Source organism: Gasterosteus aculeatus, chromosome 16 (genome assembly GCF_964276395.1).
Source record: "Gasterosteus aculeatus chromosome 16, fGasAcu3.hap1.1, whole genome shotgun sequence".
Classification (NCBI taxonomy): Eukaryota; Metazoa; Chordata; class Actinopteri; order Perciformes; family Gasterosteidae; genus Gasterosteus; species Gasterosteus aculeatus.
Window position 1 is genome coordinate 2,529,773 of NC_135704.1, and position 71,614 is coordinate 2,601,386.

The 71,614-nt window shown below is 43.7% G+C and overlaps 2 protein-coding genes and 1 long non-coding RNA gene across 46 annotated transcripts in view; all 3 read left to right on the forward strand.

The window, feature by feature from the left end:
• Positions 1-348: 348 nt before the first annotated feature.
• LOC144388824 (uncharacterized) lies at positions 349-1,179 on the forward strand. The gene is made up of 2 exons (XR_013453095.1): positions 349-555; positions 648-1,179. It is a non-coding gene; the product is annotated as an uncharacterized LOC144388824 (long non-coding RNA).
• A 3,015-nt stretch (positions 1,180-4,194) lies between these two features.
• On the forward strand, positions 4,195-34,219 carry mlphb (melanophilin b). Of its 7 annotated transcripts, XM_040202450.2 has the most exons (16): positions 4,195-4,780; positions 7,005-7,174; positions 11,326-11,547; positions 12,867-13,006; positions 18,103-18,144; positions 20,578-20,630; positions 21,694-21,786; positions 22,253-22,394; positions 22,787-23,016; positions 26,170-26,253; positions 27,560-27,850; positions 30,071-30,220; positions 30,315-30,383; positions 30,996-31,044; positions 31,505-31,599; positions 33,104-34,219. In XM_040202450.2, the coding sequence occupies exons 2-16, from the start codon at positions 7,047-7,049 to the stop codon at positions 33,128-33,130; spliced, it is 1,815 nt and encodes a 604-aa protein (XP_040058384.2). In that variant the 5' UTR covers positions 4,195-4,780; positions 7,005-7,046; the 3' UTR covers positions 33,131-34,219. The 7 variants fall into 7 exon arrangements, with proteins under 7 accessions (XP_040058384.2, XP_040058385.2, XP_077946800.1 ...); XM_040202451.2 differs by lacking the exon at positions 31,505-31,599; XM_078090674.1 differs by lacking the exon at positions 33,104-34,219 and having other exon boundaries at positions 31,505-31,801.
• An 8,683-nt stretch (positions 34,220-42,902) lies between these two features.
• lrrfip1a (leucine rich repeat (in FLII) interacting protein 1a) overlaps positions 42,903-71,614 on the forward strand; it is a 37,114-nt gene continuing 8,402 nt past the window's right edge. For 5 of the 38 annotated variants that reach the window (XM_040200956.2, XM_078090696.1, XM_040200934.2 and 2 more), the window contains exons 1-19: positions 42,931-43,501; positions 58,718-58,804; positions 62,918-62,935; positions 63,096-63,167; positions 63,991-64,032; positions 64,256-64,306; positions 64,449-64,484; positions 65,533-65,580; positions 65,659-65,700; positions 65,789-65,845; positions 66,061-66,120; positions 66,890-66,955; positions 67,122-67,154; positions 67,372-67,434; positions 67,852-67,929; positions 68,289-68,387; positions 68,733-68,759; positions 70,613-70,738; positions 71,262-71,333. In XM_040200956.2, the coding sequence (XP_040056890.1) occupies positions 43,412-43,501; positions 58,718-58,804; positions 62,918-62,935; positions 63,096-63,167; positions 63,991-64,032; positions 64,256-64,306; positions 64,449-64,484; positions 65,533-65,580; positions 65,659-65,700; positions 65,789-65,845; positions 66,061-66,120; positions 66,890-66,955; positions 67,122-67,154; positions 67,372-67,434; positions 67,852-67,929; positions 68,289-68,387; positions 68,733-68,759; positions 70,613-70,738; positions 71,262-71,333 (1,167 nt within the window). In that variant the 5' untranslated portion in view covers positions 42,931-43,411. Of the gene's footprint in view, positions 43,502-58,717; positions 58,805-60,457; positions 60,948-62,917; positions 62,936-63,095; positions 63,168-63,990; positions 64,033-64,255; positions 64,307-64,448; positions 64,485-65,532; positions 65,581-65,658; positions 65,701-65,788; positions 65,846-66,060; positions 66,121-66,889; positions 66,956-67,121; positions 67,155-67,371; positions 67,435-67,851; positions 67,930-68,288; positions 68,388-68,732; positions 68,760-70,612; positions 70,739-71,261; positions 71,334-71,614 lie in introns of those variants that run through there. The other 33 variants (XM_078090694.1, XM_078090698.1, XM_040200937.2 and 30 more) reach the window with 21 other exon arrangements.

The window sequence follows — 71,614 nt, forward strand, 5'->3', positions numbered from 1 at the left end:
TAGAACCATGAATTGAAACGAGTGCGTTGACACGACGGTGCGTAAAGATGCAGACGCCAGCCTTTACAAACAAGACCGCACTGAGGTAAAAGTGCACACTGCCTGTCGCGGAAGCTGAAAATGACTAAGCCTGTGCCTGGAAACTGTAAGATTTTAGAAATAGACTGACGACCCGGTTCATAAATTAATAAAATGCATTTAGTGTACACTAGAATACAGCCATGATTCTGGAATCAATAAAGTAATGAGAATATTGTAAAACCATTGTAATTGTGAAACTGTAACCAATAGAATAACGCCAATGTACAGCTATGATTGTATTTAATGTAATGTAATCAACAGGAATGCATGCATGTGTGATGGGTAGAGCTCTCCCCTCCCCCCCCTGCCTGTTTGGCCACACCACCTTAATTGGTGATGCCTAACAGGTGTGACCAGGTGCTCTTTAAATGGGAGCTTTTGCCCCACTAGAGCTAGAGGGGGGCTTGCTGTAGGTCTCCCACGGCATAGGCACAGCACTCGCCACGTGCGGATGGGTTTGAGCGGAATCTAGAGGTATGTCAGGGGTTTTCTGTTTCATGTTTTAATATGCTTTTTAGCAGTGAAATGTTTATTGGCGTTATTTACCTTTTCTTTCTTTTATACAGGAAATGATCAGGTGGTGCAACGCTGAGCCTGGTCACTGCTGTTTTTGCCTTTGATTTAAAATAGATTATGGTTACCCGGTTTATATAGTATCTTTGATTATGAATTGCGAATTTGTTTTCTTTCTGGGTTAGTGTCTTTGTTTTGTCCTACATAAACAACCATTACTGCGCCCTATACTGGGGGTCCCTTTAATGCCAGTGCAGGTGGGCATATAGTAGGCCTACAGGGGGTGGCTCACGAGGTGGAAGGCCCTTTCGGTTTATTTTGTTTGTTTGCTGTGTTTTAATTCCTTTTGATTTGCTGTGTTTTCTTCCCTTTGACCTGGTGGTGGCCCCCTTGTCCCCTTTCACTCCCCCGCCCCGGTGGGCCTCAAGTAGTCACCTTATACTGGTAGGGTACCCCAGTATAGTAATCTTTTTTTAAAGCATAGATTATATCTTGCCATAAAACCGACCAATGTTTCTGGATTGATTATTCCTTTTCTTTTAAATATTAAACCTACTTGTAAATAAAAAAAACATTGTTACAAAACTGGAACTTCACCTCTCTGCTCCCCTTTCTTTTTCATTACTACTGATATACTTTGGGTGAGAGCCCCAAAGTGACGTTGTGACCAGGCGAACGGCCGCCCCGGTTACACATGTAATACTTGATAGCACCACAACTGATATTGACTGACTGAGAATTCGAAATCCGAGTTACATTCAACTCCCACGGGCGTGGACACGAACCTTCACAGCTTTGCTGCTCTGTATAAATACCTGTAGGCGACCATTGTCCTAGAGTTCGCTGGTGGAGGCACAATGGGTGGTCAACGGGCTGCCATGTGGCAAATACAACGTAAGGTCGTAAATACAACGTAAACTGAAGTATCACAGCGAGCGCTTTCTGCGGGTTGGCCGTGGAGCTGATAATGCTAAACCTATGTAGAATTTAGTGTAAAATAGCCGTGTCTCCTGTAATGCTGTACTCTTTACAATAACATTTTATAGTTTGGTCCAAACAGTTTTCGCATAAACAAGGAAAGTATAGCTGGCCAGCAGTGCCAGAGAAAATTTAGCTAGCATAAAGCTTTAGAATGCGGGATTCCCATTAAATTGTTGGCTCCCCATCATAGGACTTTCATAGAACCTTTGAATAGGAAGTTTATTTGTATTCTTTCCACAGACCTACTTCACTTATATGTGGAATTCAAGTCAAAAATGTCAGTGACCATAACCTTATCACCCAACATTGTTGGAAGCAGCCTCCTTCTATTACTAATTAATTACTTAATGCTACTATTTACTACTTAATCCCAAATCTTGGAATGAGTCAGTTAAAGAATATTTTCAGTCGTTTTTTTTGTTGCTTTTTGGATTCAGGAATTGGCTGTTATGGCTTCATCACAGCAGCGTTGACAAGACGCCTTCCTTCTGTTTTCCTGAGATTACTGCGGAGGAGGGCCAAAACTCCAAAGATAAAATAAGAGATAATCAGCAGGTCCGTGTGAACGTAATAGATCACACAACGAGGAAATAATCAAGCTAGATGAGGAGACTCTAAAACAACATACTGAGGGGTGTTTACCTAATTGTTTGGTTGCACTAGGTCAAACTAGGTCTGACCTAAACCTTCTGTCACACGAGATCCCCATCTCTACAATCTTCACTTCACTGATCATTATGTCAAAAGAATCTTTTTCCGCTGAATGGATTGCAGCCACTGGCATTGCACTGTGTGTCACCCGTAAAACCGGCTGGTCAAAGGTTTCCTTTACATGCGACCCTTACAGAGCCCTGTAAGGGCAAACTACTTTTGCAAATGGAATACATTTTGCATTCCCTCACAATATCTTGTGGCATTGATACATTTGTTAATAATGGGCATAATAAGGACTTCCGGTTAGCATGCGAAGGAGATACACGTGGTTAAGGGAGCCTCCCATGCGTTGTCACATTTATATCAGTTAATTTAGAAAGCACATTGATACTTCTGCCCATGCGGCTTCATCTTTCCATCTGAGAGCCAATGAGCCACTAACTGCGGACAAAGAAAGAGGAACAGGCCACCACACTTTTGTTGTAGCTGTTTACAACAAAAGTCAAGCTGGCTAACTCTGCTTACGCTACGGGTGACTTGTAGTTTCTCAGAGCGGATTTGGAAAAGTAACACTATACTGATGAGTGACCTTAAAAATGAGATTGATGAGGCCTAAGCCCCACTGGAGGATCACGGGCAGCGCGTAACCGACGTTGAGGAAGCCTTGCCGGACTACAGTGACACAGTAAAATGTGTGCCTTGTTAAAAACAGAGGACTAGTTCAGGTTGAGGTACCTTGCTGTTAACATTACCCGCCATCTGGCCTCTTTTTGTACAACTTTAAGCCCTTGGTTGAAAAGCCCATCAATATGTGATAGTGACAGGCTCTCCGTTCTACATACCTGTTGGTTAACGTATACACTACGAACTGGGATGACGTTGACTTTGCTAACAGACTGCTGGCCTTCCTAACAAACCTAACTACACACAAACCGGTTCCTTGAAGGGATCTAAAAGTTGTACTGCACCCTAGCCCGGACAGCCCAACCTCTAGGATTTCCTCCAACTAAAATGTCCAAATTCTTCTGTGTTTATGAAAGACAATGGATATGTAGATCCTTGGAGGCTTTTAAACATAAGCTTGAAGGTTTCCACATGTCCACTCCTCCTTGACACAAATTGATTACTTCTTTTTCTTTTCTATTCTCATACCCTATGATAAATCTTTGGAATACTTACTTACTTATTATTATCTCTGGCCATGCTCCTCTACAATTAGACATCTCCTTCACCTTGAAACTATGGTGGCTATATATATATATATATATATATATATATATATATATATATATATACAGTATATGTATACAGTATACCAGTGCGGCAAAATTTTGAGTAGCCAGGCCATCCCTTGCCCACCCACAGCTAGACGCTTGCTGAACTACCATGTAAAGCACTGCCTTCTTTACCGCCTGATAGCACTGCTTATTGGTCAAAGCACACATTACTCTGAGCTGAGAGATGAACAAATTAAATTATGTCCACAAGTTTTCAAACACTGCCCTGAATACCAGCTCAGCCTGTTGTGGTTAAATAAAAGTAACCACTATATAGACAAAAATGTGATTAACTAAAAATGTGTGGAAAAGCTTGGTGTGACTAACCTCTCCCACATACTTTGTTCCTGTATGTTTGGCCGCTCCACAAGGCCATAATATGGCTAAACTAGACTGCTGGATTGGTCACATGGCTCATATTACAAGGAGGAAATGGGAGTTAATCCATTTGTTTATGGAGAGGAGAATGAGATAATTGAATGAAGAAAAACAGGTATCTTAAACCTTCTGTAAATTAAGTAGTTTCCTTCTATGATGAGCATCCTTACTTGCTTTCATTTAAGATCACAGTAATTATAATGATCTTGACATATAGGAAGAATTCACGTCATCCTCCGAGTTGTAATATCCTGTGTAAATGTTTGAAGCTGATTCCCTGTCAGAGGGAGAAGGTTGACCCACCCACTGTGCAAATAGCAATCTCAAGTACAATGTACCACTTGGTGATCTTAAACCAACATCGCAGCCATTATCACCAAACACATAAACGCATTCCTAAGCTGCTGTTGTATGATTGCACATAATCCCAATGGTTTTCTTGAAATACAGGTTGATTAATAAAGCGATACATGATGTTTGCCTCTCCCTCATACTGTGGGACCCTTGACATGTGACTTGGGACCTGAGCCCGACTGGCCTTTACATAATCTCCTGATCACTGCTCCGTGAAATCCTCAAAATGATAGAATTTAAACTGATTCATTTAAAATAGTTTCCTAACATTGACACAAATCAAGAATAGCAGTCACAATGCATTTGATACCACGAATTAATAAGGCCAAAGGGGGGGGGGGGGGGGGGGGTCTAAGCACACAGCCAGACCTTTTGAAGTGAAGTTGAGTAAGGCGGCGAGGAGGCTTGTCTCCCAGTTTTCTTCCTCCTGGTTAACTAGACATGTGATCAGCATTGCTGTCTGCTACTTAGTTTGCCCTGCAGTCACGCTGATCCGCCCTCCAGAGCAAATACTACCCGCAGGCTGCGCTGTCCACACCAAGGTAAGACATATTCATATGCACTGATCTTCAAATGAAGTTAAGAGAAGAAAAAAGTAGCTGCATGTGTTTGTATCTCAGACATATTGATATTAATCCAGTTGGTGGTTCTTTTGAGAGATTTTTGCAATTTCTGCTGTCAGTGTAGAGCAGTGGGCTCATTGCATCTCGGACCAAACTCTTGTCCAAAAGGGTTCCAACATGTGTTAGAGTAGTCATTTATGTAACTAGTAGCTTTTGAAGAAACTTTTAAACTTTTAAAAATCTACTAAGCTTAAAAGACATTTAAACATTTAAAACTCAAAATAATAAAGTAAGAAAACAAATGCGTTTGGTCTGCTTGCTAGTGGAACTGTTCCAGGTTTGTGTGTCTCTGCACCTCTTCGAACCTTCCTTTTTCCAAACACAGGGAGTCCTTCAAAAAGGGAACTGCTTGAGTTGTGGGACATCCACAAGTGATTTAATGGAGGGACAATTATTTGAAGAAAAAACACTTTACAATTAAGATTCAGCTGAGGGATGAAATACTGCAACACTATTTTAAGGTTTACCCCTTACACACCTAAATGGCAAGTGCATATTTGCATTGGTCCTTTAATTCAATAGATCAAGATACATAGTTGCTCACACCCGCTTAGCAAATACACGGACAGCGATCTGACTGTGGGAACGTACAATGTTCTACTATTAGACTTGTTTTTGTGTTACATTTGCTTGCTTGTTTTTAACATTAGTGCCCAATTGCATGAGCAGAAATTACATTAGACTCTTGTGTCATCTGAGATTTTCTGATACGGCTACTTATCAGAGCTATAAATGATATAAATGTGTGCACATCTCTCCTTTCAGCTTGAGTTGAATCACCTCTTCTGGTAAAACATGACATTATGAACCTGGACCATGTGAAATATCTGGGGCTGCTCCATTTGAGAGAATCGATTCCAATTCCTTTAGTAATGTCATGGTTGAACTGTGTCAAACCTTCCCAAAATCTCCAGACAGATGTCTGTGGCAGAGAGTTTAAGCTCCTCTTAATCTAAACCTGCGCTCCAGATCACTGACCCAGGAACAGTTCTATTATTATGGTCTGTTTTGTTAGGAGAAAACACTGGCAGCAGTTTTCTTGGCACATGACCGAATGATTTGCAAACACAAGAAAGGACCTCATGCAGACATTTGAAAAGTATCATAAGATTCACTCCCCCACCAAAGCGCGACCAAAACAGCTTATTTAAGTGTGTACAATTATTTCATATTTAAGTTGTTTTGCTGAACTGACCACTTGCAATTGTTCAATAATTCGTTTTTTTATAAAAATATGTATTTTGTCCCCACGTCTAAGGAAATAATTGCTTCCAGTTTAGTCATGACACGTAATTCTCAACCCATCCATTGAAGGTGAAATGCTCTTAACAAAAAGGGGGGTAGCATTTCAGCTCTGCTTAAATCCGTTTAGTCTAAATTTACAGTGTAAAGTTACATTTAAAGCCAACTGCTAACTAACAGTTGTTAGAGTATGCAAAATCAATCAAATGGAGAGGGAGAGCCGGTCTTATAATGTTTAGATGTGGCTTCTGCCTGTAGCTGACGTTATCCATCTATACCCATATACACTTTCCCTGTTTGTTTTTTGTATTAAATTCACGTGGTAGTAGCTAGAAAAACATTTTTTTATCTAATGTCTTTTTTTTGGTCCAACCATGTTGGACTAGTATGACATGAGGGAGAGGCAAACATCAGAGCCATTAACCGACAAGTGATCCCTCCTCCATTGGGAGGTCCTAGGGACAGACTGGATGCCTCAATGACTCACTATTGCCTGCTGAGCTACTAGACAGGATCGGCTAGCCGATTAGCATGCTCATTTCAGTTGATATCTCTGCAACGCAATACATAACCTATGTATGTAAATGGGCCTTTTTTGAGTGTGAACATGTGATTAGATCATTTTTCACAGATTTGTAGTATGAATATGTCAAACCTGACAACCTGGAAACCACTCATGGCTAGATGTGAACTTCAGCAACCACTGTTGCATTAAATGTTGGCTAGTACAACACTGGTTGATGGTTTGAAAAAGAGAATGGAAGTGACACTAATTTAAGTCACCTATTTTTTTAAACGGTAGTGTTTTCACTGCACTTCATTTTAAATATTACCATTGAATTCTTCACCTTGTAGCTCACAATTCTTTGCATTTTCTTTTTATTTCCCTAACGTGTCCCAGCATAGAACAGGCTGCCAGCTCGCAGGCATCAGCGTCGCTGCGATGCTCGCTACCGCCACAAAAGGCAGCAAGCTGGATCTCTCCAAGCTCACAGATGAGGAGGCCAAGCATATTTGGGAAGTTGTGCAGAGAGATTTTGACTTGAGGAAGAAGGAGGAGGACCGACTTGGGTATGTTAAAAAAGAGATAATGTGTATTTGTTTTATTTCTATTCAATGCACATCGGTTTCATAATATACCAACAGTATATATACCAAGTCGTCCTTTGGATGCTTGTGGCTTCCCAAGTTCAGGGTTCGTGTTACTCTGGATTCGCTTTTTTGATTTACTGTCATGCCGCTTACATTTGAATGAATATGTTTTACTTTAATCCTGCCTCTATTGTCCAAAATGGGAAGATTTGTTTGCTGTATAAAATAGTATAGTGTTTTAGGTCTTATATTTCAGCTGGGACTCATGTGGGCAGTATTCCCCCCTGAAACAGCTTTTAATATGTTGTTACAGTACCTTTTGGTTCTTTGGCTGATCACCTTGTGGCTGTTTAATGACACAGAGAGTCCAACACAGTAGCCATTAGTAAGCTTAGGTGGATAACTCTCCACCGCTGCCGCTTTATTTATTTATCTTAAATAAGGTATCAAAATCTCAAACGGGTAGAACACTTAAATCTATGCAGAGAACACGTGAGCTGTGTCCCGTTTCAGCTCCTGCCTCCTTTAAAGGTCCCGGCCTTTATGGTCGACATGGGCCAGGTCCTGCTACAAGGATGAACCGAGCGGTCTCCGAAATGAGAAAGTCTGGCCTACAGGGGAATTTCTCCTCTGTCACTCCCATTGCCTATAGCAACCTGCTGCGCTTGACAGTAAAGGCCTTATAACTCAGGAATTATATAAAATGCAGAGATTGTTACGTAAATAAATAAATATTTATGTATGCTTAATTGATCTTCATAAGAAAGAGTACATGCAGGGACTCAGTTCTCTTTATTCGTGTAACTCCTTCATACAGTCCATACACACCCCTTGCCCCGGATGGTCCCATCACCTGAATATAAAGGTCTTTATATGGACTGTATGAAGGAGTTACCTGAATAAAGAGTTACAATTCTACCAAATACAAGACTAGGATAGAAAGGATAGTCGGCCAAATGAGGGAAACATCCAATGGCAAATAGTTAATGTAGGATTTACACATGTGTATCTCCAATGCACAGCCTAGCATGTACAGAGTGATAGAACTACACAACTGGTGATGTATGCAAGCTACGACTTTATCGCTACTTTTTTTTTCTAGTCTACAGTTTTTCACTTAATGTTTTACATTTATTACAACATTTCAAGCACACAGGCTAATGGTCCATTAGCGTAGAGGCTTAAAAGGTTACACCTTCTTGTATTTAAAATGAGCTTGGTGACATTACATAATTTCCATAACTCCACTCAACTTCCACCTGATTGGAGGTCAAATCAGCCTCAGAAAACACTTGTTAATGTCCCGCAATGAAATAGATTGAACCAGGGGTCCCCACTGATACGGATCAAACATGGGTCACTTTATTGACAAATCTCCGATAAATCTGCCGCTAATTCATACAGAATTATGACCGTCAATGAAGAACCCGCCCAACGTTATACTTCTAACATTTCTAGCCACTATGTATTTTCCCATATTGTTGTCCCATAGTGCCTTTGTGTGTTTAAACCAAACCAAAGATGATTTGATTCATGTGGATGGACACGGCAAACAGATCACCTCATATGGGAACACTCAGCTGATTTGATCTTTGTGTGTGTCTGGCTGGCATGCACACATTCCTGAACTCACTCATAAGCTCTCCAGTACTTGCTCCCAATCAAATACTGAGCAATAGTGAGGATTTTGAGGACAACATTTATTTAACACGGTCTTCAATGGAATTTTTTGTGTTCTTCTCCTTTTCCGGCATAAAAAGGGAGGGAAGAGAGAGACCAAGCTCATAAACGTCGGTAGTGTAGTGCCCGTAACTCAACTCAATGGGGGAGTTTTCTTTTGAACAAATACATTTCTAGTCTATGAATTCGGGTTTAGCAGTTTGTTGTGGAATAGTGTGGAACAGATGGCGGGACTGTGAATGACATCTCGTGTCTAAACATGTGGTCCATAGTTCTATAAAACAGCAGAAAGAGGGGAAGGGGGATTCAACAGGGTTCCTTTTACAATATTTCATAACAGTATGTAAAAAGTATGTAAATATTGCCAAGGGCGTAAGATTGGCGTTTTTTGCTGTTCAAAATCTGCCCTCTTTGCTTCTGACCTTCGGGCGTAACTGAGATGCCTTCCGTATGCTAGTGAGATTTCACTCATACTCACCGTTTAAACCAGCTGAGTGCAGTTCCTTTGATACCAATTAAATGTTCTAGTCTCTGCAACAGGATACAATGGTCTATGGTATCAAATGCGGCACTGAGGTCCGGCAAGACAAGAAAAGAGATGAGTCTTTGGTCCGATGCAAGTAGAAGATCATTCGTAATTTTCACCAGTGCTGCATTTTCATTACTTACTTTCAAATGTAACAATGCAGCGTAAATTCACTTATTCCTAAGACAGAATTTTCCAGAGGTTCTTCTACAAGATGAAGTGTAGCTTTAAATGAAAGCTAATTAAAGGGTGGAATAGTTTTTTCTTTGCAATTAGAATAAAATTACTCCAAATGTTTCTAAAATAAGTAGAAATGTGAATGTAAAGTGTAGCACTAAATAACTCCTCACAGCCCCATAATCAGTGAGAACTCAACCACTCTGTTAACCAAAACAAAACAACCCCAGCTCTTTTCTCTTCTTTTACAACGACTGAAGCGAGGCCATCTGTTTAGTACTTTTGTGTATAATATGAGGCTTCAACAAAACCAGTACTCATATAACTTTGAGGCCACTTCACCTGAGACCCTCCAGCAAACAAAGGTTTAGACTGCACCACTTCACCAGTTCTCCAACCTGTAGATGAGATGACCAGAGATGAGTCCAATGAGGGTAGTGTCAAACTTTAGGAGCCTGGCGGACTGGTGACTGGAGGTGTCGCTGTACAGGGAGAGAGCAGAGGGGGAAGAACAGCCCTGCAGGGAACCGGTGCTGATGGTCCGGGAAAGCGAGACATGCTTGTTGATGTGATCGAGTATGTGGGGGGTTGTTGGGAGGCCTTGTGTTTTTGTGGAGGGACTGGGGGGTGTGAAGGTTGTGGATGGGTTCAGTGATCCTCCTCTGTTTTTCAAAGCGGCATTAGAAAGGGGGCTTTGGGCTTGTGGCTGGTGATCTGTCTGAGGCCTCCCTAGTCAGATGCAGAGTTGTTAGCAGAGAACTGATGCTGGAGCCTTTCTGAGTGCAGTCGTCTGGCGTCCCTGACCGTCTTGCCAAACCTGAAGTCCCTGTCCTCACTTCTAAACACCTGATACTTTTACAACCGTAGCCGAATTCAGCTGTGAACCAGGGTTTGTGATTGTTGTAACACCCTGTTGTGCACACTGGGACACAACGGTTTTTACAAAAGCTACAAAAACGTATGCCGTCACACCCTCTGCGTACTCATCCAGATTACTAGTAGCAGTCTGGAAAATATCCCAGTCCGTACAGTCCAGACACGCCTGGAGATCCTCCTTAGCCTTAGTGGTCCACTGCTTTGATTTCCTGACAACAGGCTTACAGAGTTTTCATTTCAGTCTGTATGCAGGAATGAGATGGATTAAAGCATGGCCAGAGTGTCCCAATGGACGAGGGACAGCACGTGATAGGTCCTGCTGATAGTGGACTTGCAGTTGTCCAGGGTGTTCTCCTCTCTGGTGTAGCATTTAACTGTCTGTATTTGGGGAGTTCATTTGTGCTGCTCTCCTCGAGTAACTAACCTGTCTCCTGGAATCTCCTGCATGTTCTGCAGATTGCACTGGGAGAGACATCAAATGTCAGTCCCAGTACAATCTGCAGAACATGCAAGAGACATGTCAGATGGCACATCCATGGGTCCTGCAGGAGTTGGACAATCTGTGCAACTTCTGTAGGGTTAAGAAATGGCCTCATGCTCCCAGCATTGATAATGCTTCTAGCTAAAGCCAACACTAGTGGAAAACCAGTCGGAGAGAAGAAATAGAAGCTTCAATTGGCCTCCACATGCAAAACTAGTCAAGTTTTGTCTCATTGTTGCCCTTCTAGTGCACCTGTTCTATCAACACCAGTGCTACTTACCTGACCAGATCCTTATTAGAGAAGTGCAATTGAATTCATGCCATATCCTGATAAAACATTGTTTTCTCTTTTATTGTAAGTCAGTGACAGCCTGGGCTTTGTATTTTTAGGGATTTAAAGACTAAAATTGAAAAAGAAGACACCAAGAGGGAGTTGCTGGGTAACCAGAATAGCCTGGTTGAGTCCCACTGTATTCGATGTCTCCAGCCCTTCAAGTTCCTGGTCAACAGCAAGCGCCAATGTCTGGACTGCCAGCTCTTCATATGCAAGTCCTGCAGTCTGTTCAACAAAAAGGAGCTCGGCTGGGTGTGTGATCCCTGTCGCATGGCCAGGTAGGAAGTAATAACAAATATCCATCGGTTAAAAGTAGATTTCCGAATCAATAAATACAATTTTCACCGGTTGTATTCATTTCTAGCTCTCTTATCTATGATTTGTTTACAGATCTTTAATAAAGAGTTTCATAAAAGTTCTTAGGCATTAACAAATACTTGATATAGTAGTCTACATACATATTATAAATTGTGCAATTATAAGCTATTATAATGCAGCCTTTTGTGATAATTTCTTTAAAGCTGAAATGTTGATGAAGCTCTTCTCAACAGTCAAGATCACTGAAAACTGGAGAATACAGAATAAACATGAACATGCATGAATAAACGTATGAAATGTATGAAATTACATTTATATTTATATGAAAATTATTTATATATATGAAAATATTTATATGAAATTCATATATATAAATGTGTATATATATGTGAATATATATATATATATATATATGTATATATATATATGAATCCTAATATAAATAGACTAGGCATACATATATGATTATAAATAAATCTGAATAACTATTGTTCTATATTCCAGTTGTTGTTTTACTTTAAAAATGTATTGTATCATACTAGGATTTTTATCTATTTCACAAGCCTACCCACTTATATATTTATGGATAGGTTGATGGATTGATTGATTTAGATGGAATTCTGTGGTTTGCTGCCTTGTCCATGTCTTTAGAACTTCACTGGTTATATCCGCTGAGCTGACATTAACCATGAATGTTTTCAGGCTTTGAGTGAAATAAAAATTACCCCATAATACCCCTTTACACCATGCTGTTTGGTAGAATACATCTGTATCCATTTTAGCCTGGGGGTCTGACATAAAGCTACTGATGAGTCAGCTATGAAGTGTGTTGAGGGCAAAAAACTGTCCGGATTGAACAGTTACTGGTACTCTATACTTTAAAGTTCCACATGGTGGTTTGTAAATGGAAACACACACTCAATGGTTTGAGCAAGAAAGAACTTCATCAATAAGCTTTTCAGTGGCTAGTGGACAAATATCTTGGTCGGCCATGGCAGCTCTAAGATCTGAATATTTGTAGTTATGGTTAATGTGGCTTATAGCGTAAGCCATGCTGTTTTTTGGAGCTCGCTCCAGCTTCATATGAAGCCATTATGCTGTTTCCTCAGATGTGGCCCAGCACGAAAGGCCCTTACCCTTAACTCAGCCAAAGTCTGGAAGAGATCTTTACATCTTTACATTTACGAGAGCTATACATCATATAAACATATACAAACATTTAATGTGACCAATCTGAGTTAGGAATCAGTATCAGTTTTGACTAACCCTTCTTTAACAGAGTTCTCAAGATTTGCACCCTGGATTGGTACCACGAAAATGTCCGTGGTCGCTTTAAGAGATTCGGCAGTGCCAAGGTGATGCGTTCACTCTTCAAGAGGTTGAGCGGGGAACACAGCTGCTCTCAGACTGATCTAGAAGGTGAGTTTTTAAAGCTAAGATAGATGTGTGACTAGTTTTTCATACCAAATGTGAGAAAGTGTTTACCAATTTGATTTGGAAAAGTTTTCAGGTGTGGAATGTTCTAATTGTTCTAATCTGACTTCACACAACCTCTCTTCACAAACACTGTCACACTGGACTCTGTTGAGACTGAAGCTTTTTCAGGGGTCAACAGTCTGGTTATTCAGTGCAGCTGACAAGTGAGAATTTCTGCCGGGGTGTCAAGCAGTGCAAATCAAACGTTGCAGAGGTGGTACAATGTCAGGTCTCAAGTTAAGGTGACTCTGATGGTGGCGGCCTGAACCGATTCCATCCGTTCCACTAATTTATCTGCAGGTCCTTTGGGGGAACTGTGGGTTTGGAGTGAATCGCAGGCCCAATCCCAATCTACCCTCTTATGCACTTACAGACTTGGAGGCTCGTTCCTGTTAACTCCGTGAGGGTTTAGTTCTGCCCACTGTCACACCGCGAAGTGTCTGAGGCTCTCTTACAGACATCATGAGCCCTTTGTGTTCACGTTCTGTAAGTCAGTATTAGATGTTGGCTTTGCACAAGGTAAATCCCCACCAATCATTGCAATGTGACGTTAACAACATAAAAACCTGTGAACACGTAAAAAAGAGGATGCCACATGTGTGTTCCTACTGTCATTTTAAAATGTATATGCATTTCAAACAGGATTAAGAATATTTAGTAGTCTATTCATCAAATATTTAATTTTGTCAAGAAAGCTCTTGATCCATCCATCCATCCATTTTCAACCTCTTATTCAGGGTCGGGTCGCGGGGGCAACAGCTCCAGCAGGGGACCCCAAACTTCCCTTTCCCGGGCCACATCTACCGCTCTGACTGGGGGATCCCAAGGCGTTCCCAGGCCAGTGCAGAGATATAATCTCTCCACCTAGTCCTGGGTCTTCCCCGGGGCCTCTTCCCAGCTGGCCGTGCCTGGAACACCTCCCTAGGGTGGTGCCCAGGGGGCATCCTCACCAGATGCCCAAACCACCTCAACTGGCTCCTTTCAATGCAAAGGAGCAGCGGCTCTACTGCGAGCTCCTCACGAATGGCTGAGCTTCTCACCCTATCCCTAAGGGACGCCAGCCACTCTCCTGAGGAGACCCATTTCGGACGTTGTACCCGTGACCTAGTTCTTTCGGTCATGTTCCATCCTTCATGACCATAGGTGAGGGTAGGAACGAAGATTGACCGGTAGATCGAGAGCACCCGAACACAGCTCTCGCCTTGGGCGTACAAGGATTTCATGGCCCCAAGCAAGGACCTCCTCACCCCGTACTCCCGCAGCACCTCCCACAGTTTCTCTCAGGGGACCCGGTCATACGCCTTCTCCAAGTCCACAAAACACGTGTAGACTGGATGAGCATACTCCCAAGCCCCCTCCATGATCCTGGAAAGAGTGAAGAGCTGGTCCGTTGTTCCACGACCAGGACGAAAACGGCATTGTTCCTCTTCAATCCTTGGTTCGACTATCGGCCGAACCCTCCTTTCCTGCACCTTGGAGTAGACTTTACCCGGGAGGCTGAGTAGTGTGATACCCCTGTAATTGGCACACACTCTCTGGTCCCCCTTTTTGAAGAGGGGTACCACCACCCCGGTCTGCCACTCTTTTGGCACTGTCCCAGACTTCCACGCAATGTTGAAGAGGCGTGTCATCCAAGATAACCCCCCCCAACACTCATTGCTTTTAGCATCTCTGGACAGATCTCATCAATCCCCGGGGCTTTGCCACTGCGGAGTTGTTTGACTACCTCAGTGACCTCCACCAGGCCAATTGACGATCATCCCTCCTCCGCCTCCAGCTCGGAGCTGGAGTCAGGAGTTCCTCAAAGTGTTCCTTCCACCGCCCGATAACCTCCTCAGTTGCGGCTAACAGGGTCCCATCCTTACTGTACACAGCTTGGATGGTTCCCCGTTTCCCCCTCCTGAGGTGCCGGATGGTCTTCCAGAAACACTTTGGTGCCAACCGAAAGTCCTTCTCCATAGTTATCCCAAACTCCTCCCATACTTGCTGCTTTGCCTCCATCACTGCAGAGGCTGCTGCCCTTCGAGCCTGTCGGTACACTGCAACTGCCTCCGGAGTCCCACCGGATATCATAACCCGGAAGGCCTCCTTCTTCAGCCGGATGGCTTCCCTGACCACCGGTGTCCACCATACATACACCACTCTGGTTCAATGTCCCCTACCTCCACAGGAATGTGAGAGAAGCTCCGCCGGAGGTGTGAGTTGAAAATCTTTTGGACCGGGGCCTCCTCCAGACGTTCCCAGTTCACTCTCACTACACGCTTGGGTTTACCGGGTCTGTCCCGAGTCTTCCCCCATCCTCTGACCCAGCTCACAACCAGATGGTGATCAGTTGACAGCTCTGCCCCTCTCTTTACCCGAGTGTCCAGAACATGCGGCCTCAGATCAGACGATACGATTACAAAATCGATCATTGATCTTTGGCCTAGGGTGCTCTGGTACCACGTACACTAATGAACCTTATGTTCGAACATAGTGTTTGTTATGGACAATCCGTGACTGGCACCGAAGTCCAGTGACAAACACCCGCTCGGGTTCAGATCAGGGAGGCCATTCCTCCCAATCACGCCTCTTCAGTTATCTCCATCGTCGCCCATGTGCGCATTGAAGTCTCCCAGTAGAACTATGGAGTCCCCTACTGGAGCCCCATGCAGGACTCCATACAGGGTCTCCAAAAAGGCCAAATACTCTGAGCTGCTATTTGGTGCATATGCACAGACAGCAGCCAGAGTTTTCCCCCCCACCACCCAAAGGCGTAGGGAGGCGACCCTTTTGTCCACCGGGGTAAACTCCACTGTAGCAGCACTCGGCCGGGGACTTATGAGTATCCCCACACCCGCCTGGCGCCTCACACCATGGGCCACTCCGGAGTAGAATAGAGTCCATCCCCTATCCAGGAGTGTGGTTCCAGAGCCGAGGCTGTGCGTAGAGGTAAGCCCCACCAGATCCAACTGATAACGCTCCACCTCCCGCGCAAGCTCCGGCTCCTTCCCCCCCAGAGAGGTTACGTTCCACAGCCCCAGAGCCAGCATCTGCCGCCCAGGTCTGTTCCGTCTAGACCCCCCACTGTCACTGCCACCCTTGTAGCAGCGCACCCGACCCCATCGGTTTCCTCCACAGGTGGTGAGCCCATGGGGAATGGGAATAAGCTCTTGATGTTACGTTAAAACATTATTTAAAATTAGCATTCATCTTGTGAGGACATAGCATGGAAGACATTCAAGTCAAGGAGCAAAGTACTGTGCTATTCATATTCCACCCTTTCAAACCCTTATAGTCTCTCAATCTCAATCACTTACCAGGTGTCATCAATGCCGTCCCAGAGGGTTCAGGGCATAGGTTTTAGAGGGGACATTGAGATTGGACACCTAAACTCGGTGCAACAAACCCCTAATGAAAGGCATCAAGGAGATTAAACAGCTGCATTCTGCTCTATAGGCCTACTTCAAGTATTTTTCTAAGTGAAACTCCCATTATCACTCAACAACAGATAGCAGGCTCTTAAGGGATAATGTCAAGAAACTATTCGACTAAATGCCATAGCCACTGCAGTAATCCAAATCACTCAACCCAATATATGTAGGAAATTAGACAGTGCTCCCAACCATCACGAACAAAATTGAATTGTGTATTATCTTTAAAATAAATGTCTTCTTAAAGGCTGGTGGGCCAACACCTTCCCAAGACACCACCCGGCTGCCAAGACCCTTCATTTTTGTAACATTGAGTCACAAGAATAAATTTCCTTTCTTGTTTCCACACATTAAGCCGTCATCAACAGGCTGCCAAATGTGCAGTCTTAATCGTGTCCATCATCCTTGTTTTCCCCAACTCTGGCCCTTCACAGCTGTGCCGAGAGCTGTTACAAACTTGCATCTCAGGCCTGGATTCAGATCCCCTTTAAATGTTAGGTAACGTTCTTAACCGGCCGGATGCTCGGGACATCTACGCTCCCTTCCGTATCTCTGGAGATAAAGTGTCAGTTTCTGCAGCTGGCTGTTGAAATTCTTTTATTCAAGCTTTTAGCCTGTCTTTTTGTTCTCTTTTTGAAGCTACTCACGCAATATCGCCAAAATACTCAGGTCGCAAACGTAAATGTCTGTGGTGCTGAAAATCCAATTGCAGAGGGAAAATAAATCCATTTAGTTGTAAATGCAGAGCATACAAAATAAGTGCTCTTAAAGCAGACCGTATATCAGTTTTATGCATTATAATACATAGTGGGCCAAGTGAGATCACAGCATAGGGAGATCAATGAATCATGCGGAGACAGCATGGACTCCTGGTACCCATTACGCTGAGTCACCCTGGAGGATTTTGGGACGGCTTACAGAACGAGCTGGTTTGCTGGCTTTGCCCAGAAGGCATCGTGATCATCCAGTCACATGTCTCCCATCCGGCGCCTGGAATGAAACAACCAGCAGGGAGAGGGACAAAGACAGAGGAGAGGGAGGGAGACTATAACTTTGGTTTGTCGTATCTTTGTGCGGTGAATCCAGTTGTGCGTTGCAGTTATGAAATGCGGCCATAAATATGCATGTTAACTAATGCATTGGTCTGTACTAGCCACTCGTCACAGCCAGACATTTATGTGACCACCTGGATTAAATTCAGAATGCATGACTGCGTTCCAGAACACACACAGACATTCCTTTGCTTTCTTTTGACTGTATGTGCTGCTGGGGTCCGTCGGGCTCCCCAAGCTCGAAGGGTGTCATCCTGCAGTATCTCTGTGCAGAAATGTAACACTGGTGCTCACAACCGAGTCTTTGTTCAGATTTGTAAAGAAAAAGAGCATAACTTAATTAGTTGGTTGACTTGAGCTCCTTAGTTTAAATTGTGCTACCGCTGCTTCTGCTTCTGATTACCATTTTATGTGGAAAGTAGGCTAAGAACCACCTGAATTCTCCCAATTTGCTGAGCTATTTATTGTAGTGACTTAATTGCAAAATTGTAAACCTCACCTCATTTATTTTCATTTGAGTTGTAATTAAACCAGCTAAATAAGGATGCTTTCTTTTGTATTGTCTGTTTTCCAGAGCATAACGAATATGATACACAGAGCATACCGGATGTCCACAGTAAGTAGACAACATGTAAATCATATAAAACCGTCAAATATCGTTGACAGACATATATCTTGGAGTATGCAGATATTCCCAATGCCACAGCTTTAGAAAGTTTATAACAATTAATTTGATATCTGTTTGGGATGATGCATCTAAACTAGATAAAATGTTTATGACCTGGCAGTGGCCAATAGCTTTGGATTTACACTTTATTTGATTGTATTCATTGTTCAAATAAATAATGTTTAAGTTGAGATTTATATTCATGCAAATCATGAGATTCTAAATTGTAATTATTTCCCAGCACTAATAATAACTAGGGCTGTCAATAAAAAATTAACTAATTAATCGCACGTTTTGAAATTCAATAATCTCGATTAATTGTGATTAATGAATGTTGTTGTTGTTACAGTGTTTTTTATATTGGATGTTTGTTTTTCTTCTAAAGACTTCTTAAAAATCTTCTTAAAAAATCTTAAAAATAATGAGTAATCATTTTTAGGGTTGCAACAACAAATCGATGAAATCGATAAAAATCGATTATTAAAAGTGTTGGCAACAAATTTCATTATCGATTCGTTGTGTTGCATAGTTGTTGTCAGTCACATGATGCAGGCAGAGACGTCTGTTCGACTTAAGCCTAGTTTATGCTTCTGAGTATTCAGAGAGGCGCAGGGACACGTACGCAAGAGCCCCTAGCGTGCCTTTTCACCCCTTCTTGCATGCTTGCGTGCGTCGAACCAATTTTTCTTGACTAGCGTCAAGAGCTACGCAAGCCTCGCTCAGCCCGCAAGGCTGTGATTGGTCTGCTAACTACACCGTTTCCGGAGTCTTAAATTTCCGGTTTTATAGCAGTTTTACAGTACCGATAATATTAAAGTGAAGATTTTTTACAAGAGAATGGATCAGATTGAAGCGCTTTTGTCGAAATAAATCAGTAAATATACAACCCGTCATTGGCGGACTGACTGCAGCTAGTGGCCGTTTCGTTTCCGTGGTCAACTTCCGGTTTACTTCCGGTCCCGGGAACTACGTTAAAATATTTTGTTCCATTAATCTAGCCAACATTAATCGCATAGATTAATGCATTAAAGTAGCCTGGTTTCAAAACGTTTGTCCTGAACATGCATAATAGCGGGTCTGGATTATTTTAATTGTTTAAATTAAAATGGCCCAAAACATCTTTCATTTTGGATGTTTGATGTGTGGGACCAAGCAATGCTTATGCCACCAAAACAGGTCTTTTCTCTCAGGTGTTGGGGCACTGCCCATTTTAGGGAGCACAATGAGGAGGAAGCGCTGCACAGGAGGCTTGTGAGCTAAATTTGATCTATGTTGTGGAAAATAATGACCAGGAGGACAATGATGAACATGATGAGGAGAAAAAATGATGAGGATCACATGCTACTCTTCATCTGAAGAAGCCCCACAATCACCTGCTGTGGAATGGATGAAGGGTCAGAAGTGAAGGAAAATGATGAATGAAATGGAAGAGGAGTCAGAAGTGGAAGACCGCCCTTTTCATGATGATAAAGAATCAATTGATAAAGAACCTTAGCAAGAAGAACCAAGATAGAGGAGGATTTCCAGTCACAGGATGAAACGATGATCTGGTCTTCCATCCCTCCCGATGTAGCAAAGCATAATACAGCTGAATGCAGACTGCGATATTCCCACTGCTGATGCTATGAATGTTTGAAAATGATCCTAATGTCAATATTTTGCTGGAATATAATGTGAACACTGAGTCGGAGATGCAATGTCATCTTTGATTTCTTCCAGTAACTGTAATATTGCATGGTTGCTTAATCTGTAATGCGTAATGATTTTGAGTTCCCTCAACTGAAAAAGTGTGATTCTTGTTGCAAAAATCCTTTCAGCTCGCCATCTGGCTCGGATTACTGCAGCCATTTCACCAAGAGGCATATGGGAGGAATTCTGGTTTAAACCTGCTTTTAAAAGGCGGAGAATTTTCACAACTAAATGAAGGCGCGCTTCCACGGGCGGTTTTTGTGCATACTGCGGAATACATAATTAGGCGCACTTTACGCATCCGCTCCCATCTCTTTATGGGAAACTCCCACTTGACCCTCCCGTGAATGCATATGCATGACACTGAACAGTGCAATTTGACATTGACATTTTTAGCTTCATCTACAGGCAGTCTGCACTTTCACCTCAGTTTGGCTAGTTTGTAAATACCTCGCCATGCTTTTATGTGCACGTTGCGAAACAAATACGCCTGTAGTGGGCGCAAAAGCATTAGTGCGCAAGGCCTTGAGACTTTTCCAGCCAGGTACAGTGAACAAAAGGGTTCTTTATTTAAATCTTTTGTCAACACTCCTGTTGATAAATCCTCCCCGTTATCGTTTATTATACGCTGTCAGTCAGTTATTATAAAAAGCTTTTGCTTAACACTAACGTGTCGGCCTTCTATATCAACAGATGGAGACGAGAAGCACGGCATTGAAGCAACAGATTCACAAAACTACAAGGGGGTACGAATACTCTTTTTAATATGTGTGGTTCTCTTCTATGTGCTTTGTTTGCTTTTCGAAAATATTTAACAATTAATAGACATCTTGTAGCTATTTTGGAAGTAGTTAAGTTTTAGTGGCTGTGGCCAGCAGAGAGCATTCCAGTGATATGCGTCATGAAACAAGAAGGGGAAATCAATTTGTTGTCAGTACAGCAGAACATTGGCTGTCTCTCTTCTACTTAACGTTGAGACGTTAACACGTTGAGAGACACAAACTTCTGCACGTGGAGAATGACTCTTCTTACTTGTTTAATATCAGCAAAAAACAAAACGGAAAAAAACACAACTTTGCGTCTTGCCGTGGGCGGCCTGTTTGTCTCCTCCGTTGGGAGGCAGGGGGGTTTCTGCACGGCTTATCTAGGCCGGCCCTCATGAACAGCTGGGACGCCTTGACAGCTTGGGACAACAAAGGTTGGGCACGGTCCAACCCGCACCAGTAGTGGTGTATTGTGGGTAAATGCCAGGCTGTCATACAAAATCGTGCACATAAAAGAGTCTGAGCTGAGTTGAAGGAGCCTCTGGTCCGAGTCCAGAGGTTGTAAAAAAAAGAATTCGTCCTAAAACCAAGTTCACTATTGTTTATACAACAGTCTCTGCGTAATGAGGCAGCTGCGATTTGTATATGTTGAATCTCTGCAGCGACTGCTGGGAAGAAAAAGCAACAAAATGTTGACTGCAAGAAGGTCATGTGGCTCTCATTTAACAACATTACATTGAGGTAACAGTAATGTAAATCCAGCAACTTCTACTTGGACAACCCTCACCCTAATCCAAACTAGAATAGCCTTCAATGCTTGATCTGCATGTTTCATTTGTCGTGTACTCGGTAATATCCCATTTGTGTGGCCAGGATTAGAAAATGCATGTGTGTAGCAAATAGCTTGTAAAAAGCATTTTGCAGCAGAGAGGATTTCTGAATTGTTCCTCTCCTCAGGTTTACACCTTTTCCTCTTGATCACCTTTCTTTCCTCTCTACTATCTTGTCTTTGTTGGTGATGGGTTTCCCTTTCTGCCCTCCGTAGAGGAAAAAGACCAAAAGGCGGTTAACCGTGGACCCGTTTGACTTCGAAATGGGCTGCGACTACTTGGTCGAATCGAGAGGACAGACAAAGCAGGTAGAAGGTGGATGTCTCCAGAACCAGCTCCTCCCCCAAACCAAATTGTCATTGTCTGTTTCTTCTTCAACTTGTTTCTGTTGTTTTTTCCCTCCTGTTCCATTGTCAGCAAATTAACGAAAAGCTCTGAGCTCTATGAGGGACTTTGATTTTGTGTTGATTTTGGCGGTGCCTCTGCAAAAAGGCAGTGGCACTAGATTCCTCTTAGAAAACCTCACTTTGCAGCAGCAGAGTTCAAACCGTTTGCACCGGGCACTCCATAGTAACTTTAATTTGTCTACAGATTATCAATAAGAGTCTGCCACTTCAACCATTTAAATGGGAAGTTCACCAATGTTGGGGATTCTCTCACAATAATGCAGCTCAGAATAACAACACATTTTCTGAAACAGCATCATTAGTTCTTTTTTTTTTTACTAACATTTTACCAACATTTTCTGTGACCACTCTCTGTCCTCATTCATAGGCAGCGGTCGCCCAAGGCATCCTGTACCTGGATGTCGGTGACAGGAAGTCAACGCTTGCTGAGGCCAACGCGCCATCTGTTTTCCACCGGATTCTCAAGGAGCAGCGTGATGGTCTGGACCTGGGAGTTGCTGCACAGCAAGGTAAAGACAGGTCCCCACAATGTTCCCTCACCTATAGAGTTTAAAGAACACCGGGAGGCCCAACTGCTTTAATGTTGCTGGAATACATTGGACGAGTACAGTACTTACTTCTCTAAACATGAGATTTGGCCTTGTTTCCAACCTGCTTAAATGTTAGCTAACAAAGGTAATGCATGGCACATCACAGGGACCAGTTGATCACAGTACTGTTACAACACTCATGGTGACCAATCAGTGTGCGTGGCCGCTTTCCAGCTTCATACATTGTGTATTCATTACAAATGAATCATTTACCCTAATAAATGACGTTACGTTATGTTCCTTTTGAGATCAGATTGTTGACTTACTGCTCCTTCTACTTATTTCCTGATTTCCTCTCATATTTCTTCCAGATGACCTCGACAGCCAAACGATTGCATCTCGCTCGGCGTCCCGGCTCAGCTGCTCCTCCTGTGGCAGTGGGAGTGCATGGTGTCCCCAGGGAGCCAGCAGCTTCCTGCCGGGCCCTGAAGACTCCGAGGAGGACAATCACTGCCAGCTCTACCCGGTCTACCAGTCTCACCTGAGGCCCCGCAGCCACACCTCTCAGGAGAGCCTGACCTCAGCCAACCCCGCACCACAGGTCACACTAATGTCCCACACCACATTCCCTGAAAGCAGCCGATCAATGATGCATCCAGTACGCCAGGAAACATTTTGTGTTGACACATATACAAATTAGTGCAAGAGCACGTCCGGGCTCCGAACACGGGCCACAGAGCAGACAGGTGGTGTGTTGGGTGTTATCAAACCGACCGACAAGCAGGAGAACTGGCAGGCAGGCGAGTGTTAGGGGAGCACAACAAGAACCACGCTAGAGAAGGGAAACCGGGAGGAAGCAAAATCACCACAGTAAGTGTTTTAAGTTTTGCTTGAAGCACAAGCGAACATCCATCTGTTGAGTACTGGACGAGGAGCCAATGTGTAACACGAGAACCTGGAGAAGGAAAACTCCAGGGATTAGAAATGTGAAAATCATAGTTCACAATGTCCGACCTCCTTACATAATCTATTGCCATCACTGCACAGACATCTATTCACTTCACCAATGTACAGTATATGCAGTCCAAAGGGCTTTCATTGATTCATCACTAAACCTCAGCATGACATGTTGCAGTCTCTCTGACACTTGATTGATCGGGCTGACATGTTGAGTTGATCACAGGGAGGTTGCGTTACAGCCAGTCCTTGTGTGCCCCACCTTGGAAAGAGGAAATTGGACACCTTCTATGTGGATGTGTAATGAGCGGTAAATGTACAGTAGTCTGTTAGAAAAGCACGTTCCCGGTGTGTGTTGTGTTGACCCAGATAGCTGGTGAAGCCATGCCAGCTGCGCCTTCATTTACCAGAATGCATTGCGTGGGAGTGACGACCCCCCAATGTTGCTTGAGTGGGGGAGACGGTTTATCTTTCTACCTAAACACAAAAAACAGCCACACACGCTCTGAATTATTTTGTTCTGAAACTGTTAGCGACTCCAGTTGAGCGAGAAATCAATAATTCACAGATTATGGTGGAAGCAAATGAAAACACGTAGGAGCTGTTTTCCCCCATTTGTCTCTCTGCCTGCCCAGAGGCCAGCTGGTCCTGGTTGTCTGTTCCCACTTCCAGTTTCCAGCACATCTTGATCTCAACGGTCACGGAAAGGAACGCACACAGAGTTTGCTGTCTGCCTTCGTTGCCGTTGCCTACAGCGTCAACTAAAAGGTGCTCACACTGCGTTCTTCATTACAGTTAGCCGGTGTTTGAGGGTCACATCTTCCCCGCATCAGCCTTCAGCTGAATGCAGCCATAACACTGTGAAACTGGCAGTAATCCTCAACATCCTCTGTAATCATATTTGTGGACGCTATTTTTTTTGTTGTAAATATATTATTCTGCATAAACATACCAAGAAAATGTGTTGCCCCTCAGCTGAAACAAGCTCCCATCGGCCCTGCGCTCATTTGCACCTACGATATTTGGTGTAAAGGGAAATCTTTCCCACAGCTGGGCAACACAAACCGGATACCGCCGATAACAGAGAGCTGAAACACGTCCCTGTCAGACACGAAAAGCAGCCGCGGTGTTTCACATTGGCTTCGGATCGGGGTCCCTAAGACACCAGAGACGCACCGCGTATAGTCTGCTGGATTCTCATTTTGAGCGGTAAAAGTCGTGAGTCACGATGTGCATGAGTATGAAAAAAGTGACGTTTCTAACTTGATTATGTTTGTTAGCATGGAAGAGATTAATTCATTTAAAGAATGTTTTTTAAACATCAGAAATAAATTGTAAATTAATACTGACTGAAACAGTAATTGTATTTTTAACATACAATACATATTACATACAATACAAATATATATATATATGTATATATATATATATATATAATATATATAATTATTTTTTTAAACAGTTCATTGTTGTGCGCATTTTGACAGATTTAGATACTATATAGTAAGGATTTGTTAATGATTACCAAAGCCTAAAAAACAATATTTGTTTGGCTTACATACAATTTGAGCTGATGAGCTTTTTAGAATACGTAATTAATAATCAATAGAGCATTTATGAACATATTTAGAGAGCCATGTTAAGTGTGGTCATTGGTTATTAATCGGTTTCTGGTCCATTAGGGGTGTAATCTTAATGGAGGCCTTACAAAGTATTCATTCATCTTTCAACAAACTATAATAATCATCCACTGCTACTTTATAAAAGCCATCCAAACAACGTTTATACATGCATACAATTTTTAAAGGTGTACATTCATTAGGTCATTATTAATACTTAATTTAGTACATCACATCTTATGTGTAAACTGATGAAAAATTAGTTTGCCAATACAATCAGAATGTTATATATATGTATACATCATTTTATATAAGAATTATGTCTAAACTAATAATGCAATAAAATCTTTAAAAAATTGTCATTTAATTATACATTAACAGTAAAATAGTTAGTAACATAGTAGATTTTTCATTGTTGTTAATGATGGTTATCGTGTCTCCAGAACATGAATAAATGAGTGGGGAAACTGAGGCTTCGCCACAAGGAACCAGGGCGCAACAGATGGTTTTAGGTCCAGATCCAGATATCGACCCATCTGACATTAATTCTTAGATTAAATTCAAAATAGTGAAAAAAAAAAATATTATCTTAAACTCAGAATTATAAGAATAAAAGTATAAAGTTCTGAGATCAAAGTCAGAATTCTGACTCTAAACACAAATTGTGTACAGGGGCCTTTTCAAATGAATCTGTCTCACACGTGCCTGGAGGAAAACTATAGAGCGAAATCCAGGTCAAAGGTTTTGACCATTTGAAAATGATTTGAAAGTATTTTCGGGGTTGAATATAGTTTTGACTCAGTTCTACATTTTTTGGAATAAAATATTTTTCAGATTCACATTTGTTTAAAATGAACAAAACCTTTGACCTGGATTTGGCTCCATAGAACACGTCCTTCTACATGCAGATATCTGTACCGGTTTTCCCCAGCACAGTCTGAATGCACCTTTAGGATCCGGTTATGTGGTTATGTATGGGGTTGTGGTTTTTGGAATCTTAAAAATTAGGGGATTAGAGAGGAAGGACTTCAAAAACCCAGGGCCTCGTGGCTGTCTGCTTAACTTCCTGAATGTGAATGTTTGAATGTGATGTTTTTGAACCCAGGGACCTCATTGGTTACAAATATAGATATTATGAGCCATTATCTGAAGAAAATCCTCTCCTTGTCCTCCCCCAGATTACTGACCTGAACAGACGCATGTCAGCCATTGAGACCTTTTTGAACCACCTGGAACTGAACGTCACCTCAACATACCATGAGGTAAGTCCATTAATATAGCACATCAGTTTCCCAATAACCATCGCAACCATCATCAGACCAGCTGTGGTGCAGTAGCAGCCTCCTTCAATTAGATGAGGAGAAGACTCAGATTTTGAAAGCTGGCAGAAACACTATCAGAGCAACGGGGACTATGACTGGTCCTCCACTGGTCTCATTACATCCGGCAAAAAGTACAAGGTAACACACCAACAATAGACATTCTGTTCTATTAACTACACATGAAATATGAACCCTCATGTAACCTCATGTGGATTTGGTGTCTGCTTTTAATTGGGCCGAGCTCTGATCGATATCATCACATAGTGATCGAATCCACAAAAACAGCAAACCATAAAAAAGCTTGGCTTCCAATTAGTGGCTATTCTGCTCCAAATGGAAGCAATATTTGAGAGAGTAATGCTTTACGTCGCTCTTGTGGCACAACACAGCTTAGATCAATCAGCATTCCGCACATGTTTGGCTGCATTTTAATGAGCAGAGTCTGCACACAACAGAGAGTTAATCTCGAGCTGATGAATGTAGAAACAGGACAGTTCTCATGCTTTCATGCATCCATGTAGTCATCCATTCGTCTTCTAGGCCTGGTAGATCCTGTTTGCGACCGCAGGTCTGTCAGTGGCATGGTGGGGGGGGGGGGCTTGGTCAGCATGCATTGTGTAGAAAGCAGGGCAACAAGTCAACAGTTTAAAGTAATAATTCCAAGATTCAAGTCAGAATTCTGAGACTCTAAGCGTGAAGTCTGAATTCTATTTGATCCATTCATCTGTCTTCAAGACCCACTAGTGCCTTTTTAAGATTGCACAGCATAATGGGGAGGGAGACCCTTGGTCAGATTACAGTATGGCAATAACAGAAACGTCTCGTCGCGGCCAAAAGGTTGTCATCCTTAGCAGCTGATCTGCTAATATAGCCAGGTATCTCATTCTGTTGGTATGAATGAATGTGTGTTCTTCATGTCTGGAGAAACATCCAATAGATCTACTTCACACTTGAAAAGGTGTGTTGCTGGGGAACCAACTAATAATATCAATCATCTTTTTACAATAAGCAAGCTGTGGCGGGGAATCGGGACTCTCAGGGGAGTTGAGCGTACCCTTCCACAAGCCCCAGTGTACCTTTTCCCTCTCGGTGGTTATACTAACGCCACAAACAAACCTCACTTTTCTTTGGTGGTCAAAGAGCAACGAGTGATTCCCGGCTACGCTGCAGGCGGAATTTCTACCCAAATAATCGTTCCGTTCGAAACTGTTCTCACTCAACCAAGCCAGCATTCTAAATCCTACAGACCAGCCAGGCTCCGACTCCAAACAGCACCTCTCCTCCACCTCAGTGTGAGGAAGTGGACTTTGAGGAGCAGCAACTGAGACAGAAGTTGCACGAGATGACGGACAACATCAGTGACCACGGCCTAAGCTCCGACGAAGACGAGCCAGGAGGGCAACCCTCCTCCCAGGAGATCCCAGCATGGAGGAGCCAAGAGGGAGACGCCAAGCCCAGCAGAATACCGACTAGACCCACATCCAGAACAAGCATTGTTCTCTGCAGACTTGAGGAGGAGCATCGTCAGTCCCAGAAGGTACAGACCGCTGTGGTACAATCATCCATCCATCCATCTATACACCACTTATCATGCACACAGGGTCGCGGGGGGGCTGGAGTCTATCCCAGCCAACTTCAGGCGATAGACGGGGTGAGACAGGGTTCACCCTGGACTGGTCGCCAGCCAATCGCAGGGCTACACAGAGACAAACAACCATTCACACTTACATTCACACACCTACGGGCAATTTAGAGTCCCCAATCAACCTGATCCCCAGAGCATGTCTTTGGACCGTGGGAGGAAGCCGGAGAACCCGGAGAGAACCCACGTTGACACGGGGAGAACATGCAGACTCCACACAGAAAGGCCACTGGGCGTGTGATGGAATCATGAGCAGAGGAAAATTGTTTTCACAATAAAAAGCGTTTGATCGTTCATCAGAAACAATCACACCACACATTGCGGATTGTTGCACATTCTGTTCCTGGAGAAAAAGATCCCCAGCTCATAAAACGCCATCTCTGCAGGAATCCATTTGATTCACACACTCGTCATAAATCAAGTCACTGAGCTTCCCCCAGCTTCTTTGAAACACAGAATCTGCTGGAAAAACATGACTCCTTCTTAGCTGCTCTGCTAAGCTGCCTGATGGGTTTTCTCTGCCATTTATTTATTTTAAAAGCTTACAGTGCCCCTGAGTAATGATTGTGTTTTTTAACATCACATTACGGCAGGTCTGTTAAAACTGCACTCGTAAGAATTGAAGCAGGAGAACACTCAGTTATGACCTGATTGACTTGGCATGATTTTGCTCTTTAGCTTCCAGTTGGACAGAAGGGATCGAAGGTCAACCTGTGACCTCACAGTGTCAGGTGGGGGTGGTGGATGCAGAACCCAATCGCAGACACGCGCATTTTCAAAACCAAAATACTTTTTTTGCTACAGAAAACGCAGGGATACACAGGAAAGGCAGTCTCACAATGATTAACGAACCGAAGAACACAAGGGACACACATGGTTTAAATACACTGATTGGACACAGCAGGAAACAATCAGAGACACAACAGACAATCACAGAGGAAGGGGAAATCACACCAGGGCAGGAAGTGAAGTGAGCAAGGGACACAAGAAGCAGGGAAGTACAAAATAAAACAGGAAACAAACTGACACACAGCAGCCCGTCTGTTGTGCTTATCATCCAACAACGCTTTAGAAATGCTGCTTATATAGTGAATAACAACGTTATTGAGAAGTAGGATTCTATAAGCGTGTTGTACTATTTATGAAAGAATTTGTTTGTTACGCTCACAGTAGGTGTTTGCCACTGGGAACATGGAACATGCCTGACACAGAGGAACCCAGCGGCTCAGGACCATAACGCCACCGTTTGGCCCTCGGTGCATTCAGGAGTTCAGTTCCAACCTACATAGCTGCCAGTCAACACATTTCAAGAGAAGCTATTTAAAGAGCAAATACCAATACCATCATCTGATTCGGCTGATTTTGAAGTTTCTCTTTTCAGATGAAGTGACTTTTCATTCACCAATTGAGCAAAAACTAGACCTCCCACCCGAATAACCCAGTTATGTGTTATTAACTTTCAAAAAGCATCCTTCTGATCCGACACCCCTTTTAGTTTGAGGAACGCATTATTTCTCTGTTAAAAATTAAAGCTCTTATAACTATTACTATAACTGTCTGGATTTTGTATTTTATTTTATTTTTTCCTCACATTCGTCTTGACAGAAAGCACAAATTCAAAAAGGCAAAAAACTAAATTGTTAACAGGTTTGTTACCCATAAAATGCCAATACTATACTATCCAAAGAGATAGATGTCTATAAATGATATCTATATATATGCACCAATGCATTTTATCATTCTTACAGTTACTATAAAACAGAATCGTGTTTAAAAAATACATTTTCTGTCATTTTTCCATTGTGTTCAATTTTTCAAGCTGTCGAAGGACATTTAAAAAAATCTTCACTTGTAAATATGTCTAAATCAATGGCTTGAATTATAGTTGCTATTACTGAACGTTCAAAATAAGTTTGTTCGGAGTTCACTGCTGGCCAAACACGTATTAGCACTGACCCTGAGCCCCTCGTTGCATGTCATTCTGTCCCCTCTCTAATGAAAATCATTTTAAACACATAAAATACCCAAAATCCTCCCCCAAAAACCCTGTTTATGTTTTAATGTGAAAAATTCATTTGTACTTCATTGAATTTTTTCCTCACATTCGTCTTGTAGACCAACCATTCCTCTGACAGCCTGGAGAGGAAGTGCCCCCCCCTGGAGGACGGGTCAAAGGCAGCCTTCAAAGGCTCCACGGCCTTACTGGTCGAGCTGGAGGACAAGGTAGCTCAAGCAGCAGCCAGCGTGCAGAGCGCTCAGAGTGAGGTAAGCTGGAAGCAGACGCTGATCAAACCCCATTAGATCTGCTTCTGGACAGACGGATGTGTGCGGGGTCACTGGTACTCTTTTTCTTCCAAAGGTCTCCTACATAGAGAACAGGATTGCTGCCCTGAACGCTGCCGGCTTGCCTGTGGATAAGAAAAGAAAGGTGATGACGTTTGTTTCCTTTGAGTGCATGCCAGAGTTTTAGAGTCAGAGTTGGTTAATATGAACAAAAATACTTTTGATACTTTTCCAAAGGCAGCTTTAACCCAACTGGTTGACTTTAAATGGGGTGGTTTGAGATGAGCCACAGGCCAAACGCTTCATGGGAAAGGACTTTCTAGAGAATCAAGCTGACTCAGTGCTGATTCACGGGAGCTGCACTTTGCAATCCCGATAGACAGTGATCTAATCTTGAGCACTAACATGTGCATTTGTCTAGTAGGCCGGCATATCTGACATTAACATTTTAAGACATTTGTGCATTTTCCATTAAGGCAAGCAGCAACTGAGTGGCTGTGAGAGAGAACTCATTTGTCTTCAAAGGAGCAAATACTCTTGCACTTGATCTTAATCCAATTCTTATGGTTTTATTTATAGTTATTGTATCTTTGCACTTCTATCTAGAGCCCTTGTGGAATATGTCTTTGAGAATGTATGTGTGCTGGAAAGTTAAAATAAATGTAAAGTTATCAGTCAGGAAACGGCACCATACCTTTTTACTGATAGTAGCACAGACTTAACAGAGTATTTCCGATATTTTTTTTATTTCCTTTAGTCTGCAATACCGATCCAAGCAAGAAGACTCTCCTACAACTTTCCCACAAGTAAGAACCAACACTTCTGCCCTGGGACGTCATCCCCCGAGCCTTCAGCCTGACTCAAAACATCTTAACCGTGTTAAACTCAGAACACTGTGTCCTACTGCAATGCAGCTCTCATTTTCCCAGCTGCAGATACTGGATTTCTCTGCAGGCATGGTTCCCACAGGCGTATGGAGCTATAAATGGGGAAATGTGTCTGGCAATATAGTGTTTATGCAATGTTTGTTAAGTTCACAGTAGGTGTTTGTCACCGGGAACATCTAATGGAGAAATTTGGACTCAGGAATCGCGGTTAAGAGATAACTTGACGGCTTCTAATTCACTTTTCCAATGAGGTCGTAGCTAGTACCATCTGTAATTTTATTTCCTAACAAAATTACAAATCTCAAAGCACAATCTGACGTTCTTAAACAAGAGAGCCAGTAGAACATGGATGTGCAATGCAGCTGCTGTGTGTTTGCAGGCCAGGTGGACAGGTTTGTGAGAAACTCCTTCTACAGGGGCTCCCTGACACAGAGGAACCCAGTGGCCAAGGCCCAGACCAAGGCCCCCTGTGCGGTACGACCCCACTGTCAGGCGCTGCGTGCAGAGTTCACTTCCAGCATCACATAGCTACCATTGGAGAAAAACCAACAACCCCAAACAACAACCCCAAAAATGTAAAAATCTGGATATCCGCCCTCCCAAGAAAGTCAATGGTTTGAGATCCACTCATCTCTGCGCACAGGAGAGGCCGAGTAAGGCGCCTCATGACTTTGCATAGTAGGAACAAACACAGAAGTTATGATTATGTCATTCTGCATAATGACTAGCCACACGCTTCTAATTGTTGCAGGGAGAGCGTGTATTTTTGGAGCAATAAACCTTCTGACGACTTTTTGTTGAACAGCCAGGCTTTTGGTCCAATTCAAAAGATTTTTTGGGACTTTTGGATGTTGGAATAATGGGCTGTCACAATACATTGTCCCCCTGGAAACAGTGGGAAACCTCTGGTTTACCTTTAGATACCTCTGCCTAGCAACACCTCACGCCTACCAAGCTCACTACCTAACACATCTGGATGTCCAGAAAGCGACTACTTCTGCAGAGAAATAATAACCACAAACATTTGACACAGACATAGCTAGACTAACTGTGCTAAGCTATGCTAAGTTTTCTGGTTTTCCTCCAAATGGATCTATTGTTGGAAAGGAACTCTTCATTGGGCCTTGACTTCTTCTCCTGGTGGATCATCTGGTGGTTGATTTCCTATCAAGTTTTGTGGTGGTTTTAAATAATTGTATTTAGCTTTAGATTTAGCTTCTTCTGTTTCAATCAAACAAACAAAGTCTGTGCATCAGTGATTGTTGCATTATTGATAATGTATGATCAAAGCCCCAACTAACTACAGTATATTCTGATTTTCAATCCAGCTACTATTACATTGTATCGTTTCTTTGATTCGTCATATTAGATAAAGACTGTACACAAGTCTTTTGTTTGACACAAATTATAATAAATCAGTTTATAGATTCTGCAAAAAGAACTGAGAACCATCAAAAGAGTTGATTACATTAGCGAAAGCAACACAGTATATGTCTGTTTACTGTGATCTATTATAAGCATTATAAGTTACTGCTTTAACTGCCAATCTGAAAGGCATTTCAAGTTAACCACCAATATTGGACAGACAGTCATTCCGCATACATCTTAGGTGCATCCCGTTATAAAGAGAAGTATAAATATATATAATTCATCTTTAACTACGTACCAGACATGTTTTGCAATGCATTAACCTTTATTAGTGTGCATGCAATATGCAAAAATAAATCCAAGCAGGGCTCCAATCCGCAGCAGTCCTGAAACGCTATAGATGACATCAAACAGGAGCTTTTGTTTCCCTTGGATTGCGATTATTTATTTAGACCTACTTGTGCTATTGTACTTTTGTGCATGTCTCAGTTGCTATTAGTGATTTCAACACTAATGAATCAGTTAACCCAATCAAGGTATGAAATGATTGAATATGTAATCACTAATTAGAGCGAATCATTTGTTTATGTCTGTCCCTCTCTAATTGCAGAAGCCAGTAATGATGCAGGACTCATGAGGAGGCTGAGCATCATGTGACCACGGCCGTTGTTTTAACAGTTCATCGTGAACGGAAGTCAATTGAAATTCCTTTTCAAACATCAGAAACTGTCCGTTGGCAGTCAATATTTATATTCAAAACTGTTTAATTGTGATACTGTTTTACTATTTTACCATGCTAGATTTAATGGAAATACACATGATACGTGCCAATGTTTCAAGACCTGCATCGTTGATGATTTGCCCCCATTAATATGCACGTAAACGCATTCGCCCTACTTTGCAAAAGTCTTCACATTTTCCTGTTTTAATATGAAATCTTAGTTATTCGTTCCAGTGTTCACACAGTAGACTAGAAATGAAAAGGTTTCTAGATTAAAGCAACATTCAAAATTATGCTATTTGTAGTAAAATCTTTGCAATAAGTAAAATTAGTCATTTAAAAATGACCCTTTTTGCATATTTTTTGTTTTGTTAATTTCTGCTTTCATCACAGTTGCTGGGCTACAATCACTAGAAAGATACATCTCTGAATATATAATAGGTCTGTTTTATGTGGTTAGTTAAATAGCAATTTATATGAATGTAATAAATATAGACATATATGCACAGTCCTTGTGTGTATTATTGCACATTATCAAAATTATATTTTTAGTAAACTTGAAGTTCATGATATTGTTTATCTATATATTTAATATTTAATGAGATGATGTTTTACTACTCAGTCAGCCATTTTATATTGCGAATGTTTTGGATTATTTCAATAGTCAGCGTATGCTACAGTAGATGGAGCCTGGAGCGTGAAGCAAAGTGCTGCTGTAGGGGGGCAATAGGCAGACCGACATAATCTGAAGCCGCTCTCTGCGCTCTGTTCAAAGCCACCTCAAAAACAACCATGTCAACGCTCAGAATTCAAGGATTCTGGTCTCCCGCTGCCGGTCAGTTACTTAGTTAATGATACTGTGTCTGACCCTTTAAAACACTTAAGTCACACGATACATAAAAGTACTACTCTAGTGAGTGGAGAGAGCATTGACATTGGCTTCAGTCTCCATCATAACACGTGAATTTGAATATTACATAATTATTAAATTATTTACAAACTAAACTGACACTGTCATCTGATCTTTTTCTTTCTACTGCGAACGTATTGTGTGATAATGTGACGTCAACCAGCACTTTCTGCAGCACAACTGATCTCTTTCCTACTGGCTTGGTCCATTGCTTTTAAGATAAGATAGAGTTTATTGCTTTGGCAATAGTTCTGCACACCGCTACGATCCAAAAAATACACCAAAGAAGATGATGTCCTTGCCCTGAGAGATATGAAAATAATCATTATAGAAGAGCATACTTCTTCAGTCAGTGATGGTCATTCCTCAACTTAACAGGCCTGATGCTTCCCTGAGTCCACACATGGGCGTGCACTCGCCTGATACGTTCAAGGTGCTTGCTCTTTCCATTCCACAGAGGCCATTTTACCCTAAGATCCTGGAGTAGAAATAAGCAGCATATTCACAACCACACTTTGTGTGCTTTGCTCCTCTGGAAATCCTGTATTACGGTTTGAAATCCTTGAGTATGCAGGAAGTGAATTGCAAAACTTGGCAGCAACAGCTGGGAGTTGGTAATGGACAGAAAGAGTGGTGCTTAGCATGAACAGTGCTGGCCCCCATTACTGAGCAAAGAGCAGAGCCCCATCTACTGTCCACAAGCGTAAGCTGCATTGACAGAGAAATATTGTATCGTTACCACAGTTAGAGTTTGACTGACAGATGAGAATTTAGGTAAATAGAGTACTTGTACATCTCTTTTATAGTCCTCAGACCACTCGAAGCACATTAACACTTCATCATTCAGCCATCAACACACTGAGCCACCACACACAGAGCCACCTGGCCATCAGTATCAGGAATCAGGAAACATGTATTGTCATAATATGTCAGACATACAAGGAATTTGACTTGGCAGTTGGTGCGGAACAGAAGGCAGTACGACAATGGACGACAAGACAACAGTGCACGAGGAATAAAATAAAATATCCAACACTCACACCCTCAGGAACAATGTTGGGGTTAACTGTCTTGCTCAAGGACACATTGACACGCTGGTTAACGGGGCCTGGGATCGAACCGCCGATCTTCTGATTGGAAGGAAAACCCTCCTCTCCACTGAGACACAGTAGTACTGTAATTGTCCAATGTGATTGACTAAACATTTGTGATTTAGACAATAACACCAACCGCTTTAGGGCGGCACAGTGGTGTGGTGGTTAGCACCGTCGCCTCGCAGCAAGAAGGTCCTGGGTTCCACTCCGCCCAGTGGCCTTTCTGTGTGGAGTCTGCATGTTCTCCCCGTGTCTGCGTGGTTCTCTCTGGGTTCTCTGGGTTCCTCCCACAGTCGAAAGACATGCTCTGGGGATCAGGTTGATTGGTGACTCGAAATTGCCCGTGGGTGTGTGAGTGTGAATGGTTGTTTGTCTCTGTGTAGACCTGTGATTGGCTGGCGACCAGTCCAGGGTGAAACCTGTCTCTTGCCCGAAGTTGGCTGGGATAGACTCCAGCCCCCCCGCGACCCTGTGTGCAGGATAGATGGATGGATGGACCAACCGCTTAAAAATGAGTTACAGCATCCAAAGCTTCAAATCCAAAATACATTTTTCCCCAGGGTGCAATTAGGGGGTCTTGCTCAGGGACACTTCAACATGGGACATGGAGAATCCAGGGCTCAAACCGCCACCCGGCGGTTCCCGGCAGCGAGGGTTAAGCGCACACTCTCTACTCCATGCGCCACCGTCTACACATGAAATTGAAACATAATCAATAAAAAACGGATTTTATGTAAGATGATTTTTTTCATACTGCTTTGTTTCACAGTACGCAAATTTATTGATGGCCATTTTTGTATGATTCCAAATCATCCTTTTCCTCCGTTTTAAATTTGTGCGATAATTTATACAAATGCTGGAAATAAATACCATGCAACAAGGAAACCATTATAAAGAGAAATACAATAGATAACCCTCCATAATAATAAGCCAACATTCTCGGATAATTTCATGTGCAATATATTATATTTTAACTTAAGCTAACTGCACTACTTCAATTGAAAAAGGTACTTCAGAAGATACATGATGTCAGAGGAAAAGTGCAAAACATACTATGTTGTCTTATTGTCCATTGTCACTGTCTGATGTTATGCACCAACGTCTGACATATTTTGGCAATAAATGTTCCTGATTCCTGATTCCTCAAAGGTTTTGCTGTGGATATTCATGTCCTCATAACCATTGACTTGCGTGTTTCTTTGAAGACATTCAATGAATCCACAATACTTAAATTACTTTGCACCACAAAAATTATCTCCATAAATGTATGTGAGAATGAAGCATTCGTTTTTTGCATCGCTCAAGCTTTTCTGTCTCTTTTTTTAACGGCGTTTTTTCCATCACATTTGTAGTACAAAACTGAGAACAATGAATCAATTGCTTGGTATAACTCAAGGGGCTGGCAGAACATCTGCAAAATCTGAAACAGCAGCACTAAAGGTTTATACACTCATAATGGCAACTAAATAATGTTGCTGCATTTTATGGACTCAGCACGAGGTGTTTCTTTGTTTCCAAACAAGGACCACAGCCCTTCAGGTCTTAAGGGAGCTTGGTTTCAATCAGTACAATAGAGATTTTTTTCAGTGACGATTATCCCTTAAGTTCTTAGAAATAATCCAAATCACTAAGCATTCAAATGTCCACATTTGGAGCCGGCCTGCAGGGAAAAACGCTGTGTGTGTGAAGTAAACCTGAGACAATGTTATGACACAATGTTGTTCCAATGAGAAAAATCTTAAAAAGAAGCAAAGAAGGGAGAACTACTGTTGAAAGTGGATTGCATTGAAAAGTTCACAAATACATCATTTAATACTTCATAACAAAAAATGAGCGAAGAACATGGACAGGAAACAGATCTTTAGGCCAACATAAATAACACCATTGGGAACAAAACAAATATGCCTCACAATAATAACCTACTCAACTATCGTTAGGCTTAACTTCACTATCTGAGTTACAGCGATGGCACATGTAAATGGTAAATAGTCTCTACTTTTAAAGCGCTTTTTTAGTCTTCCGACCACTCAAACCGCTTTAACACTACATGACATCATTCACCCATTCACACCCATTCACATAGTGATGACAGGAGAACCACACACAGTAACTATCAGTAACTAACATTCACACACTGTAGTCGCAGCTACAGGAGCAATGTTGGGTTAAGTGTCTTGCCCAAGGACACATCGACATGCGGGTTAGCGGGGCCTGGGATCGAACCGACAACCCTCTGATTGGAGGACGACCGTGCTCCCCACTCACCCACAGTCGCCAATGGGGTCTGCCCCCCCCCCCACCTCTGTGTGCCCGCCATTTCTTGCTAACATCAAGGCCAGCAACTAGTCAGGTAGCTAAAAACAATCAAAACTGTAGTTTTCCCTTCACCCTTTTTAGGGGAAGAAAACGTTTTGTTATAAACCCATCGTGTAAAAGACTAGAATAAAAATACTGCGGAGCGGAACATTTTCTGTTTCATATGAAAAAGACAAATTCTTTAAACCTCGACTTGAGCTGCCAATTTCGGACAATTACATAACATTTGAGAAAAAGCGCCTTCCGGTGGCGAGATATAATGAATATGACAACCAACTCTATTCTCCCCTACATTTAATTAATTTAGCATCACACGTATACAAACCACTCTCATCACGAGTGAACACAGAATTAGTCATGCAGACATTGAAAAAAAGAATGTTATGTCATCCGAGGTAAAGACTATATATTGGGAAAAGGGGGGGACTGGTGAAAAGTTCATATCAATGTATTTATAATCTAAAGAATGTCATAATGTCAACTATGGAGCTGCAAAGGTGATCTGGTTACCCTAGCTTAGCATAAGACAGACACTGTTTCTGTGTTATGCTAAGCTCGCCATGTCATTAGGTTTTACTCAAGTCACCATTGCCCTCATTTTAAAAGGAGTCCTTAATAGTCGTTATAAAAAACATGCCGGTTGATTAGAAACCCGTTCAGCTCCAACCTTGGGGGCCTCCAGCAGTGACCAGCCCACCGCTGCCCCCCCCCTGTGGCACCATGCTGCTGGAGGCCAGCTGGAGGGAAGGGGGTCCCTGGAGAACCGGAGCCGGGAGCGTCTGGCAGGTTCTGCTGCAGTATCAATGACAAAGCTTACGGCCGCCCACAAAAAAAGGGAACAGAAAAGGAAAAAAATCTGGTGGGCAGTCATTAGGAAGGTCTGTAGAAAGCCAGAAATACACGGGTTATGAGAGGATGCTGTATCCCACAGGAAGTTATGGTGAGAATTGTTTTGAATATCTTTAACACGTCAACAACAAAGTGGAAAGTTCCCCTAAACACACTCTTTTTAACTTCCTTGGCCAACGAGAAGCCAGATGTGGTAGGAAATTTAATTAGGGGGACGGTTTTATAGAGCGCAGAACAGCTTGTGCGCCCTTGATGTTGTTCGTACCGTGTGAAGAAATTGAGACATTTTTTATATTTTAAATTCAATACTTGAAACCATATTGTTTTTTCTTTTCAAATAAATACATGGCTTGTATAAGTAGGGAATGTCTTTTTGATAAATGGCCATTAATAAAATGTACAATATGAATCTGATGACGTACAAAGGCATTGTGTGTGAATAATTGTTATGTGTGTCATTGATGTTAGCCTTGTAATGGACTTAATAAATGCCTGAAAATAAAAAAATAAAAAGATGCAGTAAAATAAGAAATGATCTCAAAATGTGACTCCCCCACTCCAGGAAAAATGAAACAATATCCATAACCGAACCAGCATAAAGCAGCACATTGTCGCACATTGGAAATACTTTCAACATTTGGACTGTTCAAGTTTTTTTTTTAATTATTTTGTTGTTGTTTTTAAAGGAAATGGCGGTTAACAGGCCTCGGGGGAGCTCTTCACTCAGTTTAATGACAGGCAAGAGACCATGAAGGAGAACAATCAAACCAACATCTGGCACAGACACAGACTGAGGGGGTTGGTACTAAACCCATTGAGGAAAAGGAGTCCAACAAACGGAACACTGTCCCCTGTATCGGGGAGATCTGATCAATAATGTGTGAACCACTGTGAGGTGTCTTCTGGAATAAAACCATTTTCTGGAGCTGATCAGGTTGTTCCGCAGGTTTGTTCCCTCTGATTGTAACTCTGTAGGCTACACAATACAAACACAAAAAGAGTGTAGTTCACGTGCCTCATGGCAATTCCTCAATTGCATACACTCTTACAATGATCGTACTGATTCCAATAAAACTGAAACAGAATACAAACTTTCTCTTAACTGTATGACAAATACAAAAGAATACATATACAAGCGAAAATATATATCATACCGAACAAACTAACACAACAACAGACACACAAAGCCTGTGGATGACGCGCCTAGGAGGACAACATGGTATTAGTGTTAGCTAGCTAAAAACGGACAGTATTACAGACAATAAAACAGCTACAAAACACATCACTAACTTAATAAAAACACGAGTTTAAACAAAGACAACTGACATCCAAAATAATAAAGCTAGCCACACCATGAATGAATATTAATTAAACATTGTCCACAGACATACAGAAACACGTTAGCTGATGGCAAATACTCACTCGCATAGAGGATATGACAACTGGTATCATCTCTTGGTCCGTGTAGGTACCACTTTGTAGCAGCAGGTGGCTTAGTTCAGCTATTTTAGGAGGATTTGAATGGAACCGTTTGAACTATGTAACATGAGCACCAGGCTTTGTGAGCATGCTGACATGTGGAGACGTTTAAACTGTAAAGGAAACCCGGGACCTCCGACCTGGGCTTATGTTACATTATTCTACAGTTTTAATGCTGCCAATGATTGTGTGTGTGGGGGTCGGATGAGATCAGTGGTCCCCAAACTTCTTCTGCCAAGCCCCCCTTGGATGATATGGGAACATTGAAGTCCCCCAGCCCCCCTCCACCCTCTCCACCTCAAATTAGTTGTACCATCTTTGCTTTGAATTCATTGCAGTGTAATATTTAAACTATAAAATATAAATTTTATTAAAGACAGGATGATAATAAGGATCATAATCATTCTTTATCTCAGTATGTTCACATGGTCTTGTAGACTCAGTGGGCTGCATCCTGTCTGCCGCCAGTATTTTAAGACACACACTGGGGTGTTTCTTCCTGGCTGACCATGGTGCTTGTAAAAAGAGACGGATATGCCTCCTTAGGAGCCATACTCCTCCAGCGAAAGTATGAAGAGCAGTTGTGAATGTGTGCTTCCCTGAATGTTTGCTTCCCTGCACGCTATGTCTGTTTTCAACAATAAAACCACACAAGCTGTCTGTAACAGACTACAAAACCACTACAACAACAGCACAAAAGAGATAAAAGTACATCAACAACAGAGTTACCTCCCATCATCTGATGCAGCAAACATCGCTTAATAAAACCCCTCGATCCTCACATTGCTCACCAGGCTGAGATCCTGAGCTCTGTTGAGGACCATGTGGAGATGTCTCCTAAATGCACGTGTTCATGATGGACCCCTAGTGGTGCTCAAGCACCTGCCCTTTTGCCCTGGGGGAGAAAAGGCAAAGAAAGAAATGTTTTCCTTCATTCATCAATATTTTAAAATTACTCTCTTGGTCATCAATTCCCCCCAAATGTATTTTCATATCTGACGGGACATTTATTTGCGTTTGGCCCCAACATGCTCACAAGCCCCGCCCCCTCCTCCACTTAGTGCGCGTGCAGCGCTGCGCGCCAAACAGCTGCAGCGTCGGACAAACAGGTAATGACGGTGCTCGTTAAACGTTGTTTAATGATAAATTAACCACGTTAGCGCCGCTGGGAACATTAGTCGCAACTGGTCGGAAGGTTCCTAAAAAATAGACAAACAAAAAACTCCGTGATTTCAAAGCTTCCAGCTGTTTACTGACGTTTGTCATGTTCAATGAAGACAGAGAGCGAGAGATAAACAGGCAGGAAGAGCCTTTTCATTCATCTTACAAATTAGAGACGAGCACCGTTCTAATATAACTGTCAGTATGGCAGTAAATATATTATTTTTTAATACATTCAAAACTATTTTGTACTTTTTTTAATATTTCACTATAATATGTACCAAAAATGTCTATTCAAAGTTCTAAATGTCAAATACTCCCATCCTACAGCGGGTGTTGTACTCCTGAATTCATCCCTGCCAAATGGCAGTGCCAGACTGGACCTCCCCCCCACCAGAAGTACCATCTTAACCCTCAGGGTCTGCACCGGTCTACTCAAAGTGCCATTGTGGAGCAGGGCTCGTCCTGGCCCCTGGGAGCCTTTTTCCTATTAAAAGTTCTCTTCACTAGAAAAGACTGAGAGGATTCAGAAAAAGAGTGAGTATTTTCCAGTTAAGCAGCCGCAGCACCTTCAAACAGGCCCTTCTTTGTTGTGAGAGTGCTTCAACTTGTGTTCCAAAAAAACAAAAGTAAAACCAAAGTCTACTCCCGTTCTCATGTTCACCCCCACCTGGACCGTTCTGAGCTAGACCTCGCATGGCATTTTTTAAGGTAGGCAAACAGTGAGGCAAATGTTTTTTTCCCAATTTGCTGTTGTTTTTACTTGCTTTCTACTCCGCTCTATCATGCAGCTGCAACATATCAGAAACAGCGTGTGCATACAGCTCAAACTTTTAATAAAGGCAACCCTCAAAGCAGTGCCACTGCAAATAGCATGCTTTTGACATACATTCCCTCTTACAACATGTCTAAGTTCTGTACGATGAAGTTGCTATTGTACGTCTTTCAAGAAATGTCCTCTTTACATGTGTTCACATAGGCGACACATAGTTCCTGCAGACTGCAGTGACGCCAACCCTTTGCAATACACCGTATCACCACAAGTGGGCGTTATTGTAACACCACCGTCTGGTGGTAATAAAAGTCCATTCTCACAGCCTATAAAAGTGTGTTAAATAGCCTTGATATTTATTTATGACTTTTTAGGGGGGTGGGTTAAAAATAAATGCTGAAAAATACAGCCCAATTACCACCACGAAAATTAAATAAAACATTTAATAATAAACTTTAATTTCATTCACATAATCAACATACACAAATATAAATATGCAAAAACAAACTACTTCCTGTAGAAGTTATAATTAAATACAAGATAAAAATTTGAAAATGAACATTGAAAAGTGAAGTCTACTCTTCTGGACGCACTCCACTGAGCCAGTATGCGATGTGGACTGAGATGCTTTTATCTCTAAGAAACGCCAACGTTTTAAGAGCTCGCTGGTCATCATCAAAAATAGCAGAGGGGGTGTGAGAGAGTGCGATAGCCCATGTAGGAGCTGTGGTTTCTGGCTGAAACTCAAGCCGAGAATCCGTTCAGAGTCGCCGTCAAAGAGTTTGATGCTGCGTTCACGTGCTCTGAGTAAACTCGGAACCCGGAACAACGCGCCATGCTTTCATTAGGGTCTAAAATAGTATGAAACACGTTTTCATTTTGAAAACAATTGAAGATGCTGAGAAACTGGACTGCGCGAACAAATTATTCAATCAAAAATTAAATAAAGCAACGGAATGTGTATTAGCAATTATTTACTCGTCAGAATATGTCAAGCGCGTCGGAATCATGCAAGAAAATTGATCTGATTCAAGTCATTAAGGTAGCTACCATCTAATTTTGCTTCACCGAATGACCAGCGTTGGCATCGCCAGTCGCGTATCCGACACCACGTGAAGGCATCTCGACTGAGCACAGCCTTTGAAGTTGGACAGTTGTGACAAGTCCAGTGTCTCGCTGTGAATCCGCCGCGAGTGACTTAAACGCCTCGCGGGGTCTATTAGTTCACACGTTTCACGTGTTCAGGCGTCGGCGGGGGTCGCAGGAGGCTCGGGCAGGTAGAGGCACACGGGAGACGCGTCACGGGGACGGAGCGCGGCGCTGACGTCGCCAGCAGACGCTCGGGAGGCGCACGTGGTTCCAGATGCCATCACAGCTTGACGCAGAGCCCCGCGCCGCGCCAGCAACACAGGAAGGAGAAGCGGGCGCCGCTACGCGGATGTGAGACGATGGTCCGCGCCGTGCGCCTCCACACGCGCTCCGCTTTTCGCCTCCGCGCCTCCGCGTTGACGTTTTAGCGAGACACCCGTTCGCCCACCGGACTCCGCGGACTATTCGGCGCGCTTTTTGGAACCACGAGTGTGACTTTTTTTGAGGGGTCAGTGAGCGGAGGGAACATGGGGACTCAGGGAACAGGACGGAAGAGGTCCACCAAGAAGGAGAGGTCCACGGCCGAGGACGATGCCCTCAATCTCATAGCGAGAGAGGTGAGTGGACGGAGTCCCTTCTGAAGACTAAAGAACCGAGCCCGGAACGTCCAGGCTGACTGGCGTGTCCTTACAGTTACTCGCTGTCAGTTACTTCTCATTTTTATTTTTAAAAAGCAGAGTTTATTCAGACTTTAACCCACCGGACGAAAAAAGTAGCGCTAAAAGCGAGCGGTGTCCAGTGACCAGAATAGGCTCCTGCGGTCTGTGCCTATTAAACTAACACTATCTATCTATATCTATATCTATATATCTGTCTATGCCCTCAGCGTTTAACGTTAAATGTCTATTTCAACCCGCAGGGGACACATGAACTGGTGAGGACGCTGGTTGAAATGGGGTATTGTTTCCTGGTGACATGGTTACTGAATGGAAAAAGGCATTAATCCAACAGAAGAAGAAGATTGACTGACACAATTTACACCAGCTAATTAAAAATACTTTTATTTCAAACCTGGAACATTTTAGGCAATTATTTTAGAAGGAGGATCCACGATAGATGGACAGAACAATTAGATTTAACAAATTGGGGGGGCATTTAACCAAACAAGATGATACATCTATCACTTCACTCAGACAATCAGATTACAGTTATCATTGCAGACGGATCCATCTGTGCCGTAGACTTCATGGAATACAGCTCTTGGTTTTTAAAATGGGCCCTCCATGTGCCCACCCACAGGAAGTGTCGCCCCCCCCCCCTCCCCCTGGGTCACCCGGTGTTGTGAGCGGTTTACACAGTTTCTGGGGCTCTAATCTCTTTAACTGCGATGCGTCGGATTAATGAACGTCATGTGGTTAGAACAATAACCTTGCGTGTCGTCGGGATGTCAGCCGCCCTCTTTGGAAGGTGGACACCCTGCACGCCTTCGTCCGGGCCCTCGGGGTGTGAAACACTGGTGGCAAATCAATATTTGTGTTTTTAATGTTGAGGCTGGATAGGTGACACATGTCTCCTGTCCTTCACACACATCCTGTGTTGTCCTGGACAGAATATTGAAACACTCAGCTTCTGGAATAGAGGTATCAGCCATCATTCCTTACTAATGCTCTAAGAGTTGTTTCTTACTTTCTTCATATGTAAGTTAAAGCAGTAGCCTCATCTCCTTAATCAGAATCCCACATAGAGGACCGGCTTGTTGAATGGGACGATCCACGTCTGCCACATCATCACCGCAAATGTCTCCTGAAAAGTGACCTCCAGAGAAGAAAGGGAGCCCTGCCGACATTAGTTTGAGGGTCTGCGAGGTGCTGATCAATGAACACGTCTCCCGTTTCTGCCCCTCATCGTGCCTTTACACCGCGGTCACCCAGCTGGATTACAGCGAGGGGACGAACGCAGACGGGGAGGCGGTTCTCCTCGGTTTTTGAGAGGAAGTTGGGTTTGCGTAACCCAAACCGGATGTTTCAGCAAATGTTCATACAGCTCTTAACTGAAACACACACACACACACTGTTGTCGTCACTTCTCAGCCGCGATGACTGTGGGCAAATCCCACCGAGGTTTGGCTCTTTTTGAATGTTATCTTCTCTCAACTGCTCAGCCGACCGTTCGCACGGCAGCGCTGGAGCTTCTGAGGTTGCACATTCCGGGAGCCGTCGTTCCTCCTTGTAGTCTATTTGCAGTCGACGTGGGCTGAAGTTTAAGGAGAAGAGTCTGATTGCACAGTTGGTCCGTCAGCAGATGAGCAATATCCAAACAGGAGATTATTGTCTCCCTTGCGTGCATCGGGGCCCATCTGACAATTGGATCTCCCGATTGTGGCCTGCGTTGTGTCACATCCGCACAGCAAATAGAGAGTCTGTGCCTTTTAGTAGCAGAGGGGTCAAGTCCTCTGACAGCATGGTATGTCGGCCCTGATGAGCCGGCCCGCTTTGCGAGAGCGTTTTAAAAATAGACGCTGCTGAAAGACCAGCTGTTACTGCACCCTAGTTTTAGATATGGTTCTGTGGGTGGGGGCGGGGTACGAGGGGGGGGGGTGTATGTGGCTCACCAACTGGTCGTCCCACCAGTACGTAAACGGCGTGTCGCTGCATGGGATCGTTTGGCGGTCTCATGAGAGCTCCTCCTGAGGAACAAGAGCGAGTTGGTAGTTCGAAGCTGCTGTTCCAGGTTGTGGACGTGATCCGTCAGCATCACGTTCTGCTACATTTCCTCACTCTGATCAGCATCACGTGGCTCAGACACTCTGTCCATGCTTTAAACCGGAACGAGCGAGGGGCCAAATGGAAGAAGACCACACAGCATGTCGGCACAAGCTGTCAAAGCTTGAGTGATTCTGCTCTTTAGGGGAGTTGTTTCTCTGCCCGTGTCCAACAGTTGTAAACATGAATTAGTTGTATGACGTTCTCGTACTGCAGCTGAGCTTCACTGCTCTGACTTATTACAGGGCTTTGTTGGATCCTCGGTTCTGGTCCCGGTCTGTTATTTCTTTACTGCAGAGCGCTGCTATAAATATCTGACCCCTGTTGTGGACGTAGTTCTGACCTGTGCACATCGCAAGGAGACTTATTTTATTTTCTTGGCAGAAGCATATGAACGCAAATTAATTTCAAAATCAGAGCGCAAATTATGTCCATGCAGGTCACTGTTGTATCTCTACATCTGGACTGAAGTTGCTAGTAGGCGAGATGAAGCTTTATGTGACCTGCCAATAATTACAGAAAACGGGCACCTCGACGGAGCTTTGTAAAGTGAATCTAACTTTTCCAGTTTATGGGGATTTATTATTCTTTAAACAATGTCATTTATAGAGCTGCATCGATGGTCATTTTCTATGTCGATTCAGATTTTCTTTCCCAAAAAAAACATTTGTTAGCAAATGGATAACTGAGTTTTGATTTAATCACTTTTGAGTAAAAGATTCATGCATCTGTTCTTTAAGAAGGAATTCTTAGTTGCTTTGAATAGTGTTAAGCAGTTAACTAGATCACTGCAAACATCTTCAAACAACTGTTGATTTAAGTTTCTCACAATTGAACTACATTTTACAATGTTACATTTGAATACACCACGATGTCTTTATAATATATATTTTACATAAACATTTTTGATTTCTGAAGTAAATTCTCTCAACTAGACGAGGGATCTCTGTTCCATCTGGAGCAGGAATTCATGGTCCCCATATGAACTTCATCTAGTGCCACCGGTCAACATTTCAAATGTTTCACTTCACTGCAGCTTCATTTGTAGGAAACAACAGGCAGCATTAGGCTTTGTACAAAAGCGCAGCCCTGCATGCTTTTCTCACAGCTAATTGCTTTCATTGATTTTGTGTCCTTTGGTTTGAGGAGACATAACTATTCATGCAGGCTGTGGCGTCCCCTGTGAGGCCTTTTGTTTTTCTAATTTACCAACCTGTTAATTACAAAGCTCTGAGGACAATAGTACGATTAATAATACCATTCTGTCAAAACGGATTAATGAAATGCCCACATGCTAGATCTTGCTGTTGGATTCCAACTTCAGTCCATACTAGCCACCTTTGCCAAGCCAAGCTGTCCCCACTTCCAGATATTACATGGATATGTCCTGCATATAACGGCTCTACCAATCCTCACCTGAAAATGTATTGTTTTGGTTTGTATAGTGTAAAAATGAACACTGCAGAGTTTATTTAACAAATGTTGAGTGTATCTCTGAGCTGTGGTGCTTAGCCCACCAGCCAGCCAGCAGAACACTGCAGCTAACGGAGGCTTATCTGGCGTGGGTCCTATTTACTGGAGCAACGCCCTGTCACTGGACATGATTGTTGCCAGGCAGCGAGCTGACATTAACTCAATGAAGGGCACATCATCGGGTACTCAGATAAATGAAATACACCCATTTATAAGTTTGTTTACTTCACACATCACAGTCCTGTTATTGACCTGAGGCAAGTTTTCTGAAAGCTTCTGGGTAAAGACTCAGTCGCAATGTGATTTACGCCCAGCTTTGTGTGTCAGTGTAAACCTGGCCGAGTTCGTTAGCGAGCACATGGTTGGCTTGTGAATGCTGTTCAATTTATCTCCTTGGTATTGACTTGTATCTTCCAAAATGTGGTCCCTATCATAGCTTCAGATTGTGTACAGTAACATCACATCTCCTTCATCTGGTAAACCCAATGTGGGGCTACACAGCCATGTTGGATGACCAAGCGTGGCTAAGACACAGAACTCCCAACACACAGCTCTGTCTGAACATGTCGGCGAGGGTCAGTGGAACTCCCGGTCATATTTCAATTGCACAAGTGGAAAGGGCCAGGTGCACGTACTGTGTGGGCATCTACAAGTGCACCTGCTGTTTTGGTTCACGTATGTGCAAAAGAGCTGAGTGAAGTGTAATCTAGATGGTGTGGTGATTAACGAATGCACTCCCGTCACATCACAGGGTCTCATCAGTGGTCCCGTGCTCTGTAACATTACAATACGGTGCCAATCGTGAAATACATTGGATGCAATGGTGCAGCCATTGAAACAGTCGTACTGAATATGACATTTCTGTGATAATCAGCAAAACACATTTGATATCGCCTTCATACACCGTATCTTTTCTCTAACTGTAGAGTCAGCTAGTGGGATGTGAAACCTGTCTGAATTACGGTGGCGCGTAGAGGGTGCGCCAGGAACCGCAGGTTGGCGGTTTGAGCCCCGGCTGCGCCGTGTCGAAGTGTGCAAGACACCTAACCCCTTGTTTTGCTCCCCGGGCTAAATGTAAAAAGCCGTGGGTTAAAAATGCAATGTGAGTCGCTTTGGATAAAGGCGTCAGCTAAATGACCTGTAAATGTAATGAATTACAATCCCAGGTGGATCTGTGTTCTAAAACCTTTGTCCTTGGTTTAACTTTAAAAAAAGAAAACGCTCCCGTAAGTACATACTGCACTAGCTGGTAGTCGGGCGAACGGTTCGCTTAAAATAATGTTTGCTAACAGTTTGGCCTGTTACTGCCAATACTTGTACTTATACAATACTTGTCCAGCCATGTGAGTTGGTGTGGGCTGAAATCTGTGTCAGTGCATCTGTTAGCTGGTCTTTCTAAACCTGACTGTGATGGTCAGGTTACAGTGACACAAGCAGCTCTGAAATGTAGATGCTCGTAGCGATGTGACGTGGAAGACCTTTCCAAATGTCTTTAATGTGGACTATTTGACAATGATATTACCAGCTGGGTTTGGCCTTCTCACAGGTACAGTTAGTCCGATTTTGCTCCACAGACATTAGAAGTTAGAGACAAGTGGGCAGTGACTGTAGTGTTGCACGGTGTACCGGTACTAGAAAGGTACCGCGGTACCCTAACATTGGAAACAATATGGTTTTGAAATGTATTAGTACCGGTAAGCAAAGCAATCGGAGCGCACTCAGGCTGCCCGCACGGCCTGACTGCGCAGCCGTCACTCACAGCGAGTTGTCAGGGGAGACGAGCCGTCCTGTTGCAGACTGCTCACCCATATACAGCTTATACAGCCCAACACGAGTAGCCTTAGCCCGGTTTAGCTCGGGTGACCAGACGTCCTCTTTTACCCGGACACATTTTTTAGGTCTCAAAGGAAATGTCCGGGTAAAAGATGTCGTCTGCTTTGTCTTGTGTTGCACTTGCTTGATGTTTGACTGTGTTTGGAAAATTGTTCGCTAGTTTGTCATAAACAAAGTTATTTTAGCCCCGAGCAGACATAGACATTGTATTAAGTGCTCTCGCGTCGTCTTCTTTCTAATGTTGTTGTGAGTCACAGAGCTGCCAACCTTTAACTAAACCTTGGAGTGAGACGTTGTCGGGGGGGAACGCTACGGCCGACGGGGGGGGGGGGGGGGGGGGGGGGGGGGGTGTGTAAGTTACGCTACGTGCAGCGAATCGGGTTACAGATGCGCCGTTTACCGTTGGCGAGGTTGGAGATGAACCAGCGCAGATTGGAAGATGGAAGATAAGAAGTTGGATGTGTGGCGTGAGTGCGTGTGAAAACATGCAAACGCGTGCGTCACACGAGGAAACCGTCAGAGTTGGCAGCCTGTAGCTTTGTTGGCTCGCTAGACAACAACTTTCCAACAGTCAAACATCAAGCAAGTGCAACACAAGACAAAGCAAATAATTACTGAATAGTCCAGCAGAAATGTATATACATGCAAAATAACCTACAATTTCACTCATGTGGGCCTTTATGACCATGAGGTCAGAATGCACACACAACTGTACCAAATAACACACACCTGATGCATTAGGCTTCATGCTGGTGGAGCCTGAGGGTGATCTTCACCCAATTCATTTTATTTTTAGTTTAGGAAATATGAATGTGAGAATATCAAACTCTATATGCAAGTAAATGAAGCATTGTTTATCCCACAAGTCAAACAGATGGAAGGTAAAAAAGGGAACCTTACAGATGTTCTATTGATTACTGTCATAGATAAATATTCCAGTACCGTATTTGTGGTATTGGGTGACGTAATATTTTGGCAGGTACAGTATCAGTCATAATTTTGGTATCGTGACAACCCTAATTGATTTTATACCAGAAGTAAACAAATGGAATGACCATAGTGGTTTATGTGTACAAAGAACCGGCACATTTAAATCATTTGAAAATGGATAATATTGGGCCACCAATTTGTCATCATAACCTGCCTAGAGACTCCAGGTGTGTAATGTACAAATTCATTATCTATCTGTGGCACTAGACATTGAGGTGGAGACTGTCTGGGGAATTAAAACACCAATGGCATATAACTCTCTGAATATCAGCTGAATGATGGGATTACTTCATGTTTGTGTTGCCCACACGGGGGATTAAGTCGGCAGGTTGAGTATTTAGCGTGGATTATTCTGGGGCCTGGAGGCAAGGAAGGGGAAGCCAACCACACAATTCCTTTTTCATCCTTTTTCATGTCATTCACGTCGCCACAGACAAGTTCATCTTTATTGCTGGAAACAAGCAACACACATTTACACGACAGCCTTTGTAACTCTGTCCCTGCACACTAACAAGAATCTACTGTCTTCTGATGTTTTAAACGGGCTTCACCATTAAACATCAAACTTTTAAGTTTCTTCCACTTGCACTTAGGGTGACGCAGGTTGACATTTTCCACTAAACAACGGTTATGCCATGAAGTACTTAAAAAATAGTAATGGTCCCCAAAAATGCCTAGTATGTTTCCTGATATGGGTGTGTACTCAAACCCTCATTGGGGCTTTGCTCGTCTTAACGACTCCTTTAAAGGAAGTCCAGGCTCTGCACTCTCTGGCTTCCTCTTGATGACATCACCGCGTGCACCGCCTGTACAGATTGTTATCACAAACTCCTTCCTGTTTATTCATACAGGGAGTTTTTCTCTTCTACAGTTTAGGGAAGTGGGGGGAGGGGGATTAAGTGCAGGTATGACAATTGATCAGATCGGGTACACTAAGGGTGGGGGCCCTCATGAGGTTTCATGATGGTGGGGCGCCACCACTCCTGACTGTCTTATTAACATCCCCTTGCATTCGTGTTGCCAGATAATCTCAACATTTTTAGGTGATTAAGTGATAATTGAATAAGGAAATACTTAAAACGGCCTCTTTAACGTTTGTCTACATTTGCATTCCATGGGAGACAAATCAACACTAGCTTTAAAAAGGGGGACCAGGCTGACTCTTGGTTTCTCAAACAATCTGTTATATTTAGTGCAAGTTATTGTATTTTGTGATGCATGTTTACAAAGTTTTGCTGTTTTCTCTGCTTTTCCTGTATTATACATTATGTGTACGAGCAAAGACCAAGAATTTGTTTCATTGTCACTTTAACTCTAGATTCACTTTATTCTTAATTTCCCTTTAATAACCATTTATTACATTTTGATTCGTGTGGTAGCTTTAATTTAATTTATTTATGATTAAGATCTCCGGGTTAAGTCCCACACCCCAGAAAAGGGTTGTATGTAATATAATTCCATAATTATATCTAACTGGTCCCAACGAATTTCTGAGAAAATACCCAAAATAAGGTCTTTGATTAACAGACGTGAGATAGAATTTTTCTATGTATATAAAAAATCAAACATGCTCACGCTTATGCAAACTTTGTATAGTTTGTCCAAGCCTGACGTCAGCTTCTTCTTCATGTTCAGAGGGCAGAGTCCGCTGATGGGAAGTGCAAGCACAGGGCGTCGTGTCTTCCTCCACGTTGCGAGTGTGAGAAAAGCTGAAGTAGTCGCTGCAGTACGTATGACGAGCGCACAGCACAGTCTTTGCTCAACCCCGTCACCTGTGAGCAAGTCATGTGATCATTGCTTAGAGGCGGAGGAAGTAAACCGGAATTCATCTTTAAGTTTGGGATCCCCATGTATGCAGGACTAAGAAATAAATCATCCGTTGCTGCAGAATTATTTTTCTCAAACTGATCTGCTGTTCACTGCGCTCACAGAGCCACATTGTGTCACTTCCTGTGCAGCATTGCTGTCTCAACTGTTCAGACTACACAAAGGTTCCTGTTTCTCCTACAAAGAAAACGAGGGCCCCTACAGTGTAACCAATTTGAATCATGCGAGTGGCACCAACCAAAACGCGTGGAAAGACGTTCATTGAGACATGGCAGCGGATGTCACGGGTACAGCACAGTGTTAGCGAGAGGCGACACAAAGGACAGACTTGAGGCAAAAATAACTCTCAGAGCATTTGGACATCCAAAATATCTTTATGTTCTGTTTGCTGCCGGGTTGCATATTGCAAACTTCTGGGGCAGTAAAACAGTTTCAGATGAAAACAATGCTCATAATTGAGCTTTGCCTCCTGCTAACCTCTACTGCAGCATGCTTACACAGGAGGCTCAACTACTTGAAGCTAATAGGCTACACAATTGGAGACTGCTTTCTACCATTCCATAATGCATGGCCTTGATTAGGAATAATATTAATAGGCTCCACAAAACAACAAATTAGTGTTTCCCCGACACTGCAATGTGGTTTTGATGGTTCCATTGCACTTCACCTTTAAACCCCTACTGGCGTTCTATTTTTAGAGATCCCTGAAGCCCACTGTTTGTTTTATTCCTGCTTGATTCCACCCTCACGGGAGCAAACTAGTTTGTTGGCAGTGCTCAGAGCCCTACAGCCGTTCCACACGATTGTGGAGCAGCCGAGGTTTAGGTGAGAGTTGCCAAGTGGCAGAAAATTTCCGGTAAATTTCTGGGAAGTTTCCATGGCAAGTTAAGCTCGGGAATTTGGGGAATTATTTTTCCCAAAAGCAAATAACCGGTAACTTAAATGTAGTTGCACGAGACCATGCCAGCCCAGATCAGCAGGAACATTGTCTGCCAGAGATGTAAACATAAAACGTTTTTGTTGTTAAACGTCTTTGTCATAACCGAGCACATTGATTACTTGGTAATCTGAAGCCATTTTCATTTTAATAAGCCCTGTATCTTTGTTGGCTATCTTGACAACAACTTTCGTAACAGTCAAACATCAAGTGCAACACAAGACAAAGCAAATAAGTTACTGAATAGTCCAGCAGAAATATATACATGCAAAATAACCTACAATTTCACTCATGTGGGTCTTTAGGATCGAGGTCAGAATGCACACAAAATTGTACCAAATAACACACACTGGACGCATTGTTTATCCCACAAGTCAAACAGATGCCAGGTAAAAAAGGGAACCTTACAGATGTATTAGTATCATAGATAAATATTCCAGTATCCTATTCGTGGTATCGTAAGAATTGGGTAGCGTAATATTTTGGCAGGTAGTATCAAAGTCATCAGTTTGGTATCGTTACAACCCTAATACACACACACTAAGGATCATTATCATATTCTAAGATCTAAAAAGATGTCTTATTTTTTAGGTAAGGCCTCCTAAATTGACAGCCACACTGAAAATGGACAGTAAGCCATTTTACTGTTATAGATAACTACAGCATTCTGTGGATATCGACAGGAAACGTCAAAATCCACAGTGACGTTTACCAGGATTGTCTGGAATGTTCCGGACACTTGAGCCTATGAGCTCCTCTACAAGGCTTTCATCACATTACTGCCTTCTGTGCCGTTGTAGTACATACATTTTTGTGCATGGTTTTTATGTACAATATAACATAATTAAGGTATGTTGCTGAATTTGGCATACAAGCAAATTGAGTGATTTGACAAAACGATCCCATCTAAATGCTCACCTAGTTTGATTTGAGTTGATAGTTCATACAAGTTATTCCCAAGTCATGAAGAACTACTAATGAAACCCTTCATATCACTGATGAGATGTCAATGCAACTGAACTGAGCAAACTCAACGTAGTTTGAGTTCTTTCTATCTTAAGATATAGACACTGGTATCAGCCTTGGAAAAGATGCCCGTACACTGGAACCTCTTGACATGATTTCCTTTTAGAGGCTGTGGCCATCACTGCCCGTGTGTACAGTTTCTAGAAAGGAGGGAAGAATGTGGAGCGGTTTCTCCTCTTGCACATTCCACTGGTTCTGGTTCCCGAGACTCCCCGAGTCGGTTCTTCACCCGGCTCGCTGCTTCCTGTCTGCTGCTGCAAAGAGAGCACACGTGTTCACGTAGTTAAACATCTCCATTTGCATGAGTCAAGCAGCTTTTCTGCTTGACTTTTCAGTGTTGTTGTACTTTTGGAAGCAAAGGCCCAATTTAACCGTTCCCGCCCCTTTGTGAGGCGCTGTTCAGTTGACTCATGTCTGTGGTGTCGATGGTGTGAGCTGAGCCATCCCTTTTAAGCAACATCTGGGTGCTTTTTACGGTTTTGCAAAGTGGAAACAACCTCTTTTCCCTCTAGTTAGTCATCACAACCGTTTAAGTGGATAACTTGTTGCATCCACTTATAGTCCTTTGATCTCAGTGAAACTTCTGATTGGTCAAATCAGTCTTTACTGCGTGCCGTGTCTGTCCTGCCGGTCAGCGCTCCACGTCCTCTCCAAAACCCGGCCGTTGTGGTCGCTGCAGTGGAAGAGCTTAGTGGCACCAGACTGGCAGTTAGTTCTGGAGGGATGCCGGCATAAGGGTTCAGGTTGACAGAAGCCGGCCCAATAGGTGTGTCCTATGTGGACACACACACACACACACACACTATATGTAGGTGTTGAACCAATCACCAAAACACCAGCTTAGTCGTATGATTGGATACGGTTTTGTTGGCAGACAATTAGAAATTCTTCAAACTACGACACTGCATGTTATTTTAAATGTGAGCCGCATTGTTTATCTTATCACCATTGTGCAGTGAAATCACAGGCTTAAGTTTAACGTGTCATTTTGACTTGATAAAACAGCCAGACCAGGCCAGGCGGAGGATGCAGTGTGTTACAAAACGCACCTTTACAAAGGTGTTTAAATTAGCCTTCAGTCTTAAAGTCTCACTTTTCTTCTTTTGTCAGCCTTTATCATCTCAAAGGCAATGCCCCAGTCTTGTGAGAGGATCAGTTTGGGGACTGAACTAGCTCATTTGCTCTCAGGAGGGCCGTCCCCCTGCTGTTGAAATGGTGCTAAATTAGAGCAGATTTGACAGAAACGCAGAGCAAATAGGTCGATATAAATAGCGGACAAGGAGGAATGCTGATGTGGGATCTGTCTTTTGGCCTATTTAGATGCATCTTTGACTAGATGCACCTACAGTACACACTCGAAGGAGCATATGGACACTCGCATCATTCAGGACTCCACTCCTAGTCACTCACAGTGTTGTGTTATTATATCTGCAAGAATACAAACAGCCAGCCACTAGTTTATTTTACGGAGCGATGTTTGCACAGTATTCTGCTTAGTGTGCTTTGAGTTGTGTAATAAGCTCGGGTGGCGTCTGTAAGTGAGGAATGCAGTCACGCACAGGAGACCATTTCCTCCTCAGCAAACCTGCTTCAAGTAATACACTGTAAAAAATACTTCCTTTTGATAGTCAAACATCCTTTAACCAGTAACTAACTGGTTCATTTGAAGGCCCCTTCCAGTAACGCATCAAACTACATCGTGTTTAGGTCATGCAGGGCTTTTTTAAGCAGTCATGTCCTCTGATATTCGTTGTAATGTTTTTGTTGGTCTGTGTAAGGACGTATCGGAGGATTCAATCAGATGCAAAACGAAAGCTGCTCAATGCTCCTTGGTTCACCCTGAGAGCGATATATGATATAACTTTACTGCTGTTAGGAACCTACATTGTACTGCTCTGAATATTCCCTGAGCCATATTGGAAGTCATGTCCCAGCTTAAACCGGCCTAGAGACAAAGTGTGCTAAATTAGTAATAAACTCAGTTATTTGTTCCGACGCGCTTGCTCACTGCATCCGGACATTTTCAGTGTCACGGAAGTTGTCATTGACAGGAAAGTCTAACTTGGTGTGATATGATTGTCTGCGTGTCCCAGTACTCGGTGCATTGTGTTGTTTTGTATGTGGCGGTGTAGCACCCACCCATGTGACGCCTGCATTTAGAACAGCTGTTAGCATTCTGGGCAGATATTTTCAGCCCAAACTGTTGATATCGGGTAACCTGTCTTTTTCTCCTGTTAATCTTTTAATGACATAGAAATGGTTAAGGCTGTTGACCTCAAGCTGGAGAGCTGGAGAATCAAGTTTTCAATAAGCGTATTAATACTGCGCGAGGCCAGAAGACCAACGTCATGTTTCGTCTCTGACGCTGCAACTTTGTCAACCCCAAGAGGGTCATGGGAGGTCTGACGTGTTCCAAAAGAGCGGCCCGGTCTGCTTCTGCTGGGACACGTCAGCACAGGTACAGGCGGTGCGTGGGCGCAAATGTAAAGAATCCCAAGGACAATAGGCAATCATTGCCTGAAGGCAAATGCCATTTAGGGTCAGTCAGTGGAGGCGGGTGTTTCTGGAGCTCCTCCCTCATCGCTGGGACGGATCTTAATTCGCTGAAGTCCGTGTTTACTGGGGACAGCGTTCTGTTTCCAATGGATATCTTGGGCACAAGCTGCTTTCTGCAGAGTAAGAGGCATCTCTACTGATGCTACTACTTGACGTGGCGTAGGGGGCGGGGTCATCGACTGAGAGGGGCGTGGCATCATGACTGACCGCTTAATTCCCTTGTTGAAATGTGCCATTCACATACACTTGCTTTGTTGTAGTTCCACCTATTAAACCAAAAGGAAACATTACAATTTAACAAATGCATTGGATCTAGTCTCCCAACCAGTAAAGTGTTGAAGGTGATATAATCTCTTTGGATGAAAAAAATGTGACAAGACTACTTTCTATAGATGAGAGGAAGAGTTTAATGTATACATACGTGGACAAAATGGTTGGTCAATTTAAACTTGAAAATCAGGCATTGATTTTGGATTTTGGTTTTACAGAATCAATTAATCAAATAAATAATGAAAATGTCCTGGAAAAAAATGACGTTTTTTGACCATAGGGACACATTTCTCTAATTCGAATCCCGGGTGTCACTCTGGCTGGTCAAAAGTGAAAAGTAGTCATTGTGCTCTTTGGTATTACGGCGTTTAACACACTGAACATGGACCACAGAAAGCTAAGGAGTTATCTCAGGAGATTACAAAGACAATGATAAAGCCTTTACCTTTGACATGTTCCTGTGGCTGCTTACTAAGCGATATCTGGATGTGGCTGCAAGATGAAAATTGAAGATGGATAATATGAATGGTAACCAAAGAGCCAAGAACAACTTCCACACGGAGTATAGATGATGACCGAGGAAGGCGGCCAAGGACACCACTGTTGAAAGCAAATCCTAAAAAACAAAGACTGGAATTTGCCAAAATGCATATTGACAAGCCACCGAGCTTCTGGAAGAATGTCCTCTGGACAGGTGAGACACAACTGTCAAGTGAGCTTGGTGTTCACAAAACATAATTTTAAAAAGAAAAGACTTGCAGTAAAACATGGAGGCTTGCTCGGTTCTGGGGTTAATTGCTGTATGTGTGTACAAGTTTGCTCACCAGGTTGGCGCCCAGTAGAGCCTGCAGAGGTCTCATTGAGTTACAGAAAACGGCTGATTGCTCACAAGGTTGTGCGACAACATGTTCATATTATAAAAAATATATAGATATTCTTTAACTTCTGTTGAACCAAAATTGAAAATTAGTTATTCTTTCCCATTTTATTTTTATCAGTTCCAAGTTAGTTCAGTGACCTTTGTTTTTCTTTAACTGAAGGGCAATGTCAGGATCTCCGATCCCCAGATTTGGTTCTATTTTGTGTTTCTCTGTATTTATTTGGTCCAGGGAGGCCAGGATGATCTCAAACGGACTCGGTGTTTCCCTCTAAGTGGTTCACGATGACTGACACGGAGGAAATACACTAGTACGCTTGCACGGACAAACTGCAACCGCTTAGTATGGATCACAGAGCTAGAGGAAGGAAACGGTCTGTGTAGCACACACTTACACAGCATGCGCACTCTCACAGGTCCTTTTAAGGAGAAGGCTCTGCTGTTACCGAGTGCTGAGTGGAGCAGAGGGAATGCCTTGAAATACAGGACATTTCCACATTGTCATGAGTACATGTCTGCATGGCTCTTTAGATCCCCACCAGGCTGTATCACATCACATTACATGTCATTTAGCTGACGCTTTTATCCAAAGCAACTTGCAATAAATACATTCAATCATAGGAGTACAAACTCCGAAGAACAAGAAAGTGCAATTTCCTCAAATAAACCAATTTGCTATAGATGAGTGGTGTTACAAGTACAATTTAAGTGCTACAATGTGTTAGTCTTTTAGTGGAGGTAGAGTGTGAAGAGGTGTGTCTTTAGTCTGAAGATGTGAAGGCTCTCTGTGGTCCTGGTGTCTTCAGGGAGCTCCTTCCACCATTTCGGAGAAGGACGGCAAAGCGTGGAGATCTAGTCGAGTGCTTTGCTCTCAGTGAGGAGGGACGAGCAGTTTATCACATGCAGAGCGGAGAGTGCGGGTCGGGATGTCGGGTTTGACCATGTCCTGGATGTAAGCTGGACCCGATCCATCCAACAGTAGCCAGTGAAGACAGCGGGGGAGTGGAGTAGTGTGGGAGAAACTTCTAAATACAGTCAAAGGACACATACTGGGAGTCCAGTCCACTGTCAGTTACTGCAGTCTTGAGTCTTTTGAAAAATATATTTTCTTCCCCTGCCGTCACCCACACAACTTCCCAGGAAGTCTGTCGAGGAACTGGGCCTCCGCTCACATGCGTGTTCAGCATTTATAAATGTGTACTACTTTATTCCAGCTGACTGACTTGTCTTTTCTTTTTTCCTATGCTCTCTCCTTCTATTTCTCCCTCTGCCTGCCGCTCAGGCCGAGGCCAGGCTGGCAGCCAAGAGGGCGGCCAGGGCCGAGGCCAGAGAGATCCGCATGAAGGAGCTGGAGCGACAGCAGAAGGAGGTACGAGTCCACACACACGCTCACGTTTCAAACCCTACCTGCAAAGTGTCTCACTTTCCGTAGCCCTTCTATAAAGCTCAGCATTGGTGGCGGGTCAGCGTATTCATGTCCCGCTTTTACGTTGACGTTTGTCTCACCAGGTGCTGCTGTCCCTTAGTTCGATTATCCGTGACCCCAGAATATCAAAAGGATTCCTGCAGCCTTCTTACAAGTCTGTGGTTTCCAGTTCAGACCTAAAGCATTTCCTGCCAGCAGTGCTTCATGCTCTTAAGCTGGGGTCTTAAATCCCAGGTGGGGTGAGAGGGAGGTTAGGGGTCAGAGGTGAAATCACAGCGCTGTAACTTTTGCTCTGAGGAGAACTGTCGGGATTTTCTGAGTAACTACGCAAGAAAATGGAAAGAAACGCATAATGTGCACGTTGCCTCAGGATGAGATTGATAAAACACCCACCTCCTTATCGCATAACCTTCATCAAAATAGCTATTAAACACAAACTATGAAAGGGGAATTTCCCAAATGAGCGTATTGACGGAGGGATTGATTCTTTGAGGCCATCTGAACATGTGATCTTTCTGGAATGCAGGTGATCCTTTGTCTCTAGTGCAGATGGTCATTCCGAACCCGTCCTTCTGTTTTCAGCCACACAAACATCGCATTCAACATTCCTGTCGTGCTCCATTGCTTGAGCAAATATTTACCAGGTAGAGAGCTATTTTCGCTCTACCTATAGTGTCATTTCCCACTGTAAAGTGTATCACACAGTCAGCCAGAGCAATGTGATGAATGTCCACAAAGCGGCTCACTAATTCCTCTCGGAAGGGTTTAAACCCGTTTGCATCTCAAGCCAAATCTGTAGAATACAACTTCCAAGGCATTTGATTGGATCTGTTCTTGACGATGTCTGCAGGATGTGGAGATGAAAGACCAAAAGCAGAATGTCACTCCTTCATGTGGTTTAACCATCGTGTGTCAATAACCACAGGAGAACAATTACTCACAGTATCTGTAACACACACTTGTGGTAGAACAGTTTTAAATTTGGCCAAAATCTCCATTAAGCCATCATGGTTGTTTTAGCGTAGCCTGTGCACTCGATATCCGCCTCTGATTGGATGATTTCCTCCAGGAATAACAAGGCCTTTGTTCTGTTGGAGACTCTAGGTCAGTGGTGCGCTGACCTGTGCACCACTTACTCGGGTTCCTCTTCCCTGGTTCTGGTCATTGTGTATTTCCCATCTCGCCTTTCTTAGCCCGTTCAATCCCCTCCACTCGAATAATCGGCACTCATCAGTCAAAATGTAACCGTTAATCGTTGCTCACAGGTGTCCGGAGACAATCGGGAAGTTAAAACCTCTCAAACTGTATTTACATGTAGCTCTCGTGGCCTTTTGACGGAAATGTCTGTGGACATTCTGCAGTCAGCACAAATCTTGTGAATTATATACCAGAAAAAGTTACTTCATCACATTATTGTAAAAATAGAATTCAAATCACTCCATGAGATGATCAATTATCTCCAGAACAATGCGTCTGATTTATAGTGAACGCTTTTCCCAATAAGGCCCACTGAGATAATCAGCATTTCCGAGCAATTATTTAGCAATAGAAACACCGGTGTGGAGCAACAACGGTAACAATCTGTGTGCGCACACATAAACACAGCGGCCATACGCATTGTTAAGCTGTGTGCGTGTTTGTGTCTCCCTTAAACCCCTTAGCAGAGTTCCAAAGTAGCTTAGCGGTGTGTGTGTGTGTGTGTGTGTTCCTCCGTCCAGCCCGGTGGAGCGGTTGTTGTCGCCGTGGTGCTGACGGAAGCGATGGGCCGCGGCTCTCACAGCCACCTCGGGGACTTTGGGACGTTTTTCTAGCCTGTCGAAGACGGAACTTGACGGGGGATTATCGGCCGCGTAGCAGCGAACCGGACGCTGTTGTTGGTTTGCTTTGGTCCGAGCTCAAACCTGTGGGTCCGTTGTAATCCCTCCTACATGACCGGCCGCGGTGTTACCTGCTGACTGCTGGAGGATGCAACCTTTGCTGGCTCCCTGAGGGCAGCAGGACGGCCGGGCGTCGGCTTGCGGGGAGGGGGCTAAGGGCCGCCCTCATCGGGCGCCCGAGAACCCCCCCGATCAGGAAGGGGAACTCGGTGAGTTGAGCGGAACTGGTGCAAATGTGCAACCGGTTGTCCAACTTAGCTCACGCTAATTGGTTGTCCAGACTCGTAATTGGAGATAAGTAAACAAGATCCCGCTGGTCAGGTGCTGATCTGCTTTGCACTATGCATAGACCTTTATTTTCTTATCCACCACCTCTTACTTTTCTGCCATCTTTTTGCAGGCACGAGGTGGAAACAGAGTGAGATATTCAGATCTCATGTAGCAATGCATTCCATTGCTCTAAAGGCCCGTGGTGTTTATTTTTCTCTGTAATGATGAGAGAAAAATAAACAGGGATGTTTTGCGCAGAATTAATGGGAACCTGGTGCATTTCTTTATTCTAACACATCACGATCACAACATCTCACTACTCATGGTGAGACCTATCGCTCTTTTCAGTTTTTTAATGGAGTGACGGAGTTTCTTGTTGTGATACCGGCGAGCTGGAAACAGCATGTTTATCTCCGACTGTTGTGTCGCGGTGTTCTACCCTGTTACAGAGCGTTACTTGCGCGTTAATTGAGTAATGGTATAACTTTATAACAATCTCAATACACGTACGACAAGTAGCCTGCTGCACGCTTGGTAGTGAGCGGTGAACAATATGTTCTGCTGATCTGTAACCGTTGTTACGGCTGTGTGACAAATTCCTACTGTATGGAAATGTTAGACCGGTTGAAACGGAATATCGCATAGTCCCAGTGAGACCCTTTAGAAATGAGCCCAAGCTCTATGTTCGGTGTCCCCTGCTTATAAGGGGGGGGGGGACTTTGTTTCCATGACTGGACCAGGGGGCCCGCTGTTGAGTCTGCTGCCGCGCCGGCCGTGAACGCTCCTCTCGACTGAAGCTGTGCATTCAGACTCACATCAATGAGCTGGGCGTGCTCATGCATGCCGAGGTCAGCCGAGAGCCGAGAGGCTGTGCTGGTAAGGTGGATGGAAGGATGAACTCAGGAGATGCAGCAGAGCTAAAAAAGAAAATATCCATTTCACATTGAAAAAAGGAGCTGTTGCATATTTTATGACACAAACTGTGATTTCATGTAATGTACTTAACCTGAAGCCGTTCTATGAATTGAATCTGGGCACCCGGTGATAAACTGGCATTCCTGCCTTAGTTCCTCTGACGTATCTGAAACCAGAGTATACACAAGTGAGGGAAATTATGCAGGTGGTGTGTTTGGACGCATGACCCATCAACCTGATCCATTTCCATCTGATCGTCCAATAACACCTCCTGAAAAGATAAAGGGTTTGGCTCTGATTGTGAGAAGCTCTGCTTGTATAACTACTCATCAATGTTCAAGAACTGGCTGAAGGATTATCAGGACAGGAGACGTGTTTATTGAAATCTCCCACCATTAGAACTTCATCATAGTTGGGCAATTAGAGTAGAGAGGAGTCCAATCCAAGGACTCAAAGGATGGAGGGTGTCCTACTCTATCTCCTTTTGTCGAGACCGCGCTTCACTTATGGTTTAATCCAGTGAGACGTAACTCTATTCCATTGATTGTCAAAAACTCACACCGCGCAGCCGTTGGGTACTTTGGTCACGTGACACCTTCAAACAGAAATCTAGTGGACAAGGTGTCCGTGTTGATTGTTGTTGCGTGTTAATCCCGCGGCTGGTCTCGGATCTTCAGGTCTTCCAGGGTGTATGAGACGCATTAATCTGTAGTCGTGGGAACATATTTTGGGCTAACTGACGTCGACCTAAAGGAACCATGGGAAGAACCCTGTACGGGAGCCTCGCCGGTCTTCCACTGTTCTTGGGTCGGTTATCATTGGCTGGTGAGCAGAAGGTACCTCCCATTCCTGAGACCCGCCTCTGTACGTCCTGTCTGTCTCTGATCCGTCCCATGGTTCACATGTCTGTCTTCTCATGTCATTCCTGATGCTGGTTTCTCTCCTTTTACTTCACCCTGTCAATCCCCTCCCACCTTCCTCCTCATCGGCGTAGATCTTTCAGGTGCAGAAGGTAGGCATCCTCTTGCTGGTTTCCACCTCAGACATCATTGGATTTCTGCATGGTCATGACATTATTCCCGGCTTTGAATTTTGCCCAAGAAAATAATAGAAGTGTGTTTACCTGTGTTCTGTGTCCTGTTTTCTCTTTTTCACCTCCCGTCCCTTCTTAGAAATATTATGGCTTGGACACCAAATTAGACGACCGCACAGACAGCAAATGGGGAGATATTGAACAGTGGATGGTACAGTGTCTGTGCTCTGATGACGGCGCTAGAAACCCTAAAGCCTGTGCATGTGTTTCTGTGGCACCGTGCAGTCTGCTTTTGAATTTCACATAATTCCTGTTGAGCCTTTTTAGAAAATAACAGATTATAAAGAATCAAAGCTTGGCCATTAACGATAATCCACTTATTGTCAGGAGCGGGGTGGCCGATGGCTTTGAATCAGCCGGACCATCTGCCCCTTTGGTGTGGCTCTGCATGGGATTTACTGTGTTGAATTCCCCACTTTGGTCACTTTGTTGGACTTGTCCTGCACCGGCCGGATACGGGGTACTCGTATGCACTCCTACTCATATGTGTGTGGCTTTTCATTGGACTAACTGCAGAGTGTTTTAAGTGATTCCCTTCATGCTCGTCAATCTGTTTCTGGGTGTCTGCTAGATTACTGTCTCTGAGTGGTGTGTTTTAAGAACATGCATGTCTGGATGAAAGTGATCTGGATTTGTTTATTGCAGGAATTGTACAAATGTGTTTAAATGAAGTCAAAAGTCCGTCCTGCAACCTGGTGTCCAATTTTGTCTCCCATGTCTTCATTTGGCCAAATGTCACATCTGTTGAATGAGTTTCCCAAAATGATGAAATGTCATGACATATCCCGATCCTAATACCAAACAAAAACGGAAATTGTTGAAATGATTTAAACTTTTTAAATCTACTTGGCGGAATGGAAACGTGTCACGTTGCTGACCTTAAAGGTCATTCAGGCCTCTACCGCCCTCATCCATCTGTCTCATTGATCTCTCTCTCCTCCTCTGCACCTCCTCCCCTCCCCTCCGTCATCCAGGAGGACAGTGAGAGGTACTCTCGTTCTTCACGCATACAAACGGTTTGTAGCCCTCCCTCTGCCTGCGTCTCCTCTGTAGCCTGCTCCTCCCACACCGGGAAAAAGTTGAATGAATGTTTGTACTGTAGTGTTCAGGTTGATGGATTCATAATGACCATTTAGAAAAGAGAAACCGACTACTGTTTATTTTCTACGTCCTGTCACGCACACACAGGCTGAGCAGTTCATAAACCCCTAACCATCCGTTTCAATCTGTCCCTCACAGCTCTCAGACGACGATGAGCGGATGTCGGTGGGAAGCCGGGGCAGCGTCAGGGTCAGTATCACTCAAACGGCACATTCCCTCAATTCTGCTTTATCAATATCAGAGACGGACCTTGTGGCGGTCTTGATCGCTTAACCCAGTGCTGTCAGTTTGTGTGACACATGGGGATGATGATGATGATTCTCTTGCACAGTCTGATCTCGATGCGGTTGGGGCTCATGGTGGAGGGGTAAGAGTATTTGAGAACGCATGGAGTAAAACTGCCTGTCCTTGTTTCTCTTTGTAGCACGAAGCATGCATGTGTGCTCTAGAAGGGAATCAAATGGGCTTGACTTTTATAGTCTCTCCATTGCCTGTCAAAGTTCTTTATGGATTCTATAGTAATAGTTCCAATTTAGTGAGCTAATGCGATGAGGAATATGCTGGAATGGAGCGTGATTGTTGACTAACTCCCCGTGTTGGTAATCCCATCATGGGATTATGTTCGCTGATGTGCACACGGGAGCCTTGACTATCAAGTTACATTTTGGTTTTGGCGAGAAGAACGCTGTGTGCCAAAGAGCCGCCATGATCCAACCAAAACACAGCACGCTCTATTTTAGGTTCACTGCCTTTCTTTTGTGCTGTGTAATGTGGAAACATGTTTCATATTAATCATTCTCATGAGTACAGGACATCCAGGATGTTTGGCTCAGAGCGTTTAATCGCTGAATCGGTTTGTTTGGTGTTCTCGCTTGATGGTGGAGTGGGGCAGTATTTGGGACGCCTCCACAGTCTGTGTATTGCTGACCGTGGAGGGAGTCTGCAGAACCTGAAGGAGTTCTAGCACAGGAGCACAAACGTGTACTGCTGTGCACAGGAGCCCAACAAGACAGCTGCAAAACATTACGTTTTTTTACTTTCACCACTTCTCTTTCCAGTAGACGGCCTTTTTCCACTGTGGAACCAACGTCATCCCAACCACCCGTATTCTATACACCTCTCCTCAAACCCACAAGACCAAAACGATGTCTGAATGTGGCAGAACACAGGAGCTTCTGATCTACCGCTCCAATCATCGCTTAGTTAGTGTTATTGTCCAACTTAAGTCCCAAAATAACATAAACAAACCACCCAGTTGATCTGCAAGGTCTGTAGGAGGCCTGTGGCCTTGAAGAGGGCAGAGATGACGGCTCCAAAGTGCCCCTTTGCATTCGCCGTGTGACGTGTTCCCGATGACGCTAACTTGTGAAAATGTGGTTACTGTGAATGTACCACCAATGTTCTTTCTCTCTAAGGACTCAATTAAGAAGTCAAAGAAAAAGAAGAAGCATAAGCACAAAGATGTATGTAAAACTTCCTCCTGTGATGCACAAAGTGTCCCGAAGCGAGGCGTGTTTGTGATCGCTGTTCTTTGTTCTCAGAGGAGCGTCTGTGATGACGACTGCAGCGTCCTCTCCAGCAGGGTCAGTAGCCGTGTGTTGCATGCAGCCTGTTGCAGTGCGTTTCTAGACCCCCTGTCACTCATCAGCCTCCTCTCTGTCGTGCTCTCAGAGCTCAAGACTCAGTGATGAAAGCAGAGCGTCTCGCTCCTCCAGGCTCGACCTCACGGTGCGTGTTGCCCCCGTCCAGTAGCTGACCCTTGGGGATACCTGGCTACTTTGATGCCGTTGGTTGTTGCATGTGGAAGGAGAGCTGCCGAACAAATGACTTATAATCGTCCGTATAAACAACTACCAGCCTGCGAAGCGTTGACACTATGAGATGTGCTGTCAGGGTGGTGTTTGATATTATCACCTGTGCCCCCCCCCCCCCTCCCCTCTCAGAGCTCCAGACTGAGTGATGACACCCGGGTGTCTCGTGCCTCCAGACTAGACCTGCGGCCGGTGGGTGGCATCGCAGAGAATGTCCTAACATCTCCCTCGTATTACTTGCAATGTTTGGGTCAAATCACTTGACCTTAAATGTATTTAACATTTAATTTGGACAGTGATGACCTTGTTGAGGTTACTGGAAGGATACATATGCGGCTACGTCAAGATAAGCTGTTAACAATGGTACAAATTCATCAGGTGTACTGGATTATATTCAGTAGTAGTGACCCTAAAATATCACAACGTGTGGTAAATGACTCTACCTTTTGATTTATTGGGTTACTTGAATGAATCCAAACACTAAATCATGACATTTTACATACTTACCGTACCGTGAAATACATATCTGCTAATTAAGAGCAATCATGCTTCATTTTCAGTTTGTAGACTGACGTCGTGAAGTCAACTACATCATAAGAGATAAAAAAGCTTGTTTGAATCATGTCCCTTTAGGGCTTCCGTAGCTTTCCAGCAGTGGTGGTGTTAAAATATAATGTTCATAGAGGCTTGTGGTGCGTTCTTAACAGGTCCCACACACACTCCTGTGTTTCCCCCAAGGAGACATGGAGGTGCATCTATGTCATTTATTTCTGTGTGTTTGTGATCACCAGTCCTGTAACATTTCTTTTAAACAATCCGTTCATATCTTAAGCCTTTTGGCGAGCATGCTGATTTCTTTCTGTATACAAAACGAGCTGCACTTATGACCTCCAGAGATGAATGTCAAGTTGGGCGTCCTTCTCTTTGCTCCTTACTCGTGTTTCCTCTTTCCTCATTTCAGGCGTCTTATGCTTCCTCAGACTTGTACAACTTCAATGGTCTGTCCTCTTCCAGAAATGGCTACCAGGTCTGTACACGGCCGAAAGACCAGAAACGTACTGTAGTGGCCAGCTGACCTTTGACCTCTCTGTGGACGGGGACATGAGAATATATGCTTACACAGCGTTAAATACTCCTTCAAGTTTCACAAGCTAAAGCAGCTCCTTACTCCAGACTCCCTCCTCTGCTCTCAGTCCTGCAGGTCACTCAGTCAGCTCCATCGCAGGGTTGGTTCCATTCATTTCCACCTCCGCTTCTACCCACTCTAACTTCCACGCGTTGTCAACCTGCACCACTTGTAGATCTACCTTTTTTAACTTCAGCCAGCATTCACGTCGCAGTAGACTTTGGTTGTAAATGGAGCCACAGACCGATGAGGAGAAAAGGTGTGTGTGTGTGCGTCGTTGTTCGCGTACTGATGCACTGTTTGTGTGACCTGTGCAGAGCTCCTTGTATGAAGACGGCCTCGGCGGCGGGTCAACGCGAGTCTCTGGCTCCAGCTCTCGTGTAAGACTCCCCTGGAGTTGTTGGTTTGATGCATTTAAAGTCAGTGAGTGGAACCAGTGTGAAATAAGCACACAAGTCCTGTGCAGAGTTTGCCTTAAGTTGTCGTTTGAGTGGTTTTTTTTCATGTTGCTGACTTTAATGTAATTGGATTTAAATCTGTCATTGTGTGCGCTGTTTATATGCACATTTCAACGGGTTGTGATCCGGGCATCGGTCCTCTCCAGCCTGTGTTTGCTGCTGTTGGGGTGAGGATGAGGATGGTAGTGATGCATTTTATTCCGGAAGCACTTTAAACCCAAAGACATTGCACCAAGGAGATCAAATGGGAGGATGAATTTGAAACCGTTGCATGCGCATGCTTGTTTGCGTTTTGCCTCCAGCTGCAGCCAGAACCGTGACGGTGTGTTTTCTCTGCAGACTTTAGAGTACTCTAGTTATCGCAGCCCCGGCTCCAGAGCCTCGTCCAGGGCTGGTTCGGCCCGCGCAAGCCCAGTGGTGAGCTCCACCCACCCAGACACCCTACTTGCAACCCCGGGGTTTAGAGGGAGATACGGCTTTGTGTGTGTGAACCCACTGTACAACATTTAGTTTGTGTGTCAAAAGGACTCTGTTAGACATTATTACATGATGGTTTCTTGGCATGGTTTGCAGAGTTGGATGTGTATAAAACTTGGTATCCTGTGTGTAACCCTTTTTTTTCATTTTCTTTTCATGTCACCCTGACTGAGACGAGTGAATTCATTCATTTTTTTTCAAGGGATAGGATGCAATGATCTATAATAGGAAAGAAGAACGTGAGAAACGAGCTTAGATGTTTTTTGTTGCTCTGCTTCGCCCCCTGGTGGTCGGTGCAGGAACACAGCGCCTCCGTTGCCAGTTTTCTGAGGAGCTCTGCCGGTAGCGGTGGCCTCCCCCAGGACCTGGACGATGTTACTATTCCTGACTTTCCTCATGTGAGTGGCTTTGCTGCCGCAGGAGGTCACTTGCTGTTTGTTTGCTTTCCTTTCTGTGCACTTCACCCTGCAGGGAGGGCGGATCGTACCCTGTGTTTGTGTCAGAGGTCAACTCCTGGGTCCACTGTGGGGACTACGAGTGTTTTTGTGTGTTTGGGCACAAGCTGCAGATGTGACATGATCTGTTTGATGGTGTGCTTTTATTTTAGGGATATTTGATGCTTCGCACACAGATTATTTGCATGACGTTGTTAATTCTTTGTGCCTGTTGTGAGGATTGTGGGATCCTTCCTCCCTCACCTGGTCTCCTCGGTTTGCTCTAACTGTTTTTCTTTGTCTCAACAGGTGGAGGACAGAGATTATCTTGAGAAGGTGAGTGGATCACATGCTGTGAATCAGGAACATTTATTGGCAAAAAGTGACATACAAGGAATTTGACTTGTCAGTTGGTGCATCAGACAGTAACACAATGACAAGACCGATAAGACAACATGAAATATAGTATGAAATATAGGGCTAGGGGATATAGAATAAACTATTTAAAAAGAAAGTATAAGAAGGAATATAAATTCAAAATAAAAGTTAAAAATAAAGTGCACTAGCGAACAGAATACCATACTCTACACAACTGTGTTGTGAGTGTATGTGGAGTGTGAAGAGAGTGACCGGTGGGATGTCAGTCAGTCAGTGGGGATCCCGGCTCTGTTGATGAGCCCGACTGCCGACAGGAAGAAACTGTTGGTGTGGCGGGAGGTCTTAGTCCTGATGGACCTCAGCCTCCTGCCAGATGGAAGGGGCACAAACAGGTTTTGTCCGGGGTGAGAGGGGTCTGCTACCATCTTTTTAGCTCGCTTCAGGGTCCTAGAAAGTCCTGCAGGGACGGCAGATTGCAGCCGATCACCCTCTCTGCAGAGCGGATGACACGCTGCAGCCTGCCCTGGTCCTTGGCTGTGGCTGCAGCGTACCAGAAGGTGATGGAGGAGCAGAGGATGGACTCTGATGGCCGTGTAGAAGTGGACCATCATCGTCTTTGGCAGGTTAAATTTCTTCAGCTGCCTCAGGAAGAACAACCTCTGCTGAGCCTTCTTGGTGATGGAGCTGTTCAGCTCACACTTGAGGTCCTGGGTGATGATGGAGCCCAGGAAGGAATCCACATCGGTGACGGGGGAGTCGCACAGGGTGATGGGGGAAGTTGGGGCTCTGTACTTCCTGAAATCCACAACCAACTCCACTGTCTTGTCTGGTTGTTCTGGCTGCACCACGACACCAGATGGTCAGACTCCCACCTGTAGGCGGACTCGTCCCCACCAGAGATCAGTCCGATGAGGGTGGTGTCATCCGCAAACTTCAGGAGCTTGACAGACTGGTGACTGGAGGTGCAGCTGTTGGTGTACAGGGAGAAGAGCAGAGGGGAAAGAACGCAGCCTTGGGGGGAACCGGTGCTGATTGTCCGAGAGGCTGAGACATGTTTCCCCAGCTTCACGTGCTGCTTCCTATCGGACAGGAAGTCAGTGATGACTTGTGCAGTCGGGAACGTGCAGCTGGGAGAGTTTGTCCTGCAGCAGAGACGGGATGATGGTGTTGAAAGCAGAGCAGCATGAAGTGGAGGGCCATGTTGACAGCATCGCCTACAGACCTGTTGGTTCTGTAGGGAAACTGCAGGGAGTCCAAGGGGGGTGGGGAGTCAGTGAGGGTCTTCGGGTGGGACAGGACTTCTTCGTTCAAAAGACTTCATGACTACAGAGGTCAGGGCGACGTCCTGCGATCCTGGGCTTTGGTGGAGCTGTGGGGATGGAATCAGGACATTGACTGTGAAATCTGCAGTAGAACTGTTGTTGAAGTTTCTCAGAGTGCAGACGTTTAGCATCTTTCACCACCTTGCTAAACCTGTATTTTGACTGTGTACAAGTCTTTGTCCCTGCTCCTAAATGCCTGCTTTGTCGTTGTTATAACTGTGTGTAAAGGGACATCATATAGCTTCTGATCTATACTGGTTTCTCTCCTTCATCTATATTTTACAAATATTTATTCCTTCATCATTTCTATAAAATGCGGGGACATTTTTTTACCTGTGAAAAATAGTTTTGGCCCCCGTTGATATCATTGTTTGTGTAGCTACACTTTTTCATTTAAAAAAAAAACATTAAACAAAAAACTTTTCAATTGTCCTGATGATTTAACAGAATGCTAAAAGCCATTTGTGTAATGAATGTCTTCTTCCTCAGGGGTCGCGAGCAGCTTCTGCCTTGACAGCAGCGACCCTCACCTCGGTGGGCGGGACCTCCTCGCGGAGAGGAAGTGGCGAGACGGCCATTGCTATAGATGCAGAGACCTCTATACGGGAAATCAAGGTAATGGTTAAAAGATGTGAACGTTGTGGCGGTATTTAACGTGCAGAGAAGTAAAGCGTTTGGTTTGTCACATCTGGGCTACCATAGAAACAGGCCCCAACCCCTACGTAGCTATGAAGGGCTCATTATACCTAAAACAGCCATTCCTACTTTCAGTGTGATCATAAAATACTCCATTCATGATAATAGATCCTGACTAGTGCTACACACTGGCCCTTCATCAAATTGACCAATAGACCCACAATTACTTGCACATTAAAAGAATCCTAAGAACAGTAGAAGAGGCAAAGTCACTTCTCCACCCAGCTTCATTTTCCACGACACATGAGGGTCACTGGATGTCCCTTTAGTCCTCTAAAGGCTCACAAGAGGAGAGGAGTCGGTGTAGCAGGAGGACTGAAATGCGGTCGTGCTCATTTTCGTTCCTTCTACAAACGCTGTGTTGCTTTTCTCATCGGTCTAATCGGTGAATCATCACCTCCACTGTTTGCTTCTCTGCTCACTGCTGCTGACTCTTCACCAGGAGATTCACGAACTGAAGGATCAAATTCAAGATGTGGAATCCAAGTACACACAAAACCTAAAAGAAGTTAAGGTATATAAGCTTGAAAGACTGAGTCACTGTTTACTAATAGGTTTGCTGTCCCTAACTTCCTCTGATGGTTCAACCCTTTCTACTGCCACAGTGGGTCAGATATGCAGTGAATTGTTAAGACAAATTCAGTTATACAGCCAATAAACCAACAGAGCGCTGATGCTCTCCATTAACCATTTTAGAATTAGGAATGCTGCTCCAGAAGAGGTACAAGTACAACCGCAGTCAGGGAGCTCCGATCGATTGTTATTAATTCACTCTCAGCGAAACGCCTGGAGACT

Excerpts from the sequence above, each read along its gene's own strand:
- mlphb (XM_078090674.1), top strand. The coding sequence starts at position 7,047 with ATGCTCGCTACCGCCACAAAAGGCAGCAAGCTGGATCTCTCCAAGCTC. Across the intron at positions 7,175-11,325 it reads AAGGAGGAGGACCGACTTGG|GGATTTAAAGACTAAAATTG; the intron begins GTATGTTAAAAA and ends TTGTATTTTTAG. Across the intron at positions 30,221-30,314 it reads TGCAGAGCGCTCAGAGTGAG|GTCTCCTACATAGAGAACAG; the intron begins GTAAGCTGGAAG and ends TTTCTTCCAAAG.